This window comes from Coregonus lavaretus, assembly GCF_964263955.1.
Source record: "Coregonus lavaretus genome assembly, contig: HAP1_SCAFFOLD_797, whole genome shotgun sequence".
NCBI lineage: Eukaryota > Metazoa > Chordata > Actinopteri > Salmoniformes > Salmonidae > Coregonus > Coregonus lavaretus.
The window spans coordinates 4,625-76,713 of record NW_028160166.1 but is presented as its reverse complement, the minus strand read 5'-3'; the positions used below and the strand labels follow the sequence as shown (position 1 = coordinate 76,713).

At 43.9% G+C, this 72,089-nt stretch overlaps 2 protein-coding genes across 2 annotated transcripts in view; one reads left to right on the top strand and one right to left on the bottom strand.

Annotated features, from left to right (window-relative positions):
* Positions 1–5,241, bottom strand: part of LOC311122061 (tripartite motif-containing protein 16-like protein) — a gene marked incomplete at its 5' end in the record, with an annotated part of 7,780 nt that extends 2,539 nt beyond the window's left edge. The window contains 2 exons of the mRNA XM_084196474.1: positions 24–257; positions 4,507–5,241. Coding sequence (XP_084052600.1) covers positions 24–257; positions 4,507–5,241 — 969 coding nt within the window. The remainder of the gene's footprint in view (positions 1–23; positions 258–4,506) is intronic.
* A 34,886-nt stretch (positions 5,242–40,127) lies between these two features.
* On the top strand, positions 40,128–53,666 carry LOC311122060 (E3 ubiquitin/ISG15 ligase TRIM25-like; the record flags this gene model as incomplete). The annotated part of the gene is made up of 6 exons (XM_084196473.1): positions 40,128–40,724; positions 41,140–41,235; positions 51,170–51,403; positions 51,579–51,738; positions 51,864–51,923; positions 52,160–53,666. The coding sequence occupies 6 exons, from the start codon at positions 40,128–40,130 to the stop codon at positions 52,675–52,677; spliced, it is 1,665 nt and encodes a 554-aa protein (XP_084052599.1). The 3' UTR covers positions 52,678–53,666.
* Positions 53,667–72,089: the final 18,423 nt, after the last annotated feature.

Here is a 72,089-nt window from a genome sequence, read left to right as displayed (position 1 = left end):
ATGTATCAAGGCAGTTGAGTTACCTGGAGGAAATGGATGTGATCCTCTGTGTGTGAGAGCTGCTCCAGCTCAGTGCTTCTCTTCCTCAGCTCAGCTATCTCCTGCTCCAGTTGCTCCAGCAGTCCTTCAGCTTGACTCACTTGAGCCTTCTCTTGGGCTCTGATCAGCTCCTTCACCTCAGAGCGCCTTCTCTCAATGGAGCGGATCAGCTCGGTAAAGATCTTATCACTGTCCTCCACTGCTGCCTGTGCAGAGCTCTGTTAAGAGAGAGAGAAAGACTGACTTGTCTTACTTTAATGAGCCATCCTCATTACACTAACACCCCCACCCCTAAAAGCACATTGTGTGACACCACAACCTCCAAAAAATCACATTATCCAGTACCCAACACCACAGTACAATACAACATCCAGCACCACATTCCAACCGTCCATCCAACCCCATCCTCTCCAGCCGTACAGACAGCCCCCCTGAGCCCCCATACCTCCTGAAACATCTCCACACTGTTGATCATTTTGTACAACTCAAACTCAACCCTAAGGCGTCAACAGTGTAGTGGCTTCCTTTCCTCTTTACCATAGCCACTGCCCTAGCCTGAAGCGGGGTTGTTTCGGATGCATACAGTCCACACTCAACGTTTCTAAACGGCCAAACATTCAATGAGATCCAGGGATATAGTGCAACAAAAAATGTTTATTCTTCTTATCTAACAAAAAGGTATTCTCCAATCAACTTAAAGCAGAGATTACTTGAAATGCAAATACATAATATAATATGACCTGTCTGTCTGTATTTCTGTATGTCTATATGGTCAAAAAACTATACCGCTCCCGCATCTAGCAAGGACTCCTCCCCCCGAAGGCCCAACTTCCTGCCTTTATACTAACACAATTAACACAGTACAATGAATGGGCAAGAGGGGGGGCCAAAAACTGAGTTACACTAATAACAAATGAATATATCTCAATCCAGTAAATAAATCATAAAGGTACGTACCTAATATTTCATCATATACATTAATATTTAATATATTTACACAAATGTACATGGAGCTCAGTATGTTCAGTCTTTTATACAAAATATGCCCAAATCGGCTCTAACATACCGGCCCCTAATTGTTGACTGCACTGAATGCACAACAATTACTTAATATTCAAACGTAGAGCCAATACAAAAACATTCTATACCAGAGCACCATTACAGTTCATAGCTATATACAAATATACAAGGTGCCATATAGGAAAATAGTCCATAGATCTCAGTCTGAGTTGAAGTGTAAAGGTGTTCAACTTCCAAAAAATGTCAAGAGTTTGACGTCCACAAAATGTATGACATCAAAGAATGTAAGAGTACGACATCAACGAATCAGAGGTGCACGTGATTCAAAGATGGAGCACTGTGTGTGTGTGTGTGTGTGTCTCACTTCGTCGCCTCAAGAAGCAGACAGAGTTTATTGATAGGTCTCTGTAGGATATTGGTCTTAGTCTTAACCATGACGCTCCGGACAAGACCTTTGGCCCCTGGCAAAGCCTTCACCACACGCCCCATTAGCCAAGAGTTCCTTGGGGCGGTGTCATCGACGATGACCACAAGGTCACCAGGACTGAAGTTTCTCTTAGTTTTGTTCCACTTGTTCCGCTCCTGCATAAGTGGAAGATACTCCCTGATCCATCTCTTCCAGAAGAGGTCAGTGATATATTGTACTTGCTTCCATCTCCTTCGTGAGTATAGGTCACTTCTCTGGAATAGTCCTGGTGGCAGGACTGGCTTTGCTTTCAGATGAAGCAGATGGTTCGGAGTCAGGGGTTCTAGATCGTTAGGGTCATTTGTTACAGTAGTGATTGGTCTGTCGTTCATAATCGCCTCAACTTCACACAAGGCTGTCTGCAAAGCCTCATCATCCAGTACTTGCTCTTTAAGGACTGAATAGAGGATCTTTTTCACCAGTCGGATCAACCTCTCCCATACCCCCCCATGGTGGGCTCCAGAGGGAGGGTTGAATGACCATGTCACTCCTTCCTTCAGTAATTTATTTTGAATCTTGTTGTGATCCAGCTCTTTCAGAGCTTCTCCTAGCTCTCTGTGTGTTCCAACAAAGTTGGTGCCATTGTCTGTTCTGATACTTGTTACTGGGCCCCTTCGACAGATGAACCTGCGCAGGGCATTGATGCAGGAATCAGTATCCAGATAACTAGCAACTTCTAGATGGACAGCTCGACTCACAAGGCAAGTAAAGATCACTCCATACCGCTTCACGTGAACGCGGCCTCGCTTCTCCTCTATGGGGCCAAAGTAATCTATGCCCACATGGGTGAAAGGCGGCAAATCAGGTGCTACCCGATCTTGTGGAAGGTCAGCCATCTTCTGTTCCCCAGCTCTAGCTTGCATCCGCCTGCAGAAGACACAGCTCTTAAGGATCTTCCTTGCTAAGGAGTTGGCACAGGGTATCCAATATCGCTGGCGAAGTCTAGAAAGCATGTGACCTCTCCCAGAGTGGCCAACCTGCTCATGGATGTGGAGTAAGATCAGTCTGGAGATGTAGGAGTCTTTGGGCAGGATCATAGGATTCTTTAGTTCCGTAGGCATAGCAGCTTTGCTTAACCTTCCTCCTACTCTCAGAATGCCATTGTCAACTATTGGATCAAGCTTACAGATTGAGCCGCTTCTCTTGGCACATTGTTTTCCTTTTACAACTAGTGCAATTTCTTGTTTAAAGTGCTGTCGTTGCTCAAATCGAATGATGACCTTTTCTGCTTCATCTAGGTCATCTACAGACAGACTTTCTTTTCCAAACGTCAGTTTGAACTTGTCAATTTGTTCCTTCAGTGAGTTTGTCAGACTCTGATCTGATCCTGGATCAGTTTGGGTGAGAACTTTCCTTTTCTGGCTTAACTGTAGTAGAAGTCTCTTCAGTTTCAGCATCCAGGCAACTGCTTTCTTCAAGCTGTTCCATGTTGAATAGTACTCAATCAGTTTGCTGATCGGACTCTTTTCTTCCACACATGTACTGTTTACGATGACGTCTTTTCTCACCTCTGGATCATCTGGAGGGATGGAGCCAAGCTCCTCGGGGACTTTCGGCCATTGTGTTTCTGTTTTCTCCAGGAATTCTGGTCCTTTGCGCCATCTCTTTGAGTTCAGGAAAGTTTCAACATGTAATCCTCTTGAGGCATCATCGGCTGGGTTGTGTTTGGAGTTCAAATACCTCCACTGTTTTGCTTTCGATAGGTCACGGATCATAGCAACCCTATTAGCCACAAAAGTATGGAATCTCTTGGTATCGTTGCGGATGTATTTTAGCACCGACTGGCTGTCTGTCCAGAAAGTTGACTCCTCAAGTTCAATCTGGAGCTCCAACCTTAACATCCTGTCCACTCGCACTGCCAATGTTGCTGCAGCAAGTTCCAGTCTGGGGATCGTCATCTGCTTGAGTGGAGTCACCCTTGATTTCCCCAGTATGAATGCGATGTGGACCTTTTCCATAACGTTTGTGAACCTAAGGTAGCTTGCCGTGCCATAACCTTGTTCACTTGCATCACCGAAGTGATGCAGCTGTGCGGTCTTGATTTGACCAAAGTTCTCCGGCATCATACACCTGTTGATCTGGAATCTGGAGAGCTGGTCCAGCTCTGAGAGCCATCTCTTCCATGAAATAGAGTGTTCTTCAGGGATGACTTCGTCCCATCCACACTTTAGCTTGCAGAGCACTTGAATAATTTGCTTTGCCTTTAATACGAATGGGGCGAGGAAACCTAATGGATCATAAATAGAGCTGACAGTTGAGAGAATACCTCTTCTTGTAAGGGGTCTGTTCTTGACAGTGACCTGGAAGGTAAACACATCCCTTTCAATGTTCCATCGGATTCCAAGTGCTCTTTCAACAGGCAGCTTTTCTCTGTCCAGGTCCAGTTCTTTTATCTGCTTGGCTTTGTGTTCATCAGGGATAGAAGCTAGTACAGTGCGGCTGTTGCTGACCCACTTGGTCAATTTGAACCCACCTTGAGAGCACACATCCCTGAGGTTTCTTGTGAGAGCTATGGCTTGTTCTTCTGTGGCCACTGACTTGAGGCAGTCATCAACATAGAAGTTGGACTTGACTGTTTGAATCACCTCTTCATCGTACCCCTCACAGTTGTCTTCTGCAGTCTTTCGCAGTGCAAAGTTTGCACAACTTGGAGAGGATATAGCACCGAAAAGATGTACTGTCATTCTGTACTCCTCCAATCTTTTGTTAGTATCACCATCCGGCCACCATAGGAATCGCAGGAAGTCTAAGTCATCTTCATGGACACGTACTTGATGGAACATTCCTTCGATGTCTGCCATCATGGCAATGTGCTCTTGCCGAAATCTTAGCAAGACTCCTATAAGCGTGTTTGCCAGGTCAGGGCCTTGAAGGAGTTCACTGTTAAGAGATGTACCTTTATAGGATGATGAACAGTCAAACACCACTCGTATCGTTCCTTTGCGCTTATGGTGAACGCCATGGTGTGGTATGTACCATACCTTGCCTTTCTCTCTGAGGAGCTGTTCTTGTGGTACCTTCTCGGCGTAACCTTTTGTTATCATCTCTTCCATGAAGCCTTTGTACTCTGCAGCGTAACCTTTGTCCTTCTTGAACTTCCTGATAATATTTAGAGCCCGCTGCTTTGCCATGTCACGGTTGTTTGGCAGGACTATATCTTTGTTGCGAAAGGGCAACGGTAAGTAGTAGTGATGGTCTTTGAGGGTTATGGAGCTTGATACTATCTCCATAAACCTACGATCCTCAGCTGACATCTCACTTTTCTCTTCATACTCTCTCTCAGGGAAGTCATGGTTGTACTGATTTACAAGAAGAACCCCCAGGTCGGCCATTGAGATACGATTGGCCATCACCGTAGGACGCCCGGATTCTTCTGCCATGGTACAACTGTTGAGAGGACCATTCATCACCCATCCAAAGAGGGTTTTCACTGCATACGGTCCGTTGTCTTGGCTATTTATGATTTGCCAGGGTTCCATTGCCTTTGGAGCATTTACGCCAATCAGAAGTTCGACGTCAGCATCAATCTCCTTCAACTGAACCTCTTTCAGGTATGGCCACCTTTTGAGCTCTTTCTGAGTGGGAATGTTCTCTCTTGTCACTGGGATCTTATGTTGGGTGTAGACCTTTGGTAATGCAAGAAATGTGTCGCCTTCCACATTGCCAATCTCTAATCCAGATATCTCAAAGCTCTTGGTAGGACTCTCCTGCCCCATTGTGCGTAGCAGAATTTCAGTCGCACTGCCTTTAGCTTGCAACTGCCTCATGAGTCTCTCCGTACAAAATGTTGCTGAGCTACCAGAATCGAGAAACGCATAGGTTAACACAGACTTGCTTCCATTTGCCACCTTTACTTGAACTGGCACAATTGCAAGTGCACAATCTGTACCGGCCCCGGTATCTTCACCAGCTTCCAGTGAAACAAGAGCACTGCTGACAGTCTCCTCCCGCTTTACTGCTACACCACTCATATCTGCCTTTTGAGATCTAAATCTCTCTCTTCCTTCAATGTGCAGGATAGTGGGGTGCTTTCTTTGACAGCTCTGACAGGTCATCCTTCTTTTACATTCTCTGCTTAAGTGTCCTCTCGTCAAACAGCCAAAACAAAGGCCTTTTGATCTCAGAAACTCAACCTTGAATTCATGTGGCTGTGCCTTCACCTGTTGGCAGTCGACCAATAAATGCGCACCAGCACAAAATATACATGAGATACTGGGAGCATCAGAAGGGTAGGTGCCTGGTCTCTTTACTTTGAATGTTTGTTCTTTTAAAGGTTTTTCAGAGTCACAATCTGCCACTACAGCTACTGTAGTGGCAAAGCTGCTTCCCCTACTCTTGGACTTGAACTGCTGTTTAAAGTCAGCTTCTGTTTTGGGTTTTAAAAACCTTTTGTTGTACAGGGGATCTTGAATATCTCCATACAACGGATCCTGCAGTATTTTGGCCTGTTTTTCCATGAACGTTACCAGGTCACTGAACTGGGCCCTCAGGTGACTTCTCTCTAAAATATCACATGGCATAGACCTCCATTTTTCCCTTAGTTTGTAGGGAAGTTTTGACATGATCAGCTTTATGTTGGAGGGAAGATTAAGCTCTTCCATGTTCTGTAGGTCTTGCATAGCGTTACAGCAACCTCTTAGATAGAGTGCATAACCACCCAGTCCCTTTCCATCATCGGGTTTGATGTTTGTCCAGTTCCAAGCCTTTTCCATGTAAGCAGTGGTGACTTTGATTTCATTGCCAAAGTGTTCCTTTAACAACCTCTTAGCTACTGCATAGCCTCTTCTGGCTTCCATATGCAGACAACTACGGACCAGATCCTTGGGCTGACCAGAGGTGTATTGTTCCAGGTAATAGAGCCTATCCTGGTGACTGCTTGTCTTATCTTCTATAACATGCTCAAATGCACGCATGAATGGCCTAAAGTTTAGAGGATCACCGTCAAACATAGGTATCTCCCTAACAGGGAGTGTGGCTTGTTTGTGCTGTAGTACAAGGAGGTCAGCAATTTCATTCTGCCTTTGCATGACAGTAGAGAGGTTATCATGGCTGGTATTATGGCTGATACCCGCAGTGTTGATTCTGTGTCGATTGCTAGACCTTGCTGTTGGCTGCTGAAGAGTGTGGTTTACGACTGTTTTCGGAATAGGGTTTGATGGCTTTGTGGTCGGTTGTTGTAAAACTCTTTGTAGTGGGGTCTTTGGAACTGCACCTAATGCAGCAAACTCAACAGGTGATGGTTCAGGTTCCACATAGACCTCTGGTTCCTGTTTCTCAAAATAAGAGTTCATTCCATCTTCTTGGCTTAATAAATGGGCTGCCACAGAATGGGATTGAGAAGTTGACTCGGTACTCTCCAGGACCTTCAGTTTGGCATTATATGCTGCTATGTCCGTTTCCAGTGCCATTTTTTCCATCCTAACATTCAGTTGAGCTTTCTCCAGTTCCAATGCATGCTTGTCTTGTAATGATGCTTGGCGAGCTAGTAGGGCTGCTCGTTCTGCCTCGGCTTTAAGGCGTTCAGAGGACACTGAGGAAGCAGTCTTAGAATACTTAGTTTTACTTGATATTTTTGACACATTGGAAATGCTGTCATGTGGTTCAATGAGCGTTTGTGGCTCAACTTCAGCCTTTTTCCATATTTCCACCTCTTTCAGGAAATGTTCATAAGTTCTCATTCTTGGTTGATAATAGTTAATGCTCTCCTGTTCCTGTTCCTCCTCTGTGACCAGCTCTAGCACAGATTCATGAGCCTTCTTAAAGTCATTGAGCACAGCATCAAATGCTTCAAGACTCTCATTCACAGTTGCAATGTTTCCTCCATCAACAAGAAGGACTTTTATTTCATTCATTTTGCGTGTACACACTCCAAGTTTGCCTCTCCGGGCTGCATAGAGTGAATTTAGATGCTCCTCTGCCCTCTCCAGTGGAGTCTTATTTGGGATTTCCTCCTCCATCGTTCACTTTTAGTTCACTCAATTTACAATGACACGGTTGTTGGTTTGATTGTTAAACGTAATGCCCCTTTAGACCTCCTTTAATCTTTAAAAACACAGTCATCCATTTCAGCATATTGACCCATTTTGAATTGCACATGTGCAAGTTTGGCATTTTAGATGCGTTTTAAACATTTCATCCCGTTGAGGTTTTGTCCCTTTAATGAAGTTTTAACACGCAGTATCTTTAGATCCTTAAGTTGCATTCGTTGCGTTGATGGATTGCATTTCCACGTTAGGCCAAATATTAGATATATGATTAGGCTACATTGTGCATAGGATCTGTGTTTCCCAAACTTAAACTTCTTAATTGTTTTCACAGCGCTGTATTTTGAATTCCATTCCCAAGTTTATCAAACATTCCAATTATAAGCACATTTGCGCTTCCATAATATGCATGATCAAACGATCGCCTTGAACAGGGCAGCTCATTCATTCGCAGTGGTTACTCACGGCTGGCGAAATCTAGGAGTTCAAATCCTTCCAAGCGAGCTGTCCTTATGGTCCGAATGCAATTACAAATAGAACAAAATCCAGCGTGTGTCCGAACCGGAGATTTCCTTCCGGTAGTAATCCTTCACAGAGTTTTTTGACTTGATTGTAGTGGCTTCCTTTCCTCTTTACCATAGCCACTGCCCTAGCCTGAAGCGGGGTTGTTTCGGACGCATACAGTCCACACTCAACGTTTCCAAACGGCCAAACATTCAATGAGATCCAGGGATATAGTGCAACAAAAATGTTTATTCTTCTTATCTAACAAAAAGGTATTCTCCAATCAACTTAAAGCAGAGATTACTTGAAATGCAAATACATAATATAATATGACCTGTCTGTCTGTATTTCTGTATGTCTATATGGTCAAAAAACTATACCGCTCCCGCATCTAGCAAGGACTCCTCCCCCCGAAGGCCCAACTTCCTGCCTTTATACTAACACAATTAACACAGTACAATGAATGGGCAAGAGGGGGGGCCAAAAACTGAGTTACACTAATAACAAATGAATATATCTCAATCCGGTAAATAAATCATAAAGGTACGTACCTAATATTTCATCATATACATTAATATTTAATATATTTACACAAATGTACATGGAGCTCAGTATGTTCAGTCTTTTATACAAAATATGCCCAAATCGGCTCTAACACTCTCTCTCTCTCTCTCTCTCTCTCTCTCTCTCTCTCTCTCTCTCTCTCTCTCTCTGTCTCTGTCTCTCTCTCTGTCTCTCTCTCTGTCTCTCTCTCTGTCTCTCTCTCTCTCTCTCCGTCTCTCTCTCTCTGTCTCTCTCTCTCTCTCTCTGTCTCTGTCTCTGTCTCTCTCTCTCTCCCATCAAACCGTATAGAAAGCAGACAACCTCAATATGGTTCCATTCCTGTAGTTATCAGGACACATGAGGTGTGGAACTATTATCTCCTTTCTAAGTGTGAACTTGTCCACTTCCCTTCATGGATTTAAAAGGAAATGACTGGTATATGTAAACTCCCTCTACCCCATGCCAACACCAATCCAATGCTGTACAATTAATTCCATAGCTTAACAACATACATCACTCACACACACACTCACACAGACACACCTATTCACTTGGGCCTTCTCCCTCATGCCCTGCTGACATCCATGCAGGCCCACATTGACCTTGTGACCTCTGGAGCTCCATGCATCTTGTTCTACACTCCCTGCCTAGTAAAACCCTTTCTCCCATGGGCCTGAGAGTACAGCTCATTTGAGACCATTTTGGAAAAGATTTTCTGTCATTTTTAAATGACCATAAAAAAAATTCACATTATACTGCTGTTTTGAATTTATAGCAAAACCAGGTAGTTTTGAGGTTGAATAGCTACTTGAGTTGCTTGGTTCTACTGAAATTACCAACAGGCATTGGTCCAGGGTGATCAGGCCTATAATTTGAGACCATTTGGGTAAAGATTAGAGCTTTCTTTCCTTTTTAAATCACTCCAGGCAATATGTAATACAAATCTGATTTGGTTGCAATGCTGGGAAGAACTACACCACAGTAGATCCACGTTGCCTTTCAACTTTTTTCAAATAGGTTAAATCCTTCCAAAATGTCATATGAGGTGCAGCAGGCTAGGAGAAAGGGGGGAGAGAGTGGCCAGCCTCCACAGGGGATATAGAAATACATTGCCTGCTGCCCTAACTTCAACTTGATGCCTATGTGGGTTTATATTGCCATATCAAACTGTCTTCTTTGTCAACCCATCAGGCCACTATAAGGATTACCTGTGTTGAGTTTAAGCTTCCTGGAGCAACCGGAAGTGGGAAGATTGACCCTAAACATGGTTTAGATGTATCCACCAGCAGATAGTGAAAACGCTACATTCAACCCTCTGTAAAAAGTTTAGTTTTTCACGGATTGACCTGAAACTCAGGATTCTGTAAGATCTTGTCCCAATGAGGATATGTGTTTAATTACAGCTTCCTGTGACAACCGGAAGTGCCTTACATTGTGGTCATAGGTGCTGTTTCGAAGGGTTAAAAAGGTCACATCCTTCCAAAATGTCACATGTGTGATTAGGCAACCCTCATGAACCCGTACATATTAGAAAACCAGGTTTTTATCCGTTTGTATTTTTATAAAGCTAGAAAAAAATATATTAAAAAAATAAAAAAAATGAAGAAAATATGCATCACTAACTGTAAGTCGCTCTGGATAAGAGTGTCTGCTAAATGACTACCAAAAAAATAAATATATTTTTTCATAAATATGAAAATGAAAAAAAAGACGACTACCAGGTGAACGCATAACTTACCACGTGCCCGTAGCCAAACACGTCTTTAAATGACCAGTGGGGTCGAATCCGGGTGGGGGGGTGTGATAACTGCCTGAATGGAGGTGAAGCTTCACTTAATCTACTTTGAAGCAGAAAAGAAAATATGAAAATGACTTTAGTGGTTTCCTCCCCCTTTGTTTTTATTGGTTGTGTGTTATGTGTGTTGTTGTGTTAGGTTTTCCCCCTGTGTTCCTAATGGAAAATCCATTAACAATGAATCACAAACAAATTATATTCCAGTTGTGTTTAGACAACTTCATGGCTGACATCCCCCAGTTCTGTTAAGACCCATTGAACTGGGTCACATTCTAAATGGTCACTTGTATTGATAGTCCATACTGGGCCTAACTGGGGTTAACCATACTGGAGGGTTTCTTTCTGCACACATATTCCCTCATCTCCAGAACTTTACCTGATGTCCCGTCTCTCTCTCTCTCTCTCTCTCTCTCTCTCTCTCTCTCTCTCTCTCTCTCTCTCTCTCTCTCTCTCTCTCTCTCTCTCTCTCTCTCTCTCTCTCTCTCTCTCTCTCTCTCTCTCTCTCTCTCTCTCTGTCTCTCTCTCTCTCTGTCTCTCTGTCTCTCTCTCCCATCAAACCGTATAGAAAGCAGCCAACCTCAATATGGTTCCATTCCTGTAGTTATCAGGACACATGAGGTGTGGAACTATTATCTCCTTTCTAAGTGTGAACTTGTCCACTTCCCTTCATGGATTTAAAAGGAAATGACTGGTATATGTAAACTCCCTCTACCCCATGCCAACACCAATCCAATGCTTTTACATTTGAGAGGAGTAGTGAAGGAATGATACACTTCAGGAGGAAGGAGAGATTATTGGGACACACCCATGGAGTGATGATAGAGGGATGTGAAAGAGGAGAGAGGTAATGGTTGGACTTGACTTATTTATTCTCTCATTAGACTTATTCTGTTTCAATAACATAACTGCATAACACAAAATAAGTACATTTAAGGAAGTATCCATGTATTATAGATTTTATAATCACTTTTGTACTATTTTCACAAGTATGTGGTAGAATTTCACAACTCTTAATACAAAACTCAAAACAGATCATCAAAAAGGCTGTTTTTTCAAAACTTTAAGCACATTTTCAATTGACTAAGTGCAACACACAAAGGAAGTATCCTTGTATTATATCTTAATATGTGAAATGCTCACTTCCTCCCATAAGTCATTAGTAGGATGTAGGGTTTCATCTGTCAAAAGGTAAATCACACCTGGTGACTTATGAGTTATAAATGTTATTACTGTGGAGTCACCATGATCAGATTACTGTGGTGTGTGTGTTAGTCTTTGATTAGTTTAGTCATCAAGGCTGAGAGGATGTATCTATTTGAAAGGGTGTCCTGGTCTTTGATCAGACCAAATGGTTGTAAAGTCCTCAAGACAATAGAATGGTTGTCAGGCAGTGGAGTCTGGTGGGAGGAGCTATAGCAGGACAGGCTCATTGTGATGTCTGGAATGGAATAAATGGAACTCAGTCAAACATGTGGTTTCATGTGTTTTGTGTTTGATACGTTCCATTGATTCCATTCCAGCCATTACAATGAGCCCATCCTCCTATAGCTCCTCCCACCAGCCTCCTCTGGTGTCAGACCTGCATGGTGCCTCAGGGTCTGTGTAGGAACTGTGAGGTGGGTGTGTTGGGAACATTATTCCCTATTTTTCATAGTTCCACAATCTATTAATAGCCAGAGATCTGCAAATCATGGTTATTTTATTTATAACTAGAGAATTGGGCTGATTCAAACAAGACAAACATTATTATTTTTAAAGTAAGGACATGTGCAAGAAATGTTACTTGTAAAACTAAAATAACCAACACCCTTTCTTGTGATTGTAATATATAAAAATATAATAATATATTTCCATTCACATTGTGTGTGTGTGTGGTCCAATGTGTGAGGGGCTTGTTGTGATCCTGGGGGTAGTGCATTGGTCTGTACACTGACTGTATGCCTTCTTAATATTGAGTTGCATCGGGTGGGGGGCTGTTGAAACTGTTTTGAATGGGGTGTGTTTTGGGGTCTGGGGGTGAAATCAAACAGTGTATTCAAACTGGTTAGGGGTAGACTTAGACCCCCCAGAACATTCACACGTGGTCCTTTGTTGTAGGATTTGTTTTAGACATGTTTGTACATTAATTTCTTACATTTCCATTCCCAGGTTGAATGTCAATAAGAAGTAATATAATTGTATGTATGACTTTACAATGTCCAGCTACATTATACTCCACATAGCTTTATAGGAAGCAGACTTGACAATGTCCAGCTACATTATACTACACATAGCTTTATAGGAAGCAGACTTTACAATGTCCAGCTACATTATACTCCACATAGCTTTATAGGAAGCAGACTTTACAATGTCCAGCTACATTATACTCCACATAGCTTTATAGGAAGCAGACTTTACAATGTCCAGCTACATTATACTCCACATAGCTTTTATAGGAAGCAGTTCCTAATCTACTGAAACTTCTTCATGGCCAAATTTGTTTTATTGAATAATTTTGACCCACCCTTGGTTTTTGAATTTATTCAACTATGAATTCGGCTCTATACTCCAGCATTTTAGATTTGATATTAAATGTTTTATATGAGGCGACAGTACAGAATGTCACCTTTTATTTGAGGGTATTTTCATTAATGTCTGTTTTACTGTTTAGAAATGAATATACTCTATTTATCTAGGCCCTCCATATGTAGGTGTCATAAGTATTTGGACAAATTCACTTATGGTGTATTACACTTTGTCAAAAGTTTAGTATTTGGTCCCATATTCCTAGCAGGCAATGACTCCATCAAGCTTGGGACTCTTGTTGGATGCATTTGCAGTGTGTTTCGGTTGTGTTTCAGATGATGTTGTGCCCAATAGAATTGAATGGTAAATAATGTATTGTGTCATTTTGGAGCCACTTGTCACGGTTCAGACAGACGACCAGAGGACCACAATTGCGTCACACCAGAAAGTTTATTAAACTTAAGGGGAAAAGGGAAGTAGGGAGTGAATGAAGGCTCCAGGGGTAACAGGGATCCCGTCCAATGCGCTGGGTCTGTGCCCCCCCCAGTGGCAGCGATGCGTCCTATGAAGCCGGTGGTGGGTGGTCCAGAAGTCCTGGGGGGGGGAGACACAGACACAACAGGGCGGAATGAAACCAGGCAGCAGTACAGTTCAAGGGAAATCCAAAATACGTAGTAGCAAGGCAGAAGGCTGGTCAGAGTTACCGGGATTGAAGAGTAGTCAGGAGTCGTAATGGCAGAAGCAGGTCTGGATCTCCTGAGGCAGAAGAGTATCCAAAAAACAGGCAGGTCCGGGGTCACAAAACCAGGGTGAGCCAGAAGCGCGAGCAAACAGGTTCCGGGTGTGAGCTTTGCAGACGATCTGACACCGGAGAGCTGAAAGACAGGGCCTTAAATACTGGGAGAGGTAGTGGGTAATGCAGCGCAGCTGGCAGAGTAATTAGAGCAGAGCAGAGCAGGGACAGGTGGAGCTAGTTAGGCTGAGTAGAGAGAGTGGTGAGCAGAGTGGAAGAAAATGAAGGTGGTAACCCGGTGGAGTGAGAGGCCCATGACAGAACCCCCCCCCCAAGGGACGGCCCCAGAAGTCCCAAGAGCAACACCACGCCGGGCGGGAGGAGGGGAGCCGGAGGAGGGCTAGAACTCCTCCGAACGGTCCGAGTGAACGTCCTCATCCTCGGAGGAAGCCGGAGGGCCGTGGTCGGGAGATGGGACAGGTCCCGAGACAGGATCAGGCACAGGACAGGAAGCCGAGCGGGCCGGACGGTTAGGGACCCCTCTGGGGCGGCCCCTACGGATTGCAGGTTGATCAGGATGCCGTTGGTGGAAAGCGGTGATGAGAGTCCTATCCACAATCCGACTAGCTGGCACCCAGGTCCTCTCCTCAGGTCCATAGCCCTCCCAGTCAATGAGGTACTGGAGACCCCTACCCCTCCGTCTGGACCGAAGCAGGCGGCGGACGGTGTAAACCAGACCACCATCGACGAGCCGTGGAGGAGGAGGACCAGGCGCAGCAGGGACCAGCGGACTCTCATGGATGGGCTTAATCTTAGACACATGGAAAGTGGGGTGCACCCTCAGGGAATTAGGCAGTTGGAGCCGGACAGCAGTTGGGCTAATCACTCTTATGATAGGGAATGGGCCAATGAACCGAGGTGCCAGCTTCTGCGACTCCACCCTGAGTGGCAGGTTCTTCGATGACAACCACACCCTTTGACCAACATGGTAGGTGGGAGCAGGAATTCTCCGACGGTTGGCCCCGGTAGTGTAGCTGGCAACGGATCTGAGGAGTGTGGCTCGGGCTTGTGACCAGGTGCGGCGACATCGACGGGCAAAAGCAAGTGCAGATGGGCAAGTAACCTCCTCTTCCTGGCTGGCAAATAGAGGAGGCTGGTATCCATAAACACATTGGAAAGGGGACATACCGATGGCAGAGCAGGTCAGAGAATTGTGTGCGTACTCCACCCATGTCAATTGCTGCGACCAGGAGTGGGGGTTGCGTGAAGTCATGCATCGCAGTGCCTTCTCGAGCTCCTGATTAGCCCGCTCTGACTGCCCATTGGATTGGGGATGGAATCCGGAAGTCAGACTGACTGTGGCTCCCAGCAGGTGACAGAACTCCTTCCAAAAAGCGGAGGAGAATTGTGGACCACGGTCAGAAACTACATCCTTTGGCAGTCCGTGGATCCGGAAGACGTGTTCCAGGACCACCTGGGCGGTCTCCTTGGCGGTTGGGAGCTTGGGGAGGGGAATGAAGTGTGCCATCTTGCTGAAACGGTCAACGATGGTGAGAATGACGGTCATGCCACTTGAAGGGGGCAGCCCCGTGACAAAGTCAAGGGCGATGTGAGACCAGGGACGTCTGGGCACAGGCAGGGGCTGCAGCAATCCGGCTGGGGGCTGGCAGGACGACTTGTGTTGGTTGCAGATGGGGCAGGCTTGGACGAATTCCCGTACATCCTTCCTCAGAGAGGGCCACCAGAACCTCTGGGCGAGCAGGTTGTAAGTGCGGGTGGAGCCAGGGTGACAAGCTAGGCGGGAGTCATGTCCCCACTGAACGACCTGGGACCTCAGGTCTTCGGGGACAAAAAGGCGGTCAGCTGGGCAAGTGCTGGGACCTGGCTGGTTACGGAGAGCCTCCAGCACCTGTTCCTCAACAGCCCAGGTCAGAGCTGCAACGATGCAGGGACTTGGCAGAATCGACACAGGGTCCTTGGAGGGGGTGTCATCCTTCTGGAATTGACGGGAGAGGGCGTCTGGCTTGGTGTTGCGTGATCCAGGCCGGTATGACAGAGTGAAATTAAACCTGGTGAAGAACAGGGCCCAGCGGGACTGCCTGGAGTTCAACCGTTTGGCCGTGCGGATGTACTCCAAGTTCTTATGATCGGTCCAAACGAGAAATGGAATGGTGGACCCCTCCAGCCAGTGACGCCACTCCTCCAAGGCAAGCTTCACAGCCAGCAGCTCACGGTTCCCTATGTCGTAATTGCACTCAGAGGGGGACAACCGACGTGAGAAAAAGGCACAGGGATGGAGCTTCCTATCCTCCGCAGCCCACTGAGAAATCACAGCACCAACTCCCACATCCGAGGCGTCCACCTCCACAATGAATTGCCGGTCCACATCAGGCATCTGGAGGATGGGAGCGGAGGTGAACCTCACCTTGAGGGTACTGAAGGCTTTGTCGGCTGCTGGGGTCCAGGTGAAGGGTTGCTTGGTGCTGGTTAGAGCAGTGAGAGGGGCAGCAACGGTACTGTAGTTCCGGATAAACTTCCTATAGAAGTTAGCAAACCCCAGAAACTGTTGCAGCTTCTTTCTGTTCTCCGGAACTGGCCATGAAGTGACTGCTGATACTTTGGCAGGATCCATTTGGATACTTCCCTCTGCCACTATGTACCCCAGGAAGGCCACTGTCTTGACGTGAAACTCACATTTCTCTGCCTTGGCGTAGAGGGAATTCTCCAGAAGACGATGAAGGACTTGCTGGACATGGCGGGTGTGTTCAGACAGGTTTCTGGAGTAGATCAAGATGTCATCCAGGTAAACGAAGACAAACTTGTTTAACATGTCCCGCAGTACATCATTCACTAGAGCCTGGAACACAGCAGGAGCATTGGTGAGGCCAAAAGGCATCACCAGATACTCGTAGTGGCCTGTTGGTGTATTGAATGCGGTTTTCCATTCATCTCCCTCCCGGATCCGCACTAGGTGGTAAGCGTTTCTGAGATCCAACTTGGTAAAAACAGTGGCTCCCTGGAGCAACTCAAAAGCAGAGGTGAGCAGAGGCAGAGGGTAACGGTTTTTCACTGTGATGTCGTTGAGTCCCCTGTAGTCGATGCAGGGGCGAAGAGATCCGTCCTTCTTCCCCACAAAGAAGAAGCCAGCACCAGCAGGAGATGAAGATGAACGGATTAATCCTGCGGACAGAGAGCCATTGATGTAGTCCTCCATGGACTTTCTTTCAGGAGCAGACAACGAATAAAGACGACCCCTTGGAGGAGCTGTTCCAGGGAGGAGGTCGATGGCACAGTCGTACGGTCGGTGAGGGGGCAGAGATGTGGCTCTTGCTTTGTTAAACACCTCTCTGAGACCATGGTAGCATTCTGGGACATTGGAGAGGTCAGGAGCGGAGTTAGTAGGTACTGGCCGAGGGGGTAGTGCGGCAGCAAGCAGGCAGGTTCGGTGGCAGTCCTCTCCCCACTCCCTGATCACCCCGGTCACCCAGTCGAGCTGAGGGTTGTGCCGGCGGAGCCATGGGTAACCCAGGATGAGGGGTTGGCCTGGAGAGGGGAGCAGGTGAAACTGGATAGTTTCTTGATGGTTTCCGGACAGACCCATCGAGACCGGGGCCGTGACATGAGTGACCGATCCGAGTAAGTGTCCGTCCAGTGCCCGGGCAGGAATAGGAGGTGTCAAACGGAGGTTCTCCAGTCCCAGTTGGCGTGCCAGCTTGATGTCCATTATGTTGGCTTCGGCGCCAGAATCCACCAGAGCAGCCAGGGTGTGAGTTGAGTCAGAGAGGCGGAGGTGAACTTGCAGCAGGGGTTTGCGGTCGGAGGACTGGATGGTCATTGAACTCAACCGGACTCCCCCTATGCCCGGTGAGCTTCGGCCCTTTAAAGGGCAGGTTACCACACGATGTCCATCACCTCCACAATAGAGGCAGAGGTTTGAGGTGAAGCGGCGCTGGCGCTCTGCAGGAGTGAGGGAGGCTCGCCCAATCTCCATAGGCTCAGACTGATCAAGCTGACCTGGGTGAGTGGCAGTAGATGACAGGAGCCCAGTCGGATCTCTCCGAACGCCGGTAGTAGGTGGACCTTGGCGCCCCCTCTCACGACGACGGGTCTGTATCCTTCTGTCGATCCTGACAGTCAGTGCGATGGCTTCATCAAGAGTGGAAGGCAGTTCATGGGAGACCAACTCGTCCTTGATATAGTCAGCCAAACTATGGAAGAACGCGTCCACCAACGATGGTGTGTTCCAAGAACTTCGTCTAGCCAGGGTCCGGAAGTCGATGGAATGGTCTGCGACTGTACGTCTGCCTTGTCGAATACTGAACAGTTCACGAGACGCCTCTGCAGTGGGTGTATCCAGGTCAAACACCTTCAGCATCTCCTCAGCAAACAGGTCGAAGGTTGCACATGCGGGGGTTTGACGTTCGAACTCTGCTGTTCCCCAGAGTCGAGCTCGGCCCGTCAGGTGAGTGATGGCATACCCAACTTTAGCCCCCTCCGTGGCGAAGGTCCTTGGCTGCAAGGAGAACTGAAGTCGGCAGCTAGTCAGGAATGGCCGGACCTGGGTTGAATCGCCGTTGAACCGCTCGGGGTTTCCAATCTTGGGTTCCGGAGCAGCGGCTGCAATGACCGGGGCAGGTAACTCGGGGGCTGGGCTGGTGGGCAGACTGGCTGGGGTAAGGTTGGTGAGGAGTTGAATGATCATGGCGAGTTGTTGTTGCTGCTGCTGGAACTGCTGCTCATGCTCATCGGTTTCCATGTCGGGGAAAGTGTGCGCTGAGTCCATAATGGTCAGATCGTACTGTCACGGTTCAGACAGACGACCAGAGGACCACAATTGCGTCACACCAGAAAGTTTATTAAACTTAAGGGGAAAAGGGAAGTAGGGAGTGAATGAAGGCTCCAGGGGTAACAGGGATCCCGTCCAATGCGCTGGGTCTGTGCCCCCCCCAGTGGCAGCGATGCGTCCTATGAAGCCGGTGGTGGGTGGTCCAGAAGTCCTGGGGGGGGGAGACACAGACACAACAGGGCGGAATGAAACCAGGCAGCAGTACAGTTCAAGGGAAATCCAAAATACGTAGTAGCAAGGCAGAAGGCTGGTCAGAGTTACCGGGATTGAAGAGTAGTCAGGAGTCGTAATGGCAGAAGCAGGTCTGGATCTCCTGAGGCAGAAGAGTATCCAAAAAACAGGCAGGTCCGGGGTCACAAAACCAGGGTGAGCCAGAAGCGCGAGCAAACAGGTTCCGGGTGTGAGCTTTGCAGACGATCTGACACCGGAGAGCTGAAAGACAGGGCCTTAAATACTGGGAGAGGTAGTGGGTAATGCAGCGCAGCTGGCAGAGTAATTAGAGCAGAGCAGAGCAGGGACAGGTGGAGCTAGTTAGGCTGAGTAGAGAGAGTGGTGAGCAGAGTGGAAGAAAATGAAGGTGGTAACCCGGTGGAGTGAGAGGCCCATGACACCACTTAAACATATTATGTTCTTATTTACAATACAAGTGACTCCAAAATGATTCAATATGTAATTTACCATTCAATTCATTTGGGATTTTGTTTTTATGCAGATTTTTGAATATTCGCATGAAAATCTGTTTCCATTCGACTGGCGACAGATTTTCATGTGAACATTGTAAAATCTTCATAAAAACATGTGCATTTTACCAGCAGAGATGTTTCCATCAAATTGACGTGTTGAAGATAAATGGCTGTGCGTGATGACGTAATGCACATACAAATATATATTTTAGAAAATACTAATATATTTGTGCAGTTAAATTCCCATGTACCGGTTAAAAAGGTTATGTTAAATGGGTTTCCATCATATTTTCAACTCTACCGATGGTTTTGTCAGATGTTTTGGGGGCATTATATAGCGAACGTGCCCACTCTGGATAGGCTGCCTACATGATGACATAATTATGGACAAAAAGACCCTCAATATTTATTGGAAAGGAGCATTAAGCTCATCACCGTGCACTTTCACCACCCTGTGAAGTTTAGCATAACTTATTTCATCTGTAGCTTAATAAACTGCATGGTTTCCCGAGTCGTAGTGGGAGGACCACACCACATATCATCGTGTGACTCCAAGTTTACTTCAATATGATGGTTATTTTATCAATATTTGTGCATAAAGCCGTTTCCACCGCCACTTCTCGCTTAATTAATTCTACAGAGGTATTTGCACCCCACTGCATCCACATGTTTCTTTACAATTTATGATCATTTTACATGACTGAAAATGAAAGAAAACTTTTGATTTGACATATTCATCATTCACCACTGTGGCTTCTGAATAGGTCACTGTACATTTATGGAACCTTTAAAACGTTGTAATGTTTTACCACAACCTTATATTTGGTTACACGTCACTATGGCTTCCATCCCTATATACCTCAGTGCATCCATCCAGGACTAACGTCTCCAAACAGATCTAAAAGGCTTCCCCCACCACTCAGACTTTCAAAGAAATTAAAGTTATCTCTGATACTCTGCTGTGCAGTTTGTTGTATGGACATTGCAGAGGCCCTTTTAAAATATCCACTCTGCTGTCTGGATCTACCAAAGGATCCAGTTACTATTCCCTGTGGACACAGCTGTATGCAACGTCATCTTCTTAGCTTGACTTCCATCCCCCAAAAACCTGTAGATACAGAGTACACAGTCAAGAGGAAGCCACTCCCTGTCCTCTGGTGTAGAGTTCCATGAAACAGAAAGTCATTTTTGACACCCTGTTGCTCAACCTTCAGGTGAAAGCACTAAAATGGCTGACAATCTAGAACTGTTCTGTTGCTCCGTCTGTCTGGATCCACTGAAGGATCCGGTGACTACTGCCTGTGGACACAGCTACTGTATGGGCTGTATTAAAGAAAGCTGGGATCAGGATGATCTGAAAGGTGTCTACACCTGTCCCCACACTCTAAACAATACTGGGTTGTTTGGTTGACCCAAATATTGGGTTGCAGGCGTTGGGTCACTTAGTTGGGTTGTTTTCTTTAAAAACTGCTGTGTTATGGATGCTGGGTGTTGGGTTATTGTTGCTTGGTTATTGAGATATGACCCAGCAGGTCAGATCAGAAGTCTGTAGGCATAGTTTAGTAGGGGTGTGGCTTTCAGATAGTAATTTTTAGCCACCCATGAGAGTAAATATAATTCCTGTTAATCTGGTCTGTTGCGTAGTTAGCACATGTTAAGGTTGAACATTGACATTATTGTAGCTTCAATTATGCTTATAGAGTTTCCTAAAAGTCCACGTATGTCTCATTGTTGGACTATGATACAGTGGTATACCTTATTATAATATGTAATAAATACTCTACATATTATAGAATAATTTAATAAGGAAAAATTGAGTTTACAGTATGTAAACGCCTTAAAATAACCTACAGTAAGGATGACATTAAAACAGACCCAGTTGCTAGGGCAACCAAGCATGACATTAAAACAGACCCAGTTGCTAGGTCAACCAAGCATGACATTAAAACAGACACAGTTGCTAGGTCAACCAAGCATGACATTAAAACAGACCCAGTTGCTAGGTCAACCAAGCATGACATTAAAACAAACCCAGTTGCTAGGTCAACCAAGCATGACATTAAAACAGACCCAGTTGCTAGGTCAACCAAGCATGACATTAGAACAGACCCAGTTGCTAGGTCAACCGAGCATGACATTAAAACAGACCCAGTTGCTAGGTCAACCAAGCATGAGAGTAAAAAATACCCAACTGATGGTTAAATTAACCCGTGTTCTGTTAATACTAACAACCCAACATATTGGGTTATTCACGCAACCAAACTGTCTGGGTCAAAATAACCCAACATGTTCTTTCCACTACTTAACCTGCGCTGGGGTACTAAATAAACCAGATTGAGTGCAGTGCAGACATACCTTCACCCCAAGACCTATTCTGAACAGGAGTGTTGTGCTCGCCTAAGTGGTGGTGAAACTGAAGAAGACAGGACTCCAGGCTGCTCCTCCTGCTCACTGTCATGCTGGACCTTTAGATGTGGGGTGTGACATCCTCAGTGCAGACATACCTTCACTCCAAGGCCAAATCTGAGGAAAAATAACATGTTGGCTGAGTTGGTGGAGAAACTGAAGAAGACAGGACTCCAGGCTGCTCCTCCTGCTCACTGTCATGCTGGACCTTTAGATGTGGGGTGTGACATCCTCAGTGCAGACAGACCTTCACTCCAAGGCCTACTCTGAGGATAAATAACATGTTGGCTAAAGTGGTGGAGAAACTGAAGAAGACAGGACTCCAGGCTGCTCCCCCTCCTGCTCTGTGCTATGCTGGACCTGGAGATGTGGCGTGTGATTTCTGCACTGGGACCAGAAAGCAGAAAGCCCTCATGTCCTGTCTGGTGTGTCTGTCCTCTTACTGTGAGACTCACCTCCAACCTCACTATGAATCTCCTGCTTTCAAGAAGCACAAGCTGGTCAAAGCCACCGCACAACTACAGGAGAAGATCTGCTCTCATCATGACAAACTGCTGGAGGTTTTCTGTCGTACCGATCAGCAGTGTATCTGTTATCTGTGTACAATGGATGAACATAAAGGCCATGATACAGTGTCAGCCCAGTGGTCTCCCTAGGCCTGCACCGCTCCAACCCAGTGGTCTCCCGAGGCCTGCACCGCTCCAACCCAGTGGTCTCCCGAGGCCTGCACCGCTCCAACCCAGTGGTCTCCCGAGGCCTGCACCGCTCCAACCCAGTGGTCTCCCTAGGCCTGCACCGCTCCAACCCAGTGGTCTCCCGAGGCCTGCACCGCTCCAACCCAGTGGTCTCCCGAGGCCTGCACCGCTCCAACCCAGTGGTCTCCCGAGGCCTGCACCGCTCCAACCCAGTGGTCTCCCGAGGCCTGCACCGCTCCAACCCAGTGGTCTCCCGAGGCCTGCACCGCTCCAACCCAGTGGTCTCCCGAGGCCTGCACCGCTCCAACCCAGTGGTCTCCCGAGGCCTGCACCGCTCCAACCCAGTGGTCTCCCGAGGCCTGCACCGCTCCAACCCAGTGGTCTCCCGAGGCCTGCACCGCTCCAACCCAGTGGTCTCCCGAGGCCTGCACCGCTCCAACCCAGTGGTCTCCCGAGGCCTGCACCGCTCCAACCCAGTGGTCTCCCGAGGCCTGCACCGCTCCAACCCAGGTAGGACCTGTTAATACCCTGGGACAGGACAGCCGGTGTGAAGTGTGTGTGGGTTTGTGTGAAAGAGAGATGGGGGCTGGTGTGTGTTTGTAAGCGAGAGCAATGGGGGCTGGTGTGTGTGAGGCGAGGGTGTGTGTGAGAGACAGAGAAATACAGTGCTGTGAAAAAGTATTTTTCCCCCTTTCTAATTTTCTCTACTTTTGCATATTTTTGATACTGAATGTTTTCAGATCTTTAACCAAAACCTAATATTAGATAAAGGGAACATGAGTGAACAAATAACACAACAATTACATACTTGTTTCATTTATTTCATAAACAAAGTTATGCAACACACAATTCCCCTGTGTGAAAAAGTAATTGCCCCCCTTACACTCAATAACAGGTTGTGCCACCTTTAGCTGCAATGACTCCAACCAAATGCTTCCTGTAGTTGTTGATCAGTCTCTCACGTCGCTGTGGAGGAATTTTGGCCCACTCTTCCATGCAGAACTGCTTTAACTCAGTGACGTGTGGGTTTTAAAGCATGAACTGCTCGTTTCAAGTCCTGCCACAACATCTCAAATGGGATTAGGTCTGGACTTTGACTAGGCCATTCAAAAACTTGAAATGTGTTGCTTTTTAGCCATTTTCATGTAGATTGGATTGTGTGTTTTGGATCATTGTCTTGCTGCATGACCCAGCTGCGCTTCAGCTTCAGCTCACAGACGGATGGTCTGACATTCTCCTGTAGAATTCTCTGATACAGAGCAGAATTCATGCTTCCTTCTATTAAGGCAAGTCGTCCAGGTCCTGAGGCAGCAAAGCATCCCCAAACCATCACACTACCACCACCATGCTTGACCGTTGGTATAAGGTTCTTACTGTGGAATGGAGTGTTTGGTTTTCACCAGGCACAATGGGACCCATCTCGTCCAAAACGTTACACTTTTGACTCATCTGTCCATAGAACATTATTGATGATCATCCAGGTGCTTCCAGGTGGTTTTTGGCAAACTTGAGTCAACTTTTTGGACGAGATGGGTCCCATTGTGCCTGGCGAAAACCAGACACTGAATTCCACAGTAAGAACATCATACCAACTGTCAAGCATGGTGGTGGTGTGATGGTTTGGGGATGCTTTGCTGCCTCAGGACCTAGTGGAAACTGAGCTGCACTTCCTAACCTCCTGCCAAATGTATGACCATATTAGAGACACATATTTCCCTCAGATTACACAGACCCACAAAGAATTAGAAAACAAACCCAATTTTGATAAACTCCAATATCTATTGGATGAAATACCACAGTGTGCCATCACAGCTGCAAGATTTGTGACCTGTTGCCACAAGAAAAGAGCAACAAGTGATGAACAAACACCATAAATGTTTATTTATTTTCCCTTTTGTACTTTAATTATTTGCACATTGTTACAACACTGTATATATATACATAATATGACATTTGAAATGTCTTTATTATTTTGGAACTTTTGTGAGTGTAATGTTTACTGTTAATTTCTGATTGTTTATTTCACTTTTGTTTGTTATCTATTTCACTTGCTTTGGCAATGTTAACACACGTTTCCCATGCCAATAAAGACCTTAAATTGAATAGAGAGAGAGAGAGAGAGAGAGAGAGAGAGAGAGAGAGAGAGAGAGAGAGAGAGAGAGAGAGAGAGAGAGAGAGAGAGAGAGAGAGAGAGAGAGAGAGAGAGGGAGCTGAGGTATAATGTGTAAGTCCATCTGCCCTGAGCAGAGAGAGAGACAAGAGGGAAAGCAGCACTGAGCAGAGAGAGAGACAAGAGGGAAAGCAGCACTGAGCAGAGAGAGAGAGAGAGAGACAAGAGGGAAAGCAGCACTGAGCAGAGAGAGAGACAAGAGAGAAAGCAGCACTGAGCAGAGAGAGAGACAAGAGGGAAAGCAGCACTGAGCAGAGAGAGAGAGAGACAAGAGGGAAAGCAGCACTGAGCAGAGAGAGAGACAAGAGAGAAAGCAGCACTGAGCAGAGAGAGAGACAAGAGGGAAAGCAGCACTGAGCAGAGAGAGAGACAAGAGGGAAGCAGCACTGAGCAGAGAGAGAGAAGAGGGAAAGCAGCACTGAACAGAGAACAGAGAAAAGCAGCACTCTCTCCTCACAATTCTCTCTCTCTCTCACTCTGTCGCACTCCATTGTTTTCACTCTCTCTCCTCACAATTCTCTCTCTCTCTCACTCTGTCTCACTCCACTGTTTTCACTCTTTCTTTCTCGCTCTGCCTCACTCCACTGTTTTCACTCTTCATTTATAGGTTATATTCTTCAAGAATCAATGGATGTTGCATCTGCTGATTGCCCCTTTAAAATGAATCACTAATCACATTAAATAAATCACAATCTCCCGAAATGACTTTGTCAAAGCAACAGAATAACTAGGGCTTTACAATGATCCTGAAAACTTGGGGGAATTCTGGGGTTAAGTGGGTTAAAATAGTCCTAGAAGTCACAGAGGGTGCACAGTGGGACATGCCAAAATGCAGAATTTTAGCACTTTTGCAAGTCTTTATTCATATAAAAAAATCTGATTTATTGAATTTTACATGTGGTCTATATTAAAGGGCACTTCATTTAATATAACAGGCTTTTAAAAATGCAATATTGTTGCACAATTTGTATGTAGCCCTTTAAAGTATACAGGTTGAAAATGGCACTGATAAACGCATAAATTGGTACGCAGTGGCTGTACAGTAACATGCTATACATGACTTCAGACCACAGGCTCTACGCTTCAGAGGACTAAATGTATTTTGAAAGATGAGACGTTGAGGACTATAATAAATACTGCTTTGATGTCATACAAGCAAGCAAAACACCCATGAGTCCAAATGTGCACTTCAAATTTTCTTATTATAAAACTCATGTCAAATACAGTGTCAACATTTATGATCACTATATTTGATGTATAGTTACAAGATGACATGACGTCATACCCTGGGTTATTCTGAACAGAATGAGCCTGTTTGTCTACTGTGAATAAACTTAGCCGTGTCATACGCACCTGAATGCACTCATGATTCCTATGCGCATCAAAATTACAATCTGTTTCCAAGAATGTTATTGTGAAAGCCTAACTCTGTAATATACTTTTTTATAACTTAGCTAATCATGTTGGCAATAGAACCAGATGATGCCATCTTCCTAAAAAATGTCTCAGGTGTTGTCAGGCCATTGTTCTGATGTTTGAAGCTCCTCAAGTTGAGGAATTTCACACCTCTGTGTGGGGGTTTCACAAGACGTTAGGTTTAGATAGGAATTATAATTATGTCCAGTAGTCTGAATTGTGGCAGGGATGAGGAGGCTCAGTTTGTAGAGCATGGTATTTGCAATGCCAGGGTTTAGGGTTTGATTCCCACTGGGGGGCAGGTATGAAAAAAATAATTACACAAAAAATATATTAAGTCACTCTGGATAAGAGTGTCTGCTAAATGACTAAAAATAAACTACAGGGGTGCCCAAGGGCGCTGTTACTTTCATTCGAAAAATGTTGCAATGCTGTGTTGATCTGCTGTGGAGGTGTTTTTCCCAGCATTGCAACCTCCCTCCTCCCTGACCCAACAGCATAATGCAAGGAGAATGGCATGTTATATAGAAATATTGATTTGGAGAATGGCGTGTTATATATGAACATTCATTTGGAAGACAATTGCCCACCCAAGGTGTTGTCGCCTAGGCCATTGCTCTGATGTTTGAGGCTCATCTAGCTAAGGGATTTCACATGTCTGTGTGTGGTTTACACAATATGTAAGTTTTATGTCCAGAAGTCTGAAATTAATATATTTCCAGATTATGGTTGGGGGGCATATAAAGAGCAACATATGTGAAGATCAGCAGGCTCTGAATGGAGGTGAAGCTTCACTTAATCTACTTTGAAGCAGAGAAAAAACCGTAATGTTGGAGAAGCTGACTTAATCTACTTTGAAGCAGAAAAAAAAAAATGAAAAATTATTTTTTCTAAAATATGAAAATGAAAAAAAAGAAGACATGGGGGCGTGCGTGACGCACTCGCTAAGCGGACCGGCACATTGAACGCGGGTCGGCGACTCCCCGCTTGCCAGGAGCCCTCCGAAAACGTGGACGGATCCTGCCGAGTAAGAAATGATACTCGGGAGGTGTTTACCCAGCTGCCGAGTATACCAGGTGATGTAGGACAGGTTCACTCACACACACACTCACACAGACACACCTATTCACTTGTAAAACAAATCTGATTTGGTTGCAATGCTGGGAAGAACTACACCACAGTAGATCCACGTTGCCTTTCAACTTTTTTCAAATAGGAAAACCAGATTTTTATCCGTTTGTTTTTTTATAAAGCTAGAAAAAAATATATATATAAAAAAAAAAAAAAAAAATGAAGAAAATATGCATCACTAACTGTAAGTCGCTCTGGATAAGAGTGTCTGCTAAATGACTACCAAAAAAATAAAAAATATTTTTTTTCATAAATATGAAAATGAAAAAAAAGACGACTACCAGGTGAACGCATAACTTACCACGTGCCCGTAGCCAAACACGTCTTTAAATGACCAGTGGGGTCGAATCCGGGTGGGGGGGTGTGATAACTGCCTGAATGGAGGTGAAGCTTCACTTAATCTACTTTGAAGCAGAGAAAAAACCGTAATGTTGGAGAAGCTGACTTAATCTACTTTGAAGCAGAAAAAAAAAATGAAAAATTATTTTTTCAAAAATATGAAAATGAAAAAAAAGAAGACATGATACTCGGGAGGAGACAGAGAGAGGGAGAGGGGACTCTCTCCAATCCCACTGACCTCACTGTTGGGTACATGCTGTCTGGACTATTTTCAGAGAATAGACTGCTTAATGTAACCGACGGGATATGAACCAGGTCTACCGCCGGAGAAAGCAACAGCTTGACCGTTACACCAAGAGGACATTCCCTATTGGGCTGAGGCATAGCCTATTTTTCACATCTGATTTAATTTCATACAACTTAATATTGCTACACTAAAAATCTTTGTCTGGACAATAGCCCATTACTCAGCTTTTATTAGAAAATGAATGGCATGCCACTGTGATCATTTTCTGTGACGACAGAGTAAATTATTATGCAGCCTCAGAGGGGTGCCCAAACTTTTTCAGACGACTGGATGTACTTCATAGAAACTGTTACCCTTTATATATTCTAACCACTCTATTTAATGTATTCCATATTAAGGGCCCTAACCTAGGAACACAAATCTTTGTTCCTATTAACATTGTGGACAGTTCTCTCTCTCTTTCTCTCTCTCTCTCTCTCTCTCTCTCTCTCTTTCTCTCTCTCTCTCTCTCTCTCTCTCTCTCTCTCTCTCTCTCTCTCTCTCTCTCTCTCTCTCTCTCTCTTACTCCACTGTTTTCACTCTTTCTCTCTCTTCACAGCTCTCTCTCTCTTTCGCTCTGACTCACTCCACTGTTTTCACTCTCTCTCTTCTCACAATTCACTTTCTCTCTCGTTCTGTCTCACTCCACTGTTTTCACTCTCTCTTTCTCTATCCTCACAACTCTCTCTCTGCCTCACTCGACTGTTTTCACTATTTCTCTCTCCTCACAACTCTCTCTCTCTCTCTCACTCCACTGTTTCACTCTCTCTCTCCTCACAACTCTCTCTCTCGCTGTCTCACTCCACTGTTTTCACTCTTTCTCTCTCCTGACAACTCCCTCTCTCTCTTTCTTTCTCTCTCTCTCTCTCTCTCTCTCTTTCTCTCTCTCTCACTCCACTGTTTTCACTCTCTCTCTCTCCTCACAATTCTCTCTCTCTCACTCTGTCTCACTCGACTGTTTTCACTCTTTCTCTCTCCTGACAACTCCCTCTCTCTCTTTCTTTCTCTCTCTCTCTCTCTCTCTCTTTCTCTCTCTCTCACTCCATTGTTTTCACTCTCTCTCCTCACAATTCTCTCTCTCTCTCACTCTGTCTCACTCCACTGTTTTCACTCTTTCTTTCTCGCTCTGCCTCACTCCACTGTTTTCACTCTTCCTCGCTCCTCACAACTCTCTATCTCTTTCTCTCTCTCTCTCTCTCTCTCTCTCTCTCTCTCTCTCTCTCTCTCTCTCTTAGATGTTCAATGTTTCTTAAAAAAAAAAAAAAAAGGAATAGTTTCACCATTATTCAAATGAGGGACACATTTTTTCTTTGTTTTACCTTAAAGCAGCAATCAGCAGTAGAAACAATAACAAAGCGTACTCCCAACTCTTGTTTTAGTAAAAAGCTGAGGGATGGGGCTGGAGAAATGTAATCCCTTTCAAATTCAAATACAGAGCTATGGAAGCAAGGACTGACCATCCATGACATAAAAAATGATAGTTTTAACAATATTTTGAGGCTATACAGTATTTGTTTACATTTACTTTGTTTACAAACATCGGAGTAAAACAAGCTTCTATTTTGGGTTCTGATGGGGTACGACAGTTGAACTAAGCTCATGAGGCATTTATAGGTTATATTCTTCAAGAATCAATGGATGTTGCATCTGCTGATTGCCCCTTTAAAATGAATCACTAATCACATTAAATAAATCACAATCTCCCGAAATGACTTTGTCAAAGCAACAGAATAACTAGGGCTTTACAATGATCCTGAAAACTTGGGGGAATTCTGGGGTTAAGTGGGTTAAAATAGTCCTAGAAGTCACAGAGGGTGCACAGAGGGACATGCCAAAATGCAGAATGTTAGCACTTTTGCAAGTCTTTATTCATATAAAAAAATCTGATTTATTGAATTTTACATGTGGTCTATATTAAAGGGCACTTCATTTAATATAACAGGCTTTTAAAAATGCAATATTGTTGCACAATTTGTATGTAGCCCTTTAAAGTATACAGGTTGAAAATGGCACTGATAAACGCCTAAATTAAATTGGTACGCAGTGGCTGTACAGTAACATGCTATACATGACTTCAGACCACAGGCTCTATGCTTCAGAGGACTAAATGTATTTTGAAAGATGAGACGTTGAGGACTATAATAAATACTGCTTTGATGTCATACAAGCAAGCAAAACACCCATGAGTCCAAATGTGCACTTCAAATTTTCTTATTATAAAACTCATGTCAAATACAGTGTCAACATTTATGATCACTATATTTGATGTATAGTTACAAGATGACATGACGTCATACCCTGGGTTATTCTGAACAGAATGAGCCTGTTTGTCTACTGTGAATAAACTTAGCCGTGGCATACGCACCTGAATGCACTCGTGATTCCTATGCGCATCAAAATTACAATCTGTTTCCAGGAATGTTATTGTGAAAGCCTAACTCTGTAATATACTTTTTTATAACTTAGCTAATCATGTTGGCAATAGAACCAGATGATGCCATCTTCCTAAAAAATGTCTCAGGTGTTGTCAGGCCATTGTTCTGATGTTTGAAGCTCCTCAAGTTGAGGGATTTCACACCTCTGTGTGGGGGTTTCACAAGCCGTTAGGTTTAGATAGGAATTATAATTATGTCCAGTAGTCTGAATTGTGGCAGGGATGAGGCTCAGTTTGTAGAGCATGGTATTTGCAATGCCAGGGTTTAGGGTTTGATTCCCACTGGGGGGCAGGTATGAAAAAAATAATTACACAAAAAATATATTAAGTCACTCTGGATAAGAGTGTCTGCTAAATGACTAAAAATAAACTACAGGGGTGCCCAAGGGCGCTGTTACTTTCATTCGAAAAATGTTGCAATGCTGTGTTGATCTGCTGTGGAGGTGTTTTTCCCAGCATTGCAACCTCCCTCCTCCCTGACCCAACAGCATAATGCAAGGAGAATGGCATGTTATATAGAAATATTGATTTGGAGAATGGCGTGTTATATATGAACATTCATTTGGAAGACAATTGCCCACCCAAGGTGTTGTCGCCTAGGCCATTGCTCTGATGTTTGAGGCTCATCTAGCTAAGGGATTTCACATGTCTGTGTGTGGTTTACACAATATGTAAGTTTTATGTCCAGAAGTCTGAAATTAATATATTTCCAGATGATGGTTGGGGGGCATATAAAGAGCAACATATGTGAAGATCAGCAGGCTCTGACGTTTTTTGGGCTAAAATATAGACATCCAGAAAGGTCTCAGGACAAGGCCCAAAATGAAGCCTGGTCTTAAATTTGAGGTGCTTTTGGGTGAGAGCATTAGATCCGGTAAGGATAGAAAAACATTTCAACCACAGGAACGCTCCTAAGGTTCTCCCGATCTGTGCAAGCCTACCCATGACCATGTGGAATTAATCCTTAACAGTGAAAACAGGGTGCATTTATTCAAACAGTTGACCGTGAACTCTTTTCCATAGAAATACATTGCCTGCTGCCCTAACTTCAACTTGATGCCTATGTGGGTTTATATTGCCATATCAAACTGTCTTCTTTGTCAACCCATCAGGCCACTATAAGGATTACCTGTGTTGAGTTTAAGCTTCCTGGAGCAACCGGAAGTGGGAAGATTGACCCTAAACATGGTTTAGATGTATCCACCAGCAGATAGTGAAAACGCTACATTCAACCCTCTGTAAAAAGTTTAGTTTTTCACGGATTGACCTGAAACTCAGGATTCTGTAAGAGCTTGTCCCAATGAGGATATGTGTTTAATTACAGCTTCCTGTGACAACCGGAAGTGCCTTACATTGTGGTCATAGGTGCTGTTTCGAAGGGTTAAAAAGGTCACATCCTTCCAAAATGTCACATGTGTGATTAGGCAACCCTCATTAACCCGTACATATTAGAAAACCAGGTTTTTATCCGTTTGTTTTTTTATAAAGCTAGAAAAAAATATATTAAAAAAATAAAAAATATGAAGAAAATATGCATCACTAACTGTAAGTCACTCTGGATAAGAGTGTCTGCTAAATGACTACCAAAAAAATATATATATATATTTTTTCATAAATATGAAAATGAAAAAAAAGACGACTACCAGGTGAACGCATAACTTACCACGTGCCCGTAGCCAAACACGTCTTTAAATGACCAGTGGGGTCGAATCCGGGTGGGGGGGTGTGATAACTGCCTGAATGGAGGTGAAGCTTCACTTAATCTACTTTGAAGCAGAAAAAAAAATATGAAAAATTATTTTTTCAAAAATATGAAAATGAAAAAAAAGAAGACATGGGGGCGTGCGGGACGCACTCACTAAGCGGACCGGCACATTGAACGCGGGTCGGCGACTCCCCGCTTGCCAGGAGCCCTCCGAAAACGTGGACGGATCCTGCCGAGTAAAAAATGATACTCGGGAGGTGTTTACCCAGCTGCCGAGTATACCAGGTGATACATGTACACCTACCATAAACACTATAATCATTCACATAGCAACATAGAAAATGTCATATGGTAAAGGGACTTCCTCAAGATTTTAGACCTTCCTCTCTATGGGCCCTATGTCACATTACTATACTATTGATCTACTGGACAAATAAAGCTTGATAGCTCATTGAAGAGTGATTCTCCACAGATGCAGCTGGGGATGAGTCAGCAGAAAGTCCAGCAGAGATTCCAGGAGAGAGAGAAGGAGCTGAAGGAGCTCCAACAGGCTGTGGAGTGTCTCAAGGTGAGTATTGTTGACCAGAGGAGACACACAATTTCACTTCTCACTTCCAGTCAGAGAGAGAGAGAGAGAGAGAGAGAGACAGAGAGAGGGAGAGGGGACTCTCTCCAATCCCACTGACCTCACTTGTGGGGTATGCATGGGTGTCCGAGCTGTGTGCCAGTAGTTCAAACAAACAGCTCAGTACAAATACAAGTCAAAGTGGCTCGATGCTGGTTGATGAATTTGACAATGAATGTACTAGAAAAATATGTTTTTGTCAAGCAGAGGTGACTGAATTAATGTTTAATGTTAAAGGGCGCTGTTACTTTCATTCGAAAAATGTTGCAATGCTGTGTTGATCTGCTGTGGAGGTGTTTTTCCCAGCATTGCAACCTCCCTCCTCCCTGACCCAACAGCATAATGCAAGGAGAATGGCATGTTATATAGAAATATTGATTTGGAGAATGGCGTGTTATATATGAACATTCATTTGGAAGACAATTGCCCACCCAAGGTGTTGTCGCCTAGGCCATTGCTCTGATGTTTGAGGCTCATCTAGCTAAGGGATTTCACATGTCTGTGTGTGGTTTACACAATATGTAAGTTTTATGTCCAGAAGTCTGAAATTAATATATTTCCAGATTATGGTTGGGGGGCATATAAAGAGCAACATATGTGAAGATCAGCAGGCTCTGACGTTTTTTGGGCTAAAATATAGACATCCAGAAAGGTCTCAGGACAAGGCCCAAAATGAAGCCTGGTCTTAAATTTGAGGTGCTTTTGGGTGAGAGCATTAGATCCGGTAAGGATAGAAAAACATTTCAACCACAGGAACGCTCCTAAGGTTCTCCCGATCTGTGCAAGCCTACCCATGACCATGTGGAATTAATCCTTAACAGTGAAAACAGGGTGCATTTATTCAAACAGTTGACCGTGAACTCTTTTCCATAGAAATACATTGCCTGCTGCCCTAACTTCAACTTGATGCCTATGTGGGTTTATATTGCCATATCAAACTGTCTTCTTTGTCAACCCATCAGGCCACTATAAGGATTACCTGTGTTGAGTTTAAGCTTCCTGGAGCAACCGGAAGTGGGAAGATTGACCCTAAACATGGTTTAGATGTATCCACCAGCAGATAGTGAAAACGCTACATTCAACCCTCTGTAAAAAGTTTAGTTTTTCACGGATTGACCTGAAACTCAGGATTCTGTAAGAGCTTGTCCCAATGAGGATATGTGTTTAATTACAGCTTCCTGTGACAACCGGAAGTGCCTTACATTGTGGTCATAGGTGCTGTTTCGAAGGGTTAAAAAGGTCACATCCTTCCAAAATGTCACATGTGTGATTAGGCAACCCTCATGAACCCGTACATATTAGAAAACCAGGTTTTTATCCGTTTGTTTTTTTATAAAGCTAGAAAAAAATATATTAAAAAAATAAAAAATATGAAGAAAATATGCATCACTAACTGTAAGTCACTCTGGATAAGAGTGTCTGCTAAATGACTACCAAAAAAATATATATATATATTTTTTCATAAATATGAAAATGAAAAAAAAGACGACTACCAGGTGAACGCATAACTTACCACGTGCCCGTAGCCAAACACGTCTTTAAATGACCAGTGGGGTCGAATCCGGGTGGGGGGGTGTGATAACTGCCTGAATGGGGGTGAAGCTTCACTTAATCTACTTTGAAGCAGAAAAAAAAATATGAAAAATAATTTTTTCAAAAATATGAAAATGAAAAAAAAGAAGACATGGGGGCGTGCGGGACGCACTCGCTAAGCGGACCGGCACATTGAACGCGGGTCGGCGACTCCCCGCTTGCCAGGAGCCCTCCGAAAACGTGGACGGATCCTGCCGAGTAAAAAATGATACTCGGGAGGTGTTTACCCAGCTGCTGAGTATACCAGGTGATACATGTACACCTACCATAAACACTATAATCATTCACATAGCAACATAGAAAATGTCATATGGTAAAGGGACTTCCTCAAGATTTTAGACCTTCCTCTCTATGGGCCCTATGTCACATTACTATACTATTGATCTACTGGACAAATAAAGCTTGATAGCTCATTGAAGAGTGATTATCCACAGATGCAGCTGGGGATGAGTCAGCAGAAAGTCCAGCAGAGATTCCAGGAGAGAGAGAAGGAGCTGAAGGAGCTCCAACAGGCTGTGGAGTGTCTCAAGGTGAGTATTGTTGACCAGAGGAGACACACAATTTCACTTCTCACTTCCAGTCAGAGAGAGAGAGAGAGAGAGAGAGAGACAGAGAGAGGGAGAGGGGACTTGTGGGGTATGCATGGGTGTCCGAGCTGTGTGCCAGTAGTTCAAACAAACAGCTCAGTACAAATACAAGTCAAAGTGGCTCGATGCTGGTTGATGAATTTGACAATGAATGTACTAGAAAAATATGTTTTTGTCAAGCAGAGGTGACTGAATTAATGTTTAATGTTAAAGGGCGCTGTTACTTTCATTCGAAAAATGTTGCAATGCTGTGTTGATCTGCTGTGGAGGTGTTTTTCCCAGCATTGCAACCTCCCTCCTCCCTGACCCAACAGCATAATGCAAGGAGAATGGCATGTTATATAGAAATATTGATTTGGAGAATGGCGTGTTATATATGAACATTCATTTGGAAGACAATTGCCCACCCAAGGTGTTGTCGCCTAGGCCATTGCTCTGATGTTTGAGGCTCATCTAGCTAAGGGATTTCACATGTCTGTGTGTGGTTTACACAATATGTAAGTTTTATGTCCAGAAGTCTGAAATTAATATATTTCCAGATGATGGTTGGGGGGCATATAAAGAGCAACATATGTGAAGATCAGCAGGCTCTGACGTTTTTTGGGCTAAAATATAGACATCCAGAAAGGTCTCAGGACAAGGCCCAAAATGAAGCCTGGTCTTAAATTTGAGGTGCTTTTGGGTGAGAGCATTAGATCCGGTAAGGATAGAAAAACATTTCAACCACAGGAACGCTCCTAAGGTTCTCCCGATCTGTGCAAGCCTACCCATGACCATGTGGAATTAATCCTTAACAGTGAAAACAGGGTGCATTTATTCAAACAGTTGACCGTGAACTCTTTTCCATAGAAATACATTGCCTGCTGCCCTAAATTCAACTTGATGCCTATGTGGGTTTATATTGCCATATCAAACTGTCTTCTTTGTCAACCCATCAGGCCACTATAAGGATTACCTGTGTTGAGTTTAAGCTTCCTGGAGCAACCGGAAGTGGGAAGATTGACCCTAAACATGGTTTAGATGTATCCACCAGCAGATAGTGAAAACGCTACATTCAACCCTCTGTAAAAAGTTTAGTTTTTCACGGATTGACCTGAAACTCAGGATTCTGTAAGAGCTTGTCCCAATGAGGATATGTGTTTAATTACAGCTTCCTGTGACAACCGGAAGTGCCTTACATTGTGGTCATAGGTGCTGTTTCGAAGGGTTAAAAAGGTCACATCCTTCCAAAATGTCACATGTGTGATTAGGCAACCCTCATTAACCCGTACATATTAGAAAACCAGGTTTTTATCCGTTTGTTTTTTTATAAAGCTAGAAAAAAATATATTAAAAAAATAAAAAATATGAAGAAAATATGCATCACTAACTGTAAGTCACTCTGGATAAGAGTGTCTGCTAAATGACTACCAAAAAAAAATATATATATATTTTTTCATAAATATGAAAATGAAAAAAAAGACGACTACCAGGTGAACGCATAACTTACCACGTGCCCGTAGCCAAACACGTCTTTAAATGACCAGTGGGGTCGAATCCGGGTGGTGGGGTGTGATAACTGCCTGAATGGAGGTGAAGCTTCACTTAATCTACTTTGAAGCAGAAAAAAAAATATGAAAAATTATTTTTTCAAAAATATGAAAATGAAAAAAAAGAAGACATGGGGGCGTGCGGGACGCACTCGCTAAGCGGACCGGCACATTGAACGCGGGTCGGCGACTCCCCGCTTGCCAGGAGCCCTCCGAAAACGTGGACGGATCCTGCCGAGTAAAAAATGATACTCGGGAGGTGTTTACCCAGCTGCCGAGTATACCAGGTGATGTAGGACAGGTTCACTCACACACACACTCACACAGACACACCTATTCACTTGTTGCCAAACGTCAGCCTCGAAACCTTAATGATTTGGAGAAGATCTGCAAAGAGGAGTGGAACAAAATCCCTCCTGAGATGTGTGCAAACCTGGTGGCCAACTACAAGAAAAGTCTGACCTCTGTGATTGCCAACAAGGGTTTTGCCACCAAGTACTAAGTCATGTTTTGCAGAGGGGTCAAATACTTATTTCCCTCATTAAAATGCAAATCAATTTATAAAATTTTTGACATGCGTTTTTCTGGATTTTTTTGTTGTTATTCTGTCTCTCACTGTTCAAATAAACCTACCATTAAAATTATAGACTGACCATGTCTTTGTCAGTGGGCAAACGTACAAAATCAGCAGGGGATCAAATACTTTTTTCCCTCATTGTATGGATACTGTGTATAAATATATATTTATACTCCGGACTCCAACATCGCTCGTCCTAATCTTTTTATATTTCTTAATTCCATTCCTTTACTTTTTAAATTAGTGTGTATTGTTGTGTATTGTAACTTATTAATGAACTGTTGGAGCCAGGAACACAAGCATTTCGCTACACCCGCAATAACATCTGCTAAATATGTGTATGTGACCAATAAAATTGTATTTGATTTGATTTTTGAAAGTGTTCCATAATTCTCAATCCATGTTGCGTCTTGCCTAAGAACAGCCCTTAGCCATGGTACTGTATATTGGCCATATACCACACCTCCTCAGGCCTTATTGCTGAATTAGAATACTTAAGTGTATTATAAGGCCTCTCTCTCTTCCTCCATTCCTCTAACCCAGGGGTGTCAAACGTCCGGCCCGCGGGCCGGATCAGGCCCGCAAACGGGTTTAATCCGGCCCGCAAGATGATTTTTGAAAGAAAAAAAAAAGAAAAGAGAATTTTTTGTAAAGTATAAAAATGCCCTGCAATTTTTCAATAAAATAAACTGCTGTTCCAATTGCGTCCACTGGATGGCGCAATAGCAATTGTGTTAAGCAAGCAAACTGTTTATACCGGGGCAGAGCAAGTAGTTCAAGCACATGCAGCCAATTAGCTACTTTGTTTTGCCCGCGATATTTATTACGGCTTCAACTTTTAACATTATGTGCTTTGGCACCCTCATTGCCCCAATATGTCTCTGTCAAAAAAGAGAAAAGTGGACGCAGAATGCAGAGTGTTCCAAGAAAAATGGTCATCCTATTTATTCACGGAATTGAATGGGAAAGCTGTATGTTTGGTGTGTTCAGAGCATGTTGCAGTGCTGAAAGAATATAACCTTCGTCGCCACTATGTGAGTCTTCATGCCGACAAATATGACAACTTTCAAGGACAGCGGAGATGAGAGAAGGTGAATGAACTGTTGGCGGGTCTGAAGAAACAGCAGTCTGTGTTTACTCACAGCCGAGACATCAGTGACGCTGCAGTGAAAGCTAGCTACCTCATTGCTAATGAAATCGCAGTGGCTTCAAAACCATTTAGTGAGGGTGAATTTGTAAAAACATGCATGATGAAGGCAGCGGAGATTGTGTGCCCTGAAAAGCGACAGGCTTTTGCAAATATCAGCCTGACAAGAAACACAGTTGCAGACAGGATTTCCGATCTTTCAGTGGATTTGGACAGCCAGTTGAAGCAAAAAGTAAAGTCATTTATTGCGTTTTCGGTTGCAATTGATGAAAGCACGGACATTACAGATGTTGCACAACTGGCCATTTTCATCCGCGGAGTTGATGACACATTGACCGTCACCGAGGAGTTTGTGGAGTTGGTGCCGATGACAGATACAACGACAGCAGCTGATATTTTTACTGCACTCGTCGGCGCGCTGGACAGGGTCGGAGTGGACTGGTCCCGCGCTGTCAGCCTGGCTACAGATGGTGCGCCCTCAATGATCGGGAAAAAAGCAGGCGTTGTGACAAAGTTCAGAGAGAAAGTGCAATCTGCAAATGGAGGACGTGATTTTTTGACTTTTCACTGTATTTTGCACCAGGAGGCTTTGTGTTGCAAGTCATTAAAGATGGATAACATCATGAAGGTGGTCATCCAAACTGTTAATTTCATCCGATCCAGAAGCCTGAATCACCGTCAGTTTGACAGCCTTCTCAGAGAGAAAGACCACATCTATGGCCTGCCATACCACACTGAGGTAAGATGGTTAAGCCGAGGTGCTGTGCTGAGGCGTTTCTTTGATTTATGAGAAGAAATTGAACAGTTCATGGAAGAAAAGGGCAAACCAGTGTTAGAATTTCATTCCGCAGAATGGATGCAGGACCTTGCATTTATGGTGGATGTTACAGAGCACCTGAATAACTTGAACAAACAGCTGCAAGGGCGCAACAAAGTTGTCACGCAGTATTTTGACAGCATACGTTCTTTCAAGTTGAAGCTGTCATTGTGGGAGACGCAACTTGCCGGTGGTGATGCAGCTCACTTCCCCTGTCTGAAAAATGTGTGCGCGACCCAACATGTGGCAGACATGAAGCGTTTCAAAGATAAAATAACGGGACTGTTACGGGAGTTTGTGCAACGCTTTCAGATTTATGTTTATATGTTTTTATGTTGATGTGCTATTGTTTTTAATTGATTTTATTTTATTTGTATATTTAACCTATTCTTGACTTTGTGGTTCTTGCACTTGTTTGGGGAACAGGATTTCATTATTTGTATCTACATTTCTGCCTGAGAAATGACACCCTGATATAGTTCTGTGATCTGTGATATACTTCTGTGAATCACTGAGGCATTGTGTGTTTGTGTGTTCTTTGTCCTCAGAACTTTCAAATAACTTGAGGTGTTTTATGATTAATAGTGATGTTGTGCTTTTGGACACTGTCCTCAGGCTCCAGCTTTATGTTTATATGTTTTTATGTTGATGTGCTATTGTTTTTAATTGTTTTTATTTTATTTGTATATTTAACCTATTCTTGACTCTGTGGTTCTTGCACTTGTTTGGGGAACAGGATTTCATTATTTTTATCTACATTTCTGCCTGAGAAATGACACCCTGATATAGTTCTGTGATCTGTGATATACTTCTGTGAATCACTGAGGCATTGTGTGTTTGTGTGTTCTTTGTCCTCAGAACTTTCAAATAACTTGAGGTGTTTTATGATTAATAGTGATGTTGTGCTTTTGGACACTGTCCTCAGGCTCCAGCTTTATGTTTATATGTTTTTATGTTGATGTGCTATTGTTTTTAATTGATTTTATTTTATTTGTATATTTAACCTATTCTTGACTCTGTGGTTCTTGCACTTGTTTGGGGAACAGGATTTCATTATTTTTATCTACATTTCTGCCTGAGAAATGACACCCTGATATAGTTCTGTGATCTGTGAAACAGATCTGTTAATCACTGAGGCATTGTGTGTTTGTGTGTTCTTTTTCTTTAGAATTTTCAAATAAACTTGACGTGTTTTATGATTAATAGTGATGTTGTGCTTGTACTATTTTGGACACACTGTCCTCAGGCTCCAGCTTTATGTTGTATGTTGATCGTATTAAAACAAAGAAAACAATCTGAAGTTGTTGTTTTTAAGTTATATATACCATGATTTTTCCGGTCCGGCCCACTTGGGAATAGATTTTCCTCTATGTGGCCCCTGAGCTAAAATGAGTTTGACACCCCTGCTCTAACCTCTCCCTCCCTCCTTCTAACCCCACCCCTCTGGCAGAACCAGGAATTCCATCCCCCTCCCACAAACTCTCTTCTGAGGAAACGAAACTGATCTGAGTCTCTGTGTCGTCTGTCTGTGTGAGAGTGAACAACCGTCCAAATGGCTCAGCAGGGAGTTCTACTGGACGAGGACCAGTTCTGTTGTTCTGTCTGTCTGGATCTACTGAAGGAGCCAGTCACCATCCCCTGTGGACACAGTTATTGTAGGAGCTGTATTGAGGGCTGCTGGGATCAGGATGTTCTGAAAGGGGTCTATAGCTGTCCTCAGTGCAGAGAGAGATTCACTCCAAGGCCTAATCTGAGGAAAAATAACATGTTGGCTGAAGTGGTGGAGAAACTGAAGAAAACAGGACTTCAGACTGCTCCCCCTCCTGCTCTGTGCAATGCTGGACCTGGAGATGTGGCGTGTGATTTCTGCACTGGGACTGGAAAGCAGAAAGCCCTCATGTCCTGTCTGGTGTGTCTGGCCTCTTACTGTGAGACTCACCTCCAACCTCACTATGAATCTCCTGCTTTGAAGAAGCACAAGCTGGTCAAAGCCACCGCACAACTACAGGAGAAGATCTGCTCTCATCATGACAAACTGCTGGAGGTTTACTGTCGTACCGATCAGCAGTGTATCTGTATGTTGTGTACAATGGATGAACATAAAGGCCATGATACAGTGTCAGCTGCAGCAGAGAGGACTGAGAAACAGGTAAGACCAGAACAACTCGTTGGTGACTGTCTGATAAACAAAGAATTAAAGATACAGTAGGAACTAAGGCTGTTTGAATATGAGATCATTCAAATGAAATCAATCCTCATCAGAACAAATATGAACACAAACCTGGAGTATATTGAGTTTGCTCCAAATGTATCACAATTTTCTGAAGTCAAACACTATTCCGAATGTCCTTTTAGGAGTTCAAAGTTCAGTCTCAACCCCTTGATACATGTACATCTACTATAAAAACTATAATCATTCACATAGCAACATATAAATATCATATTGTAAATGGACCATCAATTTTTTAGACCTTCCTCTCTATGGGCCCTATGTCACATTACTATACTATTGATCTACTGGACAAATAAAGCTTGATAGCTCATTGAGAAGTGATTCTCCACAGAGGCAGCTGGGGATGAGTCAGCAGAAGGTCCAGCAGAGATTCCAGGAGAGAGAGAAGGAGCTGAAGGAGCTCCAACAGGCTGTGGAGTCTCTCAAGGTGAGTATTGTTGACCAGAGGAGACACACCATTTCACATCTCTCCTCCAGTCAGAGAGAGAGAGAGAGAGAGAGGGAGAGGGGCCCCCATCCAATCCGACTGACCCCGCTGTTGGGAACCGGCTGTCTGGACCTCTTTCAGAGAATAGTCTGCTTAATGTAACTGATGGAATATGAACCCGGGTCTACCACTGGAGAAACCAACATCTTGACCGTTACACCAAGAGGACATTCCCTATTGGGCTGAGGGCCGACACTGACTTTGAAGTCGCAGGCGGGGCTACCTCATCACGTAACCATGACTGACTCATGTCCCCTATATGTAACAGTGTTGCTTCCGTCCCTCTCCTCGCTCCTACCTGGGCTTGAACAAGGGACTCTCTGCACACATCGACAACAGTCACCCTCGAAGCACCGTTACCCGTCGCTCCACAAAAGCCACGGCCCTTGCAGAGCAAGGGAAACAACTACTTCTAGGTCTCAGAGCGAGTGACGTCACCGATTGAAATGCTACTAGCGCGCACCGCTAACTAGCTAGCCATTTCACACCGGTTACGTATACATTAACATGAAGCACTCGCTCTCTCTCTCAATTTAATTGAAAGGGCTTTATTGGCATGGGAAACATATGTTTACATTGCCAAAGCAAGTGAAATAGATAATAAACAAAAGTGAAATAAACAATCAGAAATGAACAGTAAACATTGCACTCACAAAATGTTCAAAGGAATAGAGACATTTCACATGTTATAACTCAAGTGCAAACAGAGTGAGCCATTCGCCAGACTGAGTTCTGGAGGTGAAATGGAAATGAATGAGGGAGAGTTAAGTGAGGTAGAAGGTGTGGTGAAGAGCTCAGAACCAGAGCCTGGCATCAATGGACATGATAAAGAAGAATCTGGTGCAGTAGGAGTTACATTGTTGTAGAAAGTGGATCCATACCTTTTGGCAGATCCATTTGTGGTTTCAGGGTGTGTGGGAAAGGAGTTGGGTGCAGTTTAATCAGTGAAGGTAACTTTTATGATTAGTTTCTGGTATGGAGAAGTTCAGGATGTAAGAGAGAGCAGTCGACACTCAGCTGGAAGTTTGATTTACGTTTATTTCAGTAATGGATCATATAATAAGACAAACGTGCTTTGCCTCTTATCATATGACTGACTTCCTTACCACATCTTTCAACTTATACAATGCCCTTCCAACCTACTTTTATCCAGTTGATAACTATTACTAACTGCCACTCACTTCCTACATATCATTCCTCTCCTTGGTGTCGTGTGACACCCTAGCCAGGCCATTCCATCACGTACCCATCCTAATATTAGCACCAGTGGCCCCCAAACTGACCTTCTATTCCTCACTCGTGACACCACTAACACATGGTGTGTCCTTGTCCTGTGTCCACATACAGCTTATGAGTTGCGCATACATTAATGAATGTTGCATTACAAATCATAATTACAGTAACCTGTAGTGGACTTGTGATATGTGTGACCAGATGGAGTGGGCGCTCCGTGTCACGCAACTTGGGTCAAGATCTGTTTCTTGCTTTGCTCTTAGGAACAGGGCACCATTGAAAGGAGTGATTTCTGGGGTAGTGTTAAGTGTGGAGGTGGAGAAATTAAGGTTGAAGACTGCTGGTGTTTGTGATTCCCGCCGTTTGGTGCAACGCAGACCCGGTGGTGAGCGTGGTGAAACAGAGGAGTCACTGTCAGTCCTTTTGAGTTTGAGTCTTTACCCAATAAAGTAATGGTAGGATATATCAATTATCCTGTTAGAGCTTTTTGTGCCGAATCCACTGCACTGATTCAGGTGCAACGTTTATGATCATGTTGCAGCAGTTTGTAGGAGGGAGATTCCAAGATGTGGGAAGTGTGCAGGAGGGCATGGGATAGAGGATTGTGTAGTTTCGGTGGATAAAGTTGTGTGTGTCAACTGTAGGGATGCCCATGTTGCTGGGGATCGGAAGTGTCCGGTGCGAGAGAGGCAGGTTGAGGTGGCTAGAGTCAGAGTAGTGCAGAAGGTGTCGTATGCTGAGGCAGTGAAGAAAGTAGAGGAGGATGGGTCAAGGGTGAGAGATCCTGAGAGGATCCCTGTGAGTAGTAGATCTGTGCCAGCACAGAGGGACAGGCCAACGAGTGATATATGCTTCAGTAAAGTTAGCTTCTTAGAGTTCATAGCAATGGTTATCAACTGTACCGCAGAAATGGAACGTAAATCACAGAAAATAGATGTTGTGGTGGCAGCTGCAGAGAGGTATTTGGGCATACAAGATTAGACTTCAGAAGAGTTACAGGGTGTGTTGAGTGGTGGTGTCCCGTCCTCCCTGGCCGTTGGCATGGTGCAGGAGCAGATAGGGTCAAAGTAGTGGAATGGGGTAGTGGGAATTTAATGAGTGTTGGGTTAGTTGGAAGGTTTTTATTAAATTTTCCTTTCCCCTTTTCCCATTTTGTATCACAAAGTAAAATAGAGTTATATTATAGTCCAGTTGGGGGCGGTAATGCAACATATTGGATGCCAACCACCGTTAAACTCCAAAGAAGAAGAAACCTTATATTATGGCAATGTACAGTGTCTCTGCCTCTCTCATTCCATCACTTTTGCAGTAGTTGGTTGTGTGGGTCTCTGTCTGTCAGCACCCCATTCATAACCAATCGTTGATGGATATTTATAAAGCTCTGATCAGGACGACAATTGATTACTGTTGTATAGTTTATCGAACAAGGCAAAACTTGGCTTCAGAACCTGGACAGAATCCAGTATATAGCTTTAAGGATATGTATTGGTGCATTTAAATCAACATCTGTATGTGCCTTACTGGTGGAGGCAGGTGAGATGCCTTTGTATGTACGGCGTAAAAAATGGTCATTATCTTATTGGGTTGAAAGGCTGTGAGGTTGAGCATCCCACTGCTACTGTTCTAGATGACTGTTGGGAATATACTAGTAGACAAGGCAGTGGTTTTGGTTGGACAGTTGGAAAGCTTGCTGATGAGAGTGGTTTGAGGGAGTTGGAGGTTGGCCCTTCTGTGGTGATAGGGGATGTTCCTCCATGGTTACTCCCAGACCCTGTTGTCGATCTAACCTTGGTAGAGAAAAGGAAAGATTGGTTTGAAGTCAGTGATATAGTGAAACTGGTTGACAATTACATTGGTAAAAGTTTTTATGCTTTTTTAATGCTTTTCACAGACTGATCCAAGGACCCAGATAGTGGGCTCACAGGAGCAGGCGTTTACGTTCCTGAATTTGATGTGCAGATATGTAGAAGACTAACAGATGAACTGTCAGTATACTCAGTTGAACTGTTGGTGATAATAGTTGCCCTCCAGTGGGTGGAGGACGTACAACCTGTTAGAATTATAGTATTCTCAGATTTGTCTGTATTGAATAGTTTATCATCTGGTAAATCTAATAGGAGTGACCTGCTATTGGAGGTATTAATGTTATTATGGAGAATTGAGAGAATGGGTGTAGTAGTGAGATTCTGCTGGGTCCCAGCACATTCGGGTGTGGAAGGGAATGAAATTGTAGACCAGTTAGCTAAAAGAGCTTTGAAACGAGATATAATTGATATTAATGTTCCACTGGGTAGAGGTGAGGCCAAATGTAAGATCAGAGCCATTTTGATAGATGTGTGGCAGAAGAGATGCTACTCTGAGCACAAGGGCCGGTATTTATATGAATAGTTTACAGTTTTACAGAAAGGTCGATGGACCAAGATTCAAAGGTCAGATTAGGAAGGAAGAGGTGGTGTTTACTTGATTGCTCTTAGGACATTGTACATTGATCTCGTCATTACATCTGGTTGGCAAGCATGGGAATGGTTTGTGTCTGGAAGGTACGGTCGATGAAACGGTGGAGCATGTGTTGTTATATTGTTGTAAGTATGTTGAAGAGAGGGAAAGATGTGTAGGGTCATTGAGGTTGGACGGGGTTGGGGGGGTTTGGAAGGGATTTTGGGGATGGGGGAGGGTCTATTAGAAGTTAGTAGGGCTCTTCTTTATTTTCTCAGAAGTACTGAGTTAGGTAGGAGGATTTAGAAATGTTGGAAACCGTGATTGACCACACACTCCAGCACAGTAGGTGGCGGCATGCACCTTTAACGTTGGTTTGTGGACCGCCATTATATCATAAAAGAAGAAGTTGTTGCTGTGAGAGATTTGTGGTTCGTGAGGAGGGCTACTATTCTTTTTTCTTTTGGTTCTTGCGTATTTTCTGAATGTATTTTCTCATGGTGGAGGGTTTGTTTATTGGTTTCCACTGTTTATCGTTTAGAGTTGAGGGGGGAGTAGGGGTAGTTTGTTAGGGCGGCGTGATGGCCTCAACCGAGTGGAGAAGAAACGCTGTCGCTTCGGGTCCGTTCCGGAGAAAGGTGTGGAGGAAGTTTTGCTCATGGTCGGCGAACAGGTTGGAGCGGAACATCTGGACTCTGCATCCAGAATGAACAAGGCGGTGGTTGTGTTAATGAAAAAGGTTTGTCTTGTTGTGAGGGGTGTGTTGGTGCAGATGTCGCCTCTTTCGATAAGAGTTGTGGTGGCTAATCTGCCTCCGTTTATTGCTTACGAACAGACCGCAAGTAGTTGGTTAGTTTTGGTAAATTTGCAAGTGGTTTTCGTGTGCTCTCGGCTGGGTGCCAAGCGGAATCCGTTAAACATGTCTGTTTTCATAGACAAGTGTTTGTTTCTTAACAAACTTCAAGGTTACACAGGGGAGGGGTGGAACAGAGGGTTTGCTAGCACAGATAGTTTTGGGTGTTTCTAGTGTGGGGATCATCAGTTATAGGCTACAAGCAGCAATATGATTGATAGGTAGGACAGGTATTGAACCCAAATAATCCCTACTCAGATGCGCTAACCTCAACCCTAGTAAACATGCATTATAAAAACCTTCTATATAAAATTATCTCATATTGGGAGTAAATAGCCTCTGAATAGAAAAGAAAAAACACTGCATCTTCCAGCCCACCAATAAATGACATAATGCAACCTTGGCGGTTAGCATATTTACCTCAACATGCCCCTCGCTTGCCTGAGAAGGCAGAGTGCTCGATGCTGGTTGATGAATTTGACAATTAATGTACTAGGAAAATACGTTTTTGTCGACCAGAGGTGACTGAATTAATGTTCAGGCGTATTGATAATCATTATAGTAATGGAGTATAATTTCAAAACATGAAAGTTGTCAAGTGGTGGTGGTACCAGGAGGGAGGAGAGTAGAGCAGGGTCAAGTGGTGGTGGTACCAGGAGGGAGGAGAGTAGAGCAGGGTCAAGTGGTGGTGGTACCAGGAGGGAGGAGAGGAGAGCAGGGTCAAGTGGTGGTGGTACCAGGAAGGAGGAGAGTAGAGCAGGGTCAAGTGGTGGTGGTACCAGGAAGGAGGAGAGTAGAGCAGGGTCAAGTGGTGGTGGTACCAGGAGGGAGGAGAGTAGAGCAGGGTCAAGTGGTGGTGGTACCAGGAAGGAGGAGAGTAGAGCAGGGTCAAGTGGTGGTGGTGGTACCAGGAAGGAGGAGAGTAGAGCAGGGTCAAGTGGTGGTGGTACCAGGAAGGAGGAGAGTAGAGCAGGGTCAAGTGGTGGTGGTACCAGGAGGGAGGAGAGGAGAGCAGGGTCAAGTGGTGGTGGTACCAGGAGGGAGGAGAGTAGAGCAGGGTCAAGTGGTGGTGGTACCAGGAGGGAGGAGAGTAGAGCAGGGTCAAGTGGTGGTGGTACCAGGAAGGAGGAGAGTAGAGCAGGGTCAAGTGGTGGTGGTACCAGGAGGGAGGAGAGGAGAGCAGGGTCAAGTGGTGGTGGTACCAGGAAGGAGGAAAGTAGAGCAGGGTCAAGTGGTGGTGGTACCAGGAAGGAGGAGAGTAGAGCAGGGTCAAGTGGTGGTACCAGGAGGGAGGAGAGTAGAGCAGGGTCAAGTGGTGGTGGTACCAGGAGTGAGGAGAGTAGAGCAGGGTCAAGTGGTGGTGGTACCAGGAAGGAGGAGAGTAGAGCAGGGTCAAGTGGTGGTGGTACCAGGAGGGAGGAGAGTAGAGCAGGGTCAAGTGGTGGTGGTACCAGGAGGGAGGAGAGTAGAGCAGGGTCAAGTGGTGGTGGTACCAGGAGGGAGGAGAGTAGAGCAGGGTCAAGTGGTGGTGGTACCAGGAAGGAGGAGAGTAGAGCAGGGTCAAGTGGTGGTGGTACCAGGAAGGAGGAGAGTAGAGCAGGGTCAAGTGGTGGTGGTACCAGGAGGGAGGAGAGTAAAGCAGGGTCAAGTGGTGGTGGTACCAGGAAGGAGGAGAGTAGAGCAGGGTCAAGTGGTGGTGGTACCAGGAGGGAGGAGAGTAGAGCAGGGTCAAGTGGTGGTGGTGGTACCAGGAAGGAGGAGAGTAGAGCAGGGTCAAGTGGTGGTGGTACCAGGAAGGAGGAGAGTAGAGCAGGGTCAAGTGGTGGTGGTACCAGGAGGGAGGAGAGTAGAGCAGGGTCAAGTGGTGGTGGTACCAGGAGGGAGGAGAGTAGAGCAGGGTCAAGTGGTGGTGTTACCAGGAAGGAGGAGAGTAGAGCAGGGTCAAGTGGTGGTGGTACCAGGAGGGAGGAGAGTAGAGCAGGGTCAAGTGGTGGTGGTACCAGGAAGGAGGAGAGTAGAGCAGGGTCAAGTGGTGGTGGTACCAGGAAGGAGGAGAGTAGAGCAGGGTCAAGTGGTGGTGCGCAGGCCGTGGAGAAAGCGGTGGTGGGGAGGGTTGCAGCTGGGCTACATGAGCTGAGGCAGGTTTCTGTAGTAACAGAGACTCCGGTGGGCAAAGGCTTGGTGGGCTCATCCCAGGAAATATTGCCTGTCATTGGGGAAGAGGCACTGATCAGGGGGGAAGTGCAGGGGGGCAGAGACTGGGGAGGAGGAGGACGGTACCGTGCCAATGGAGGAGGAGGAAGGGGGGGGGGGGGTGAGTCTGCGGGAGCGGAGGACAAGGCGGTCTCGTTTTCAGACGGCTCATTGCATCCAGAGCTGACAGACAGTCAGGCTGAGGGCCCAGTATATACGATGAGAGAACTTTCTAGGTTCCTGATGGAGACTAAAGGGGAAAAATAAGGTTCTGCTGTAGTCTTATTTGATTGATCCTGGAAGGTTTGTAAGGTCAGTACAACACAAGATGAAGAATGAGGGGTTTAGTGTCCTCTCACCCAGGAAGCGGTATAGGCTGAGAAAATGGGTCATGGGTTCTTAAGGGCATGTCTTCAGAATCTGCTTAAATGGATGTTTTTTTCTGGCATGGCGGCTTTATGGGCTTCTCTACTGGTTTCTGATTGTGGTGATTTCCCTCCCACCTCTTATGGAGATTTCACGGTTAGACTTCCTTAACATGAACGCCGGCAAAGACTGGGGGAATATGTCAACCAAAAACATTTAAATGCCATGGCAGAAATTTTAGTGCAGGGGTAGCAAAAGAGGTGTGTAAGGGTAGGTTGTTAGTGTTTAGAGCCCAAATAATGACCTTGTCTTTGCTTTCATAAATGTGTCTGCACCTGGTCCTCTGTAGCTCAGCTGGTAGAGCACGGCGCTTGTAACGCCAGGGGAGTGGGTTCGATCCCCGGGACCACCCATACACAAAAAAAAAAATATATATATATATATATGCACGCATGACTGTAAGTCGCTTTGGATAAAAGCGTCTGCAAAATGGCACATTATATTATATTATAGTACAGGGCTCAGTTCTCTGTTTCACCAGAGGGGTTGGAAAAACAGAGTGGGGAAACCAAGAAAATCCCTTGTTTTACGTTTGTCTGATGGGCGGGTAACTTCTGTTGTGGGGGAGATGAGGGAGCCTGATGGGTGGGTAACTTCTGTTGTGGGGAGATGAGGGAGCCTGATGGGTCGGTAACTTCTGTTGTGGGGAGATGAGGGAGCCTGATGGGTGGGTAACTTCTGTTGTGGGGAGATGAGGGAGCCTAATGGGTGGGTAACTTCTGTTGTGGGGAGATGAGGGAGCCTGATGGGTGGGTAACTTCTGTTGTGGGGAGATGAGGGAGCCTGATGGGTCGGTAACTTCTGTTGTGGGGAGATGAGGGAGCCTGATGGGTGGGTAACTTCTGTGGTGGGGAGAGGAGGGAGCCTGATGGGTGGGTAACTTCTGTTGTGGGGGAGATGAGGGAGCCTGATGGGTGGGTAACTTCTGTTGTGGGGGAGATGAGGGAGCCTGATGGGTGGGTAACTTCTGTTGTGGGGGGAGGAGGGAGCCTGATGGGTGGGTAACTTCTGTTGTGGGGAGATGAGGGAGCCTGATGGGTGGGTAACTTCTGTTGTGGGGGAGATGAGGGAGCCTGATGGGTGGGTAACTTCTGTTGTGGGGAGATGAGGGAGCCTGATGGGTGGGTAACTTCTGTTGTGGGGAGATGAGGCTGCGGCTGTGGAGTTGTACTCTGATTTATAGAGGGCAGAACTCTGTGATCCTGGGTGTTCTCAGGTTCTGCTCACAGACCTTTCCAAACTCTCTCTGTCACAGATTAAAAAATATATAATTTCCCTGGCCTTTCACAAACTCTCAGCTGCCGTCTCTCAGACGGTCTGCCTCTGATTTTTTTTTTTAAAGGTCTGGGAAATTATTGGACAGGACGTGTGTTGCTACTGTACCGTACGGAGGTGGGCTGGAGGGAACCAGCATGTGCTCTGTTGAGGAGGGATGATGGTTTGGGGCTGGATCAGCAGCTCTTCATGAACATTTCACATTTAAGTCATTTAGCAGACGCTCTTATCCAGAGCGACTTACAAATTGGTGCATTCAACTTAGGATAGCCAGTGGGACAACTACATCTCGATCACAATAAGTACATTTCTTTAAACAAGTCAGTGCTAGCAGGTGAAATAAGTCAGGTGTTAGTTTAGACAAAAGACAGTGGTAGTAAAGGGGGGGTAGAAGGATAACTATTATATTATTCTTTGCACTCTGGGAGGAGGACACAATGGAGTTGTCAACCGTGATGGCGAAATCATGGAGCGGGCAGTCCTTCCCCGGGAGGAAGAGCAGCTCCGTCTTGCCGAGGTTCAGCTTGAGGTGGGAATCCGACATCCACACTGATATGTCTGCCAGACATGCAGAGATGCGATTCGCCACCTGGTTATCAGAAGGGGGAAAAGAGAAAATTAATTGTGTGTTGTCTGCGTAGCAATGATAGGAGAGACCATGCGGCCGGAGAGACTCAATACAGCAGGGGTCTCTGATTTCTATGCTGCAGTACTGAGGGCTGGAGCAGCCTTAGGAGGGGCCACCACCGTTTCCACCACTGCAAGTGACAGCAGAGACTGGGGACTGGCAGGAGAGTCTGGAGGACTTACTGACTTTTAACACTCTGAGCTTAGTGGGAGTGAAGGGGCATCAGAGGCAGGGGGTTGTGGGGGCTGAGAGCATGGCAGGGTATAGGTGGAGGGTGCTCTATAAGCTCCCAGTGCTGGAAAGGTCAGGGGTCGTCCAGTGGAGGGTATTACATGGAGCCCTGGACACCAATAGCTGGTTGGCTCGGGTTGACCTGGGAGTTGGGGAGGGGTGTCCGTTTTCTGCAATGAAAGACTGTTCATCATGTTTTTTCTGTGTTGCCAGGCTAATGCCATTACTGTTGACGCCTTAGGGTTGAGTTTGAGTTGTACAAAATGATCAACAGTGTGGAGATGTTTCAGGAGGTATGGGGGCTCAGGGGGCCTGTCTGTACGGCTGGAGAGGAGGGGTTGGATGGACGGTTGGAATGTGGTGCTGGATGGTGTATTGTACTGTGGTGTTGGGTACTGGATAATGTGATTGTGTGGAGGTTGTGGTGTCACGCAATGTGTTTTTAGGAGTGGGGGTGTTAGTGTAATGAGGATGGCTCATTAAAGTAAGACAAGTCTCTCTCTCTCTCTCTCTCTCTCTCTCTCTCTCTCTCTCTCTCTCTCTCTCTCTCTCTCTCTCTCTCTCTCTCTCTCTCTCTCTCTCTCTCTCTCTCTTAACAGCGCTCTGCACAGGCAGCAGTGGAGGACAGTGATAAGATCTTTACTGAGCTGATCCGCTCCATTGAGAGAAGGCGCTCTGAGGTGAAGGAGCTGATCAGAGCCCAAGAGAAGGCTCAAGTGAGTCAAGCTGAAGGACTCCTGGAGCAACTGGAGCAGGAGATAGCTGAGCTGAGGAAGAGAAGCACTGAGCTGGAGCAGCTCTCACACACAGAGGATCACATCCATTTCCTCCAGGTAACTCAACTGCCTTGATACATGTGATATGAAATTAAAAGTCAATGTGAAACTCTCAATCATTTGGTTCTGTTCTCTCTCTCTCTCTCTCTCTCTCTCTCTCTCTCTCTCTCTCTCTCTCTCTCTCTCTCTCTCTCTCTCTCTCTCTCTCTCTCTCTCTTCTCTCTCTCTCCAGAGTTATCAGTCTCTCTCCGGTACCAGTGTATCTTCAGACTTACCCAGCATCGTTGTCCGTCCTCTTCAGTACTTTGGAGATGTGAGTAAGACTGTGTCTGAACTGAGAGAGAAACTAGAAGACGTCCTTAAAGGAGAATGGACCAAGATCTCCACTACAGGTGTGTTGAAAATAATAAGAACATCAACTTTAGACCATTGAAAGTTCCCTACTAGTCATATACATGTGGAATATGGTATGATGATAACATTCCCTCTCTCTGTGAATGTGTTTGTGTGTTTGTAGTGAATATAGTGGATGTTGTACTGCCTCCAGAGCCCAAGACCAGAGAACAGTTCTTACAATGTGAGTCTCTTTATTCTGAAGTAACTAACAGTCTCTTTTTACTGACACTCCTAACAATCCCTCTAGAAATATATAGCAATAGTAGATCTAATCAAAGACTGGGTATCTATCTGACTCCTCATATTTCTCTGATTTGATCTCTGCTGTGCTCTAATCAAAGACAGGGTAGATACAGTATCTGACTTCACTTATTGTTCTAACTCCCCTCATTGGTCTCTGCTCTGCTCTTCTCCCAGATTCCTGTCAGCTCACACTGGACCCAAACACAGCACACAAACGCCTCTCTCTGTCTGAAGGGAACAGAAAGGTGACACCTACAGGCCAAGTCCAACCATATCCTGTTCATCCAGACAGATTCACCAACTACCAGGTTCTGTGTAGAGAGGGTCTGTCTGGACGCTGTTACTGGGAGGTGGAGTGGAGTGGGTGGTGTGTTACAGCAGTCTCATATAAAGACATCAGCAGAACAGGGACAGATGGTGCATTTGGATACAATGACAAGTCCTGGTGTTTACTGTGTTATAGTGGTGGTTATTCTTTCAGACACAATAATGTTAGGACTGAAGTATCAGGCCCTCAGTCCTCCAGAGTAGGAGTGTACCTGGATCACAAGGCAGGTACTCTGTACTTCTACAGTGTCTCTGACACAATGACCCTCCTCCACAGAGTCCAGACCACATTCACTCAGCCCCTCTATCCTGGGTTTCGTTTAGATAGTTTTTTCTCTGGGACTGCTGAGCTGGTTAAACTGTAGTAGGGTCCACATAGATACTAGTCATGCTGGTGTAGTCTATAGCTGAGCTGGTTAAACTGTAGTAGGGTCCACATAGATACTAGTCATGCTGGTGTAGTCTATAGCTGAGCTGGTTAAACTGTAGTAGGGTCCACATAGATACTAGTCATGCTGAGTGTAGTCTATAGCTGAGCTGGTTAAACTGTAGTAGGGTCCACATAGATACTAGTCATGCTGGTGTAGTCTATAGCTGAGCTGGTTAAACTGTAGTAGGGTCCACATAGATACTAGTCATGCTGGTGTAGTCTATAGCTGAGCTGGTTAAACTGTAGTAGGGTCCACATAGATACTAGTCATGCTGGTGTAGTCTATAGCTGAGCTGGTTAAACTGTAGTAGGGTCCACATAGATACTAGTCATGCTGGTGTAGTCTATAGCTGAGCTGGTTAAACTGTAGTAGGGTCCACATAGATACTAGTCATGCTGGTGTAGTCTATAGCTGAGCTGGTTAAACTGTAGTAGGGTCCACATAGATACTAGTCATGCTGGTGTAGTCTATAGCTGAGCTGGTTAAACTGTAGTAGGGTCCACATAGATACTAGTCATGCTGGTGTAGTCTATAGCTGAGCTGGTTAAACTGTAGTAGGGTCCACATAGATACTAGTCATGCTGGTGTAGTCTATAGCTGAGCTGGTTAAACTGTAGTAGGGTCCACATAGATACTAGTCATGCTGGTGTAGTCTATAGCTGAGCTGGTTAAACTGTAGTAGGGTCCACATATATACTAGTCATGCTGGTGGTGATGGTCCCCTGATGTGATGATTCATTCTGCTCTGTTCTTATGTACAATGATTTGATTGATTTGATCTTCAGAAGATGTTATGAATTACAATTCAATGCATTCATATTTTTTTAAGTGCAATGTTTTAATCTTATATATTCACATTAATCATGATGTATGCTGTTAATGTATGTTGGTTGTCATTCAGAACCATTGAAATGTTTTCTCAATTGGTTCTCTGTCTCACTGTCATTTTCCTCAGTATCATGGAACAGGTAGTGTTACTTACTTGCTAATTGAACTATATGGGCCGGTTTCCCGGACACAAATGAAGCCTAGTCCTAGACTAAAAAGCATGTTCAATGGAGATGTCCGGGAAACCGGCCCTAAATTTGGCAATTTTTATTCTCCCATACTGCAAATTCTCCCACCGGCACATTGAACGCGGTCGGCGACTCCCCGCTTGCCAGGAGCCCTCCGAAAACGTGGACGGATCCTGCCAAGTAAGAAATGATACTCGGGAGGTGTTTACCCAGCTGCCGAGTATACCAGGTGATGTAGGACAGGTTCACTCACACACACACTCACACAGACACACCTATTCACTTGTAATACAAATCTGATTTGGTTGCAATGCTGGGAAGAACTACACCACAGTAGATCCACGTTGCCTTTCAACTTTTTTCAAATAGGAAAACCAGATTTTTATCCGTTTGTTTTTTTATAAAGCTAGAAAAAAATATATATATAAAAAAAAAAAAAAATATGAAGAAAATATGCATCACTAACTGTAAGTCGCTCTGGATAAGAGTGTCTGCTAAATGACTACCAAAAAAATAAAAAATATTTTTTTTCATAAATATGAAAATGAAAAAAAAGACGACTACCAGGTGAACGCATAACTTACCACGTGCCCGTAGCCAAACACGTCTTTAAATGACCAGTGGGGTCGAATCCGGGTGGGGGGGTGTGATAACTGCCTGAATGGAGGTGAAGCTTCACTTAATCTACTTTGAAGCAGAGAAAAAACCGTAATGTTGGAGAAGCTGACTTAATCTACTTTGAAGCAGAAAAAAAAAAATGAAAATTTATTTTTTCAAAAATATGAAAATGAAAAAAAAGAAGACATGGGGGCGTGCGGGACGCACTCGCTAAGCGGACCGGCACATTGAACGCGGGTCGGCGACTCCCCGCTTGCCAGGAGCCCTCCGATAACGTGGACGGATCCTGCCGAGTAAGAAATGATACTCGGGAGGAGACAGAGAGAGGTAGAGGGGACTCTCTCCAATCCCACTGACCTCACTGTTGGGTACATGCTGTCTGGACTATTTTCAGAGAATAGACTGCTTAATGTAACCGACGGGATATGAACCAGGTCTACCGCGGGAGAAAGCAACAGCTTGACCGTTACACCAAGAGGACATTCCCTATTGGGCTGAGGCATAGCCTATTTTTCACATCCGATTTAATTTCATACAACTTAATATTGCTACACTAAAAATCTTTGTCTGGACAATAGCCCATTACTCAGCTTTTATTAGAAAATGAATGGCATGCCACTGTGATCATTTTCTGTGACGACAGAGTAAATTATTATGCAGCCTCAGAGGGGTGCCCAAACTTTTTCAGACGACTGGATGTACTTCATAGAAACTGTTACCCTTTATATATTCTAACCACTCTATTTAATGTATTCCATATTAAGGGCCCTAACCTAGGAACACAAATCTTTGTTCCTATTAACATTGTGGACAGTTCTCTCTCTCTTTCTCTCTCTCTCTCTCTCTCTCTCTCTCTCTCTTACTCCACTGTTTTCACTCTTTCTCTCTCTTCACAGCTCTCTCTCTCTTTCGCTCTGACTCACTCCACTGTTTTCACTCTCTCTCTTCTCACAATTCACTTTCTCTCTCGTTCTGTCTCACTCCACTGTTTTCACTCTCTCTTTCTCTATCCTCACAACTCTCTCTGCCTCACTCGACTGTTTTCACTATTTCTCTCTCCTCACAACTCTCTCTCTCTCTCTCACTCCACTGTTTCACTCTCTCTCTCCTCACAACTCTCTCTCTCGCTGTCTCACTCCACTGTTTTCACTCTTTCTCTCTCCTGACAACTCCCTCTCTCTCTTTCTTTCTCTCTCTCTCTCTCTCTTTCTCTCTCTCTCACTCCACTGTTTTCACTATTTCTCTCTCCTCACAACTCTCTCTCTCTCTCTCTCACTCCACTGTTTCACTCTCTCTCTCCTCACAACTCTCTCTCTCTCTCACTCCACTGTTTTCACTCTTTCTCTCTCCTGACAACTCCCTCTCTCTCTTTCTTTCTCTCTCTCTCTCTCTCTCTCTCTTTCTCTCTCTCTCACTCCACTGTTTTCACTCTCTCTCTCCTGACAATTCTCTCTCACTCTGTCGCACTCCATTGTTTTCACTCTCTCTCCTCACAATTCTCTCTCTCTCTCACTCTGTCTCACTCCACTGTTTTCACTCTTTCTTTCTCGCTCTGCCTCACTCCACTGTTTTCACTCTTCATTTATAGGTTATATTCTTCAAGAATCAATGGATGTTGCATCTGCTGATTGCCCCTTTAAAATGAATCACTAATCACATTAAATAAATCACATTCTCCCGAAATGACTTTGTCAAAGCAACAGAATAACTAGGGCTTTACAATGATCCTGAAAACTTGGGGGAATTCTGGGGTTAAGTGGGTTAAAATAGTCCTAGAAGTCACAGAGGGTGCACAGAGGGACATGCCAAAATGCAGAATTTTAGCACTTTTGCAAGTCTTTATTCATATAAAAAAATCTGATTTATTGAATTTTACATGTGGTCTATATTAAAGGGCACTTCATTTAATATAACAGGCTTTTAAAAATGCAATATTGTTGCACAATTTGTATGTAGCCCTTTAAAGTATACAGGTTGAAAATGGCACTGATAAACGCCTAAATTGGTACGCAGTGGCTGTACAGTAACATGCTATACATGACTTCAGACCACAGGCTCTACGCTTCAGAGGACTAAATGTATTTTGAAAGATGAGACGTTGAGGACTATAATAAATACTGCTTTGATGTCATACAAGCAAGCAAAACACCCATGAGTCCAAATGTGCACTTCACATTTTCTTATTATAAAACTCATGTCAAATACAGTGTCAACATTTATGATCACTATATTTGATGTATAGTTACAAGATGACATGACGTCATACCCTGGGTTATTCTGAACAGAATGAGCCTGTTTGTCTACTGTGAATAAACTTAGCCGTGGCATACGCACCTGAATGCACTCATGATTCCTATGCGCATCAAAATTACAATCTGTTTCCAGGAATGTTATTGTGAAAGCCTAACTCTGTAATATACTTTTTTATAACTTAGCTAATCATGTTGGCAATAGAACCAGATGATGCCATCTTCCTAAAAAATGTCTCAGGTGTTGTCAGGCCATTGTTCTTATGTTTGAAGCTCCTCAAGTTGAGGAATTTTACACCTCTGTGTGGGGGTTTCACAAGCCGTTAGGTTTAGATAGGAATTATAATTATGTCCAGTAGTCTGAATTGTGGCAGGGATGAGGAGGCTCAGTTTGTAGAGCATGGTATTTGCAATGCCAGGGTTTAGGGTTTGATTCCCACTGGGGGGCAGGTATGAAAAAAATAATGACACAAAAAATATATTAAGTCACTCTGGATAAGAGTGTCTGCTAAATGACTAAAAATAAACTACAGGGGTGCCCAAGGGCGCTGTTACTTTCATTCGAAAAATGTTGCAATGCTGTGTTGATCTGCTGTGGAGGTGTTTTTCCCAGCATTGCAACCTCCCTCCTCCCTGACCCAACAGCATAATGCAAGGAGAATGGCATGTTATATAGAAATATTGATTTGGAGAATGGCGTGTTATATAGGAACATTCATTTGGAAGTCAATTGCCCACCCAAGGTGTTGTCGCCTAGGCCATTGCTCTGATGTTTGAGGCTCATCTAGCTAAGGGATTTCACATGTCTGTGTGTGGTTTACACAATATGTAAGTTTTATGTCCAGAAGTCTGAAATTAATATATTTCCAGATTATGGTTGGGGGGCATATAAAGAGCAACATATGTGAAGATCAGCAGGCTCTGAATGGAGGTGAAGCTTCACTTAATCTACTTTGAAGCAGAGAAAAAACCGTAATGTTGGAGAAGCTGACTTAATCTACTTTGAAGCAGAAAAAAAAATATGAAAAATTATTTTTTCAAAAATATGAAAAAGAAAAAAAAGAAGACATGGGGGCGTGCGGGACGCACTCGCTAAGCGGACCGGCACATTGAACGCGGGTCGGCGACTCCCCGCTTGCCAGGAGCCCTCCGAAAACGTGGATGGATCCTGCCGAGTAAGAAACGATACTCGGGAGGTGTTTACCCAGCTGCCGAGTATACCAGGTGATGTAGGACAGGTTCACTCACACACACACTCACACAGACACACCTATTCACTTGTAATACAAATCTGATTTGGTTGCAATGCTGGGAAGAACTACACCACAGTAGATCCACGTTGCCTTTCAACTTTTTTCAAATAGGAAAACCAGATTTTTATCCGTTTGTTTTTTTATAAAGCTAGAAAAAAATATATATATAAAAAAAAAAAAAAATATGAAGAAAATATGCATCACTAACTGTAAGTCGCTCTGGATAAGAGTGTCTGCTAAATGACTACCAAAAAAATAAAAAATATTTTTTTTCATAAATATGAAAATGAAAAAAAAGACGACTACCAGGTGAACGCATAACTTACCACGTGCCCGTAGCCAAACACGTCTTTAAATGACCAGTGGGGTCGAATCCGGGTGGGGGGGTGTGATAACTGCCTGAATGGAGGTGAAGCTTCACTTAATCTACTTTGAAGCAGAGAAAAAACCGTAATGTTGGAGAAGCTGACTTAATCTACTTTGAAGCAGAAAAAAAAAAATGAAAATTTATTTTTTCAAAAATATGAAAATGAAAAAAAAGAAGACATGGGGGCGTGCGGGACGCACTCGCTAAGCGGACCGGCACATTGAACGCGGGTCGGCGACTCCCCGCTTGCCAGGAGCCCTCTGATAACGTGGACGGATCCTGCCGAGTAAGAAATGATACTCGGGAGGAGACAGAGAGAGGTAGAGGGGACTCTCTCCAATCCCACTGACCTCACTGTTGGGTACATGCTGTCTGGACTATTTTCAGAGAATAGACTGCTTAATGTAACCGACGGGATATGAACCAGGTCTATTGCGGGAGAAAGCAACAGCTTGACCGTTACACCAAGAGGACATTCCCTATTGGGCTGAGGCATAGCCTATTTTTCACATCTGATTTAATTTCATACAACTTAATATTGCTACACTAAAAATCTTTGTCTGGACAATAGCCCATTACTCAGCTTTTATTAGAAAATGAATGGCATGCCACTGTGATCATTTTCTGTGACGACAGAGTAAATTATTATGCAGCCTCAGAGGGGTGCCCAAACTTTTTCAGACGACTGGATGTACTTCATAGAAACTGTTACCCTTTATATATTCTAACCACTCTATTTAATGTATTCCATATTAAGGGCCCTAACCTAGGAACACAAATCTTTGTTCCTATTAACATTGTGGACAGTTCTCTCTCTCTCTCTCTCTCTCTCTCTCTCTCTTACTCCACTGTTTTCACTCTTTCTCTCTCTTCACAGCTCTCTCTCTCTTTCGCTCTGACTCACTCCACTGTTTTCACTCTCTCTCTTCTCACAATTCACTTTCTCTCTCGTTCTGTCTCACTCCACTGTTTTCACTCTCTCTTTCTCTATCCTCACAACTCTCTCTGCCTCACTCGACTGTTTTCACTATTTCTCTCTCCTCACAACTCTCTCTCTCTCTCTCTCACTCCACTGTTTCACTCTCTCTCTCCTCACAACTCTCTCTCTCTCTCACTCCACTGTTTTCACTCTTTCTCTCTCCTGACAACTCCCTCTCTCTCTTTCTTTCTCTCTCTCTCTCTCTCTCTCTCTTTCTCTCTCTCTCACTCCACTGTTTTCACTCTCTCTCTCCTGACAATTCTCTCTCACTCTGTCGCACTCCATTGTTTTCACTCTCTCTCCTCACAATTCTCTCTCTCTCTCACTCTGTCTCACTCCACTGTTTTCACTCTTTCTTTCTCGCTCTGCCTCACTCCACTGTTTTCACTCTTCATTTATAGGTTATATTCTTCAAGAATCAATGGATGTTGCATCTGCTGATTGCCCCTTTAAAATGAATCACTAATCACATTAAATAAATCACATTCTCCCGAAATGACTTTGTCAAAGCAACAGAATAACTAGGGCTTTACAATGATCCTGAAAACTTGGGGGAATTCTGGGGTTAAGTGGGTTAAAATAGTCCTAGAAGTCACAGAGGGTGCACAGAGGGACATGCCAAAATGCAGAATTTTAGCACTTTTGCAAGTCTTTATTCATATAAAAAAATCTGATTTATTGAATTTTACATGTGGTCTATATTAAAGGGCACTTCATTTAATATAACAGGCTTTTAAAAATGCAATATTGTTGCACAATTTGTATGTAGCCCTTTAAAGTATACAGGTTGAAAATGGCACTGATAAACGCCTAAATTGGTACGCAGTGGCTGTACAGTAACATGCTATACATGACTTCAGACCACAGGCTCTACGCTTCAGAGGACTAAATGTATTTTGAAAGATGAGACGTTGAGGACTATAATAAATACTGCTTTGATGTCATACAAGCAAGCAAAACACCCATGAGTCCAAATGTGCACTTCACATTTTCTTATTATAAAACTCATGTCAAATACAGTGTCAACATTTATGATCACTATATTTGATGTATAGTTACAAGATGACATGACGTCATACCCTGGGTTATTCTGAACAGAATGAGCCTGTTTGTCTACTGTGAATAAACTTAGCCGTGGCATACGCACCTGAATGCACTCATGATTCCTATGCGCATCAAAATTACAATCTGTTTCCAGGAATGTTATTGTGAAAGCCTAACTCTGTAATATACTTTTTTATAACTTAGCTAATCATGTTGGCAATAGAACCAGATGATGCCATCTTCCTAAAAAATGTCTCAGGTGTTGTCAGGCCATTGTTCTGATGTTTGAAGCTCCTCTAGTTGAGGGATTTCACACCTCTGTGTGGGGGTTTCACAAGCCGTTAGGTTTAGATAGGAATTATAATTATGTCCAGTAGTCTGAATTGTGGCAGGGATGAGGAGGCTCAGTTTGTAGAGCATGGTATTTGCAATGCCAGGGTTTAGGGTTTGATTCCCACTGGGGGGCAGGTATGAAAAAAATAATGACACAAAAAATATATTAAGTCACTCTGGATAAGAGTGTCTGCTAAATGACTAAAAATAAACTACAGGGGTGCCCAAGGGCGCTGTTACTTTCATTCGAAAAATGTTGCAATGCTGTGTTGATCTGCTGTGGAGGTGTTTTTCCCAGCATTGCAACCTCCCTCCTCCCTGACCCAACAGCATAATGCAAGGAGAATGGCATGTTATATAGAAATATTGATTTGGAGAATGGCGTGTTATATAGGAACATTCATTTGGAAGTCAATTGCCCACCCAAGGTGTTGTCGCCTAGGCCATTGCTCTGATGTTTGAGGCTCATCTAGCTAAGGGATTTCACATGTCTGTGTGTGGTTTACACAATATGTAAGTTTTATGTCCAGAAGTCTGAAATTAATATATTTCCAGATTATGGTTGGGGGGCATATAAAGAGCAACATATGTGAAGATCAGCAGGCTCTGAATGGAGGTGAAGCTTCACTTAATCTACTTTGAAGCAGAGAAAAAACCGTAATGTTGGAGAAGCTGACTTAATCTACTTTGAAGCAGAAAAAAAAATATGAAAAATTATTTTTTCAAAAATATGAAAAAGAAAAAAAAGAAGACATGGGGGCGTGCGGGACGCACTCGCTAAGCGGACCGGCACATTGAACGCGGGTCGGCGACTCCCCGCTTGCCAGGAGCCCTCCGAAAACGTGGACGGATCCTGCCGAGTAAGAAACGATACTCGGGAGGTGTTTACCCAGCTGCCGAGTATACCAGGTGATGTAGGACAGGTTCACTCACACACACACTCACACAGACACACCTATTCACTTGTAATACAAATCTGATTTGGTTGCAATGCTGGGAAGAACTACACCACAGTAGATCCACGTTGCCTTTCAACTTTTTTCAAATAGGAAAACCAGATTTTTATCCGTTTGTTTTTTTATAAAGCTAGAAAAAAATATATATATAAAAACAAAAAAAAAATATGAAGAAAATATGCATCACTAACTGTAAGTCGCTCTGGATAAGAGTGTCTGCTAAATGACTACCAAAAAAATAAAAAATATTTTTTTTCATAAATATGAAAATGAAAAAAAAGACGACTACCAGGTGAACGCATAACTTACCACGTGCCCGTAGCCAAACACGTCTTTAAATGACCAGTGGGGTCGAATCCGGGTGGGGGGGTGTGATAACTGCCTGAATGGAGGTGAAGCTTCACTTAATCTACTTTGAAGCAGAGAAAAAACCGTAATGTTGGAGAAGCTGACTTAATCTACTTTGAAGCAGAAAAAAAAAAATGAAAATTTATTTTTTCAAAAATATGAAAATGAAAAAAAAGAAGACATGGGGGCGTGCGGGACGCACTCGCTAAGCGGACCGGCACATTGAACGCGGGTCGGCGACTCCCCGCTTGCCAGGAGCCCTCCGATAACGTGGACGGATCCTGCCGAGTAAGAAATGATACTCGGGAGGAGACAGAGAGAGGTAGAGGGGACTCTCTCCAATCCCACTGACCTCACTGTTGGGTACATGCTGTCTGGACTATTTTCAGAGAATAGACTGCTTAATGTAACCGACGGGATATGAACCAGGTCTACCGCGGGAGAAAGCAACAGCTTGACCGTTACACCAAGAGGACATTCCCTATTGGGCTGAGGCATAGCCTATTTTTCACATCTGATTTAATTTCATACAACTTAATATTGCTACACTAAAAATCTTTGTCTGGACAATAGCCCATTACTCAGCTTTTATTAGAAAATGAATGGCATGCCACTGTGATCATTTTCTGTGACGACAGAGTAAATTATTATGCAGCCTCAGAGGGGTGCCCAAACTTTTTCAGACGACTGGATGTACTTCATAGAAACTGTTACCCTTTATATATTCTAACCACTCTATTTAATGTATTCCATATTAAGGGCCCTAACCTAGGAACACAAATCTTTGTTCCTATTAACATTGTGGACAGTTCTCTCTCTCTTTCTCTCTCTCTCTCTCTCTCTCTCTCTTTCTCTCTCTCTCTCTCTTACTCCACTGTTTTCACTCTTTCTCTCTCTTCACAGCTCTCTCTCTCTTTCGCTCTGACTCACTCCACTGTTTTCACTCTCTCTCTTCTCACAATTCACTTTCTCTCTCGTTCTGTCTGACTCCACTGTTTTCACTCTCTCTTTCTCTATCCTCACAACTCTCTCTGCCTCACTCGACTGTTTTCACTATTTCTCTCTCCTCACAACTCTCTCTCTCTCTCTCTCACTCCACTGTTTCACTCTCTCTCTCCTCACAACTCTCTCTCTCTCTCACTCCACTGTTTTCACTCTTTCTCTCTCCTGACAACTCCCTCTCTCTCTTTCTTTCTCTCTCTCTCTCTCTCTCTCTCTCTTTCTCTCTCTCTCACTCCAATGTTTTCACTCTCTCTCTCCTGACAATTCTCTCTCACTCTGTCGCACTCCATTGTTTTCACTCTCTCTCCTCACAATTCTCTCTCTCTCTCACTCTGTCTCACTCCACTGTTTTCACTCTTTCTTTCTCGCTCTGCCTCACTCCACTGTTTTCACTCTTCATTTATAGGTTATATTCTTCAAGAATCAATGGATGTTGCATCTGCTGATTGCCCCTTTAAAATGAATCACTAATCACATTAAATAAATCACATTCTCCCGAAATGACTTTGTCAAAGCAACAGAATAACTAGGGCTTTACAATGATCCTGAAAACTTGGGGGAATTCTGGGGTTAAGTGGGTTAAAATAGTCCTAGAAGTCACAGAGGGTGCACAGAGGGACATGCCAAAATGCAGAATTTTAGCACTTTTGCAAGTCTTTATTCATATAAAAAAATCTGATTTATTGAATTTTACATGTGGTCTATATTAAAGGGCACTTCATTTAATATAACAGGCTTTTAAAAATGCAATATTGTTGCACAATTTGTATGTAGCCCTTTAAAGTATACAGGTTGAAAATGGCACTGATAAACGCCTAAATTGGTACGCAGTGGCTGTACAGTAACATGCTATACATGACTTCAGACCACAGGCTCTACGCTTCAGAGGACTAAATGTATTTTGAAAGATGAGACGTTGAGGACTATAATAAATACTGCTTTGATGTCATACAAGCAAGCCAAACACCCATGAGTCCAAATGTGCACTTCACATTTTCTTATTATAAAACTCATGTCAAATACAGTGTCAACATTTATGATCACTATATTTGATGTATAGTTACAAGATGACATGACGTCATACCCTGGGTTATTCTGAACAGAATGAGCCTGTTTGTCTACTGTGAATAAACTTAGCCGTGGCATACGCACCTGAATGCACTCATGATTCCTATGCGCATCAAAATTACAATCTGTTTCCAGGAATGTTATTGTGAAAGCCTAACTCTGTAATATACTTTTTTATAACTTAGCTAATCATGTTGGCAATAGAACCAGATGATGCCATCTTCCTAAAAAATGTCTCAGGTGTTGTCAGGCCATTGTTCTGATGTTTGAAGCTCCTCAAGTTGAGGAATTTCACACCTCTGTGTGGGGGTTTCACAAGCCGTTAGGTTTAGATAGGAATTATAATTATGTCCAGTAGTCTGAATTGTGGCAGGGATGAGGAGGCTCAGTTTGTAGAGCATGGTATTTGCAATGCCAGGGTTTAGGGTTTGATTCCCACTGGGGGGCAGGTATGAAAAAAATAATGACACAAAAAATATATTAAGTCACTCTGGATAAGAGTGTCTGCTAAATGACTAAAAATAAACTACAGGGGTGCCCAAGGGCGCTGTTACTTTCATTCGAAAAATGTTGCAATGCTGTGTTGATCTGCTGTGGAGGTGTTTTTCCCAGCATTGCAACCTCCCTCCTCCCTGACCCAACAGCATAATGCAAGGAGAATGGCATGTTATATAGAAATATTGATTTGGAGAATGGCGTGTTATATAGGAACATTCATTTGGAAGTCAATTGCCCACCCAAGGTGTTGTCGCCTAGGCCATTGCTCTGATGTTTGAGGCTCATCTAGCTAAGGGATTTCACATGTCTGTGTGTGGTTTACACAATATGTAAGTTTTATGTCCAGAAGTCTGAAATTAATATATTTCCAGATTATGGTTGGGGGGCATATAAAGAGCAACATATGTGAAGATCAGCAGGCTCTGAATGGAGGTGAAGCTTCACTTAATCTACTTTGAAGCAGAGAAAAAACCGTAATGTTGGAGAAGCTGACTTAATCTACTTTGAAGCAGAAAAAAAAATATGAAAAATTATTTTTTCAAAAATATGAAAAAGAAAAAAAAGAAGACATGGGGGCGTGCGGGACGCACTCGCTAAGCGTACCGGCACATTGAACGCGGGTCGGCGACTCCCCGCTTGCCAGGAGCCCTCCGAAAACGTGGACGGATCCTGCCGAGTAAGAAATGATACTCGGGAGGTGTTTACCCAGCTGCCGAGTATACCAGGTGATGTAGGACAGGTTCACTCACACACACACTCACACAGACACACCTATTCACTTGTAATACAAATCTGATTTGGTTGCAATGCTGGGAAGAACTACACCACAGTAGATCCACGTTGCCTTTCAACTTTTTTCAAATAGGAAAACCAGATTTTTATCCGTTTGTTTTTTTATAAAGCTAGAAAAAAATATATATATAAAAAAAAAAAAAAATATGAAGAAAATATGCATCACTAACTGTAAGTCGCTCTGGATAAGAGTGTCTGCTAAATGACTACCAAAAAAATAAAAAATATTTTTTTTCATAAATATGAAAATGAAAAAAAAGACGACTACCAGGTGAACGCATAACTTACCACGTGCCCGTAGCCAAACACGTCTTTAAATGACCAGTGGGGTCGAATCCGGGTGGGGGGGTGTGATAACTGCCTGAATGGAGGTGAAGCTTCACTTAATCTACTTTGAAGCAGAGAAAAAACCGTAATGTTGGAGAAGCTGACTTAATCTACTTTGAAGCAGAAAAAAAAAAATGAAAATTTATTTTTTCAAAAATATGAAAATGAAAAAAAAGAAGACATGGGGGCGTGCGGGACGCACTCGCTAAGCGGACCGGCACATTGAACGCGGGTCGGCGACTCCCCGCTTGCCAGGAGCCCTCCGATAACGTGGACGGATCCTGCCGAGTAAGAAATGATACTCGGGAGGAGACAGAGAGAGGGAGAGGGGACTCTCTCCAATCCCACTGACCTCACTGTTGGGTACATGCTGTCTGGACTATTTTCAGAGAATAGACTGCTTAATGTAACCGACGGGATATGAACCAGGTCTACCGCGGGAGAAAGCAACAGCTTGACCGTTACACCAAGAGGACATTCCCTATTGGGCTGAGGCATAGCCTATTTTTCACATCTGATTTAATTTCATACAACTTAATATTGCTACACTAAAAATCTTTGTCTGGACAATAGCCCATTACTCAGCTTTTATTAGAAAATGAATGGCATGCCACTGTGATCATTTTCTGTGACGACAGAGTAAATTATTATGCAGCCTCAGAGGGGTGCCCAAACTTTTTCAGACGACTGGATGTACTTCATAGAAACTGTTACCCTTTATATATTCTAACCACTCTATTTAATGTTTTCCATATTAAGGGCCCTAACCTAGGAACACAAATCTTTGTTCCTATTAACATTGTGGACAGTTCTCTCTCTTTCTCTCTCTCTCTCTCTCTCTCTCTCTCTCTCTCTCTCTCTCTCTCTCTCTCTCTCTCTCTCTCTCTCTCTCTCTCTCACTCCACTATTTTCACTCTTTCTCTCTCTTCACAGCTCTCTCTCTCTTTCGCTCTGACTCACTCCACTGTTTTCACTCTCTCTCTTCTCACAATTCACTTTCTCTCTCGTTCTGTCTCATTCGACTGTTTTCACTCTTTCTCTCTCCTCACAACTCTCTCTCTCTCTCTCACTCCACTGTTTTCACTCTCTCTCTCTCCTCACAATTCTCTCTCTCTCTCACTCTGTCGCACTCCATTGTTTTCACTCTCTCTCCTCACAATTCTCTCTCTCTCTCACTCTGTCTCACTCCACTGTTTTCACTCTTCATTTATAGGTTATATTCTTCAAGAATCAATGGATGTTGCATCTACTGATTGCCCCTTTAAAATGAATCACTAATCACATTAAATAAATCACAATCTCCCGAAATGACTTTGTCAAAGCAACAGAATAACTAGGGCTTTACAATGATCCTGAAAACTTGGGGTAATTCTGGGGTTAAGTGGGTTAAAATAGTCCTAGAAGTCACAGAGGGTGCACAGAGGGACATGCCAAAATGCAGAATTTTAGCACTTTTGCAAGTCTTTATTCATATAAAAAAATCTGATTTATTGAATTTTACATGTGGTCTATATTAAAGGGCACTTCATTTAATATAACAGGCTTTTAAAAATGCAATATTGTTGCACAATTTGTATGTAGCCCTATAAAATATACAGGTTGAAAATGGCACTGATAAACGCCTAAATTGGTACGCAGTGGCTGTACAGTAACATGCTATACATGACTTCAGACCACAGGCTCTACGCTTCAGAGGACTAAATGTATTTTGAAAGATGAGACGTTGAGGACTATAATAAATACTGCTTTGATGTCATACAAGCAAGCAAAACACCCATGAGTCCAAATGTGCACTTCAAATTTTCTTATTATAAAACTCATGTCAAATACAGTGTCAACATTTATGATCACTATATTTGATGTATAGTTACAAGATGACATGACGTCATACCCTGGGTTATTCTGAACAGAATGAGCCTGTTTGTCTACTGTGAATAAACTTAGCCGTGGCATACGCACCTGAATGCATTCATGATTCCTATGCGCATCAAAATTACAATCTGTTTCCAGGAATGTTATTGTGAAAGCCTAACTCTGTAATATACTTTTTTTTATAACTTAGCTAATCATGTTGGCAATAGAACCAGATGATGCCATCTTCCTAAAAAATGTCTCAGGTGTTGTCAGGCCATTGTTCTGATGTTTGAAGCTCCTCAAGTTGAGGAATTTCACACCTCTGTGTGGGGGTTTCACAAGCCGTTAGGTTTAGATAGGAATTATAATTATGTCCAGTAGTCTGAATTGTGGCAGGGATGAGGAGGCTCAGTTTGTAGAGCATGGTATTTGCAATGCCAGGGTTTAGGGTTTGATTCCCACTGGGGGGCAGGTATGAAAAAAATAATTACACAAAAAATATATTAAGTCACTCTGGATAAGAGTGTCTGCTAAATGACTAAAAATAAACTACAGGGGTGCCCAAGGGCGCTGTTACTTTCATTCGGAAAATTTTGCAATGCTGTGTTGATCTGCTGTGGAGGTGTTTTTCCCAGCATTGCAACCTCCCTCCTCCCTGACCCAACAGCATAATGCAAGGAGAATGGCACGTTATATAGAAATATTGATTTGGAGAATGGCGTGTTATATATGAACATTCATTTGGAAGACAATTGCCCACACAAGGTGTTGTCGCCTAGGCCATTGCTCTGATGTTTGAGGCTCATCTAGCTAAGGGATTTCACATGTCTGTGTGTGGTTTACACAATATGTAAGTTTTATGTCCAGAAGTCTGAAATTAATATATTTCCAGATTATGGTTGGGGGGCATATAAAGAGCAACATATGTGACGATCAGCAGGCTCTGAATGGAGGTGAAGCTTCACTTAATCTACTTTGAAGCAGAGAAAAAAAACGGAATGTTGGAGAAGCTGACTTAATCTACTTTGAAGCAGAAAACAAATATGAAAAATTATTTTTTCAAAAATATGAAAATGAAAAAAAAGAAGACATGGGGGCGTGCGGGACGCACTCGCTAAGCGGACCGGCACATTGAACGCGGGTCGGCGACTCCCCGCTTGCCAGGAGCCCTCCGATAACGTGGACGGATCCTGCCGAGTAAGAAATGATACTCGGGAGGAGACAGAGAGAGGGAGAGGGGACTCTCTCCAATCCCACTGACCTCACTGTTGGGTACATGCTGTCTGGACTATTTTCAGAGAATAGACTGCTTAATGTAACCGACGGGATATGAACCAGGTCTACCGCGGGAGAAAGCAACAGCTTGACCGTTACACCAAGAGGACATTCCCTATTGGGCTGAGGCATAGCCTATTTTTCACATCTGATTTAATTTCATACAACTTAATATTGCTACACTAAAAATCTTTGTCTGGACAATAGCCCATTACTCAGCTTTTATTAGAAAATGAATGGCATGCCACTGTGATCATTTTCTGTGACGACAGAGTAAATTATTATGCAGCCTCAGAGGGGTGCCCAAACTTTTTCAGACGACTGGATGTACTTCATAGAAACTGTTACCGTTTATATATTCTAACCACTCTATTTAATGTATTCCATATTAAGGGCCCTAACCTAGGAACACAAATCTTTGTTCCTATTAACATTGTGGACAGTTCTCTCTCTCTTTCTCTCTCTCTCTCTCTCTCTCTCTCTCTCTCTCTCTTACTCCACTATTTTCACTCTTTCTCTCTCTTCACAGCTCTCTCTCTCTTTCGCTCTGACTCACTCCACTGTTTTCACTCTCTCTCTTCTCACAATTCACTTTCTCTCTCGTTCTGTCTCACTCCACTGTTTTCACTCTCTCTTTCTCTATCCTGGGCACTTCATTTAATATAACAGGCTTTTAAAAATGAAATATTGTTGCACAATTTGTATGTAGCCCTTTAAAGTATACAGGTTGAAAATGGCACTGATAAACGCCTAAATTGGTACGCAGTGGCTGTACAGTAACATGCTATACATGACTTCAGACCACAGGCTCTACGCTTCAGAGGACTAAATGTATTTTGAAAGATGAGACGTTGAGGACTATAATAAATACTGCTTTGATGTCATACAAGCAAGCAAAACACCCATGAGTCCAAATGTGCACTTCAAATGTTCTTATTATAAAACTCATGTCAAATACAGTGTCAACATTCATGATCACTATATTTGATGTATAGTTACAAGATGACATGACGTCATACCCTGGGTTATTCTGAACAGAATGAGCCTGTTTGTCTACTGTGAATAAACTTAGCCGTGGCATACGCACCTGAATGCACTCATGATTCCTATGCGCATCAAAATTACAATCTGTTTCCAGGAATGTTATTGTGAAAGCCTAACTCTGTAATATACTTTTTTTTATAACTTAGCTAATCATGTTGGCAATAGAACCAGATGATGCCATCTTCCTAAAAAATGTCTCAGGTGTTGTCAGGCCATTGTTCTGATGTTTGAAGCTCCTCAAGTTGAGGAATTTCACACCTCTGTGTGGGGGTTTCACAAGCCGTTAGGTTTAGATAGGAATTATAATTATGTCCAGTAGTCTGAATTGTGGCAGGGATGAGGAGGCTCAGTTTGTAGAGCATGGTATTTGCAATGCCAGGGTTTAGGATTTGATTCCCACTGGGGGGCAGGTATGAAAAAAATAATTACACAAAAAAATATATTAAGTCACTCTGGATAAGAGTGTCTGCTAAATGACTAAAAATAAACTACAGGGGTGCCCAAGGGCGCTGTTACTTTCATTCGAAAAATTTTGCAATGCTATGTTGATCTGCTGTGGAGGTGTTTTTCCCAGCATTGCAACCTCCCTCCTCCCTGACCCAACAGCATAATGCAAGGAGAATGGCATGTTATATAGAAATATTGATTTGGAGAATGGTGTGTTATATATGAACATTCATTTGGAAGACAATTGCCCACCCAAGGTGTTGTCGCCTAGGCCATTGCTCTGATGTTTGAGGCTCATCTAGCTAAGGGATTTCACATGTCTGTGTGTGGTTTACACAATATGTAAGTTTTATGTCCAGAAGTCTGAAATTAATATATTTCCAGATTATGGTTGGGGGGCATATAAAGAGCAACATATGTGAAGATTTGTTTTTATTGGTTGTGTGTTATGTGTGTTGTTGTGTTAGGTTTTCCCCCTGTGTTCCTAATGGAAAATCCATTAACAATGAATCACAAACAAATTATATTCCAGTTGTGTTTAGACAACTTCATGGCTGACATCCCCCAGTTCTGTTAAGACCCATTGAACTGGGTCACATTCTAAATGGTCACTTGTATTGATAGTCCATACTGGGCCTAACTGGGGTTAACCATACTGGAGGGTTTCTTTCTGCACACATATTCCCTCATCTCCAGAACTTTACCTGATGTCCTCTCTCTCTCTCTCTCTCTCTCTCTCTCTCTCTGTCTCTCTCTCTCTCTCTCTCTCTCTCTCTCTCTCTCTCTCTCTCTCTCTCTCTCTCTCTCTCTCTCTCTCTCTCTCTCTCTCTCTCTCTCTCTCTCTCTCTCTCTCTCTCTCTCTCTCTCTCTGTCTCTGTCTCTGTCTCTGTCTCTGAACGCATAACTTACCACGTGCCCGTAGCCAAACACGTCTTTAAATGACCAGTGGGGTCGAATCCGGGTGGGGGGGTGTGATAACTGCCTGAATGGAGGTGAAGCTTCACTTAATCTACTTTGAAGCAGAAAAAAAAATATGAAAAATAATTTTTTCAAAAATATGAAAATGAAAAAAAAGAAGACATGGGGGCGTGCGGGACGCACTCGCTAAGCGGACCGGCACATTGAACGCGGGTCGGCGACTCCCCGCTTGCCAGGAGCCCTCCGAAAACGTGGACGGATCCTGCCGAGTAAGAAATGATACTCGGGAGGTGTTTACCCAGCTGCCGAGTATACCAGGTGACCCTCAACTCCTTGATACATGTACACCTACCATAAACACTATAATCATTAACATAGCAACATAGAAAATGTAATATGGTAAAGGGACTTCCTCAAGATTTTAGACTTTCCTCTCTATGGGCCCTATGTCACATTACTATACTATTGATCTACTGGACAAATAAAGCTTGATAGCTCATTGAAGAGTGATTCTCCACAGATGCAGCTGGGGATGAGTCAGCAGAAAGTCCAGCAGAGATTCCAGGAGAGAGAGAAGGAGCTGAAGGAGCTCCAACAGGCTGTGGAGTGTCTCAAGGTGAGTATTGTTGACCAAAGGAGACACACCATTTCACTTCTCTACTCCAGTCAGAGAGAGAGAGACAGAGAGAGAGACAGAGAGAGGGAGAGGGGACTCTCTCCAATCCCACTGACCTCACTGTTGGGTACATGCTGTCTGGACTATTTTCAGAGAATAGACTGCTTAATGTAACCGACGGGATATGAACCAGGTCTACCGCGGGAGAAAGCAACAGCTTGACCGTTACACCAAGAGGACATTCCCTACATTGGAGCTGAATGTCAACATTAAAGATGAAGAAGAGGAGGAGAAGATTGGGGAATCTGTTTCTCATGGTAAGAGCAGGTTCTATCACATTAA